The sequence below is a fragment of the Lampetra planeri genome, chromosome 41 (assembly GCF_965212315.1).
Source record: "Lampetra planeri chromosome 41, kcLamPlan1.2.h2, whole genome shotgun sequence".
NCBI lineage: Eukaryota > Metazoa > Chordata > Hyperoartia > Petromyzontiformes > Petromyzontidae > Lampetra > Lampetra planeri.
In genome coordinates this window covers 1,113,589-1,179,832 of record NC_136147.1, presented here as the reverse complement: position 1 = coordinate 1,179,832, position 66,244 = coordinate 1,113,589, and the positions used below count along the sequence as shown (strand labels likewise).

At 49.6% G+C, this 66,244-nt stretch overlaps 1 protein-coding gene across 1 annotated transcript; it reads right to left on the bottom strand.

Moving 5' to 3' along the window:
- Positions 1 to 7,043: 7,043 nt before the first annotated feature.
- NDNF (neuron derived neurotrophic factor) lies at positions 7,044 to 36,842 on the bottom strand. Its single transcript, XM_078613281.1, has 4 exons — positions 36,732 to 36,842; positions 18,447 to 18,696; positions 10,285 to 10,409; positions 7,044 to 9,588 (listed from the first exon to the last, which is right to left on the bottom strand). Exons 2-4 carry the CDS (start codon positions 18,677 to 18,679, stop codon positions 8,063 to 8,065), a joined length of 1,884 nt encoding a protein of 627 aa, XP_078469407.1. The 5' UTR covers positions 18,680 to 18,696; positions 36,732 to 36,842; the 3' UTR covers positions 7,044 to 8,062.
- Between the last annotated feature and the right edge of the window lie 29,402 nt (positions 36,843 to 66,244).

The following is a 66,244-nucleotide window of genomic DNA, read 5'->3' as shown; positions in this document are numbered from 1 at the left end:
ACTCCAAATATACAATAGGCGTCAGGGTCACGAATCGAACCCACGACGTTCTGGCGAGGTAGTTAACATCTCGCCACCGCGTCGCCCTTTCTGGTTCTACCGCATGTTGCTGGGCATGATGGTGATGACTAACAGCCCTTGCCACGGTGAGTGGTGTACTGGATGTGATGTGCCCTGGTGCAGAAATGTTGTCCGGGTCGCTGGTTGACTGGAGATGGTGGCTCGTGACGAATAGCCACAGCGAGTGACAGGTGCACGAGATGTGGTGTGTCGACCCCCAATAGACCTGCCTAAAATTAAGCCCTGGGGTTGTGAAGGTTATACAAGCCTGGTGTTGAAGCTGGTTCCTCTATTTGGTTGAGGATAGCATTGGGCCACATGCAGCGCTTGTTGAGTACAATTGCTGCACTGAATTCTCTTCTGCGCAAATCAGGGGTTTACTGACTTCTTCCCACGGAGAAAAACGTGGGACATCATGCCGGACAACACGTGGTACAACCCGTAAATACTTTGGAGAGCTGTATGCACAATATGTAGAACTTCTTTCGCACCGTACATCACCAACCGTTTTTCGGGGGAAGGCCAGCAAACGAAACACAAAAAACAGTTTTAAAGAAATTAGTTTTCAATCTAGATTTAAAAGTGCATAGCTCCAATGGCTTCATAATATGATAACATCGACCCATCTGTCGTTCTCTCGTCTGTGTGAGAATGATTAAACACTCTTATGGAGAGAGGGGCCAGAAGATGTTGATTTGGTGGGAATTACGGTCAGGGAATGTGTCAAACCAGCAAAGCTCACGGGTAGGATGATGATGATGATTACTTACAGCCCGAGTTCATCCTCGTGACCGTGTTGGTAACGGGGGTTGTTTGGCCATACTTCACCACGCCGGTCAGTGCAAGTTTGGTGAATTTGGGGGGCCAGAATCGGTTCAGATAGCACTTGCAATTCATAGGATAATAGGCCCCATCGTTAACCCCTGCGATAGAATTATTTATTTGGAGAGCTCTGTTTTTCCCAGTGTCCAGCCACAGGGCCCATGACTCTGTGAATAAAACTGTCAAGAACTACAAATGCCACGGGCCGAGGTCCTAGCGCATGAACTTGCCAACAGAGTCACCTGCCAACTCCAAGTCTCTCCGTTTCCACCGCTTTGTTTAAACAGATCGAATATGTATCATGGGACCATTGTTACCAGTATCAAAGTATGAAAATTACGAATAGGGTTTACCCTTTCTGGCAATAAAACGTGTTAAGATGTTCAAACACCAAGTGGGTACATTTTGCAAGCAATCAGCTGCTCACCCCGAGCTAAAAATGCTCTGACACGCGTGGCATTGTCTTTGTGCGGGTCGCCTTTTTGGCGTTCTCTGATCTGACCCTGGTGAGACTAGGCCATAAACAAGGCTGTCTCCGTTGTAGGCCAATCCGTTTCAAAGACAATGCACATGTTTTCAGAGATTAAATCTGTATTGAAAACTCATTTCTAAAGAACTGCTTTTTTGTATTTAGTTTGTTGTCCTTCCCTCCACACCTCTGATTCGCACGGTTGACTACGTACGGTGCGAAATAAGTTCAACGCGCATACGTTCAAACACGTTAATTTCACTGCAACAGGAATAGCGTCGCCTATGGTTATTCACTTCCTCAATTCTATTCTGGGCCGCGGCTAACATCAGTGGCGAGTGATATCTGAACCAGCCCTGGGCACCCCCCCCCCCTCATCTTTCAGTGACCCCCACTGACCAGCATGCCGCAGTATGGCCAAATAACCCCAGCATGACTGACATGACGTGGGGGAGACCTTCCAGCAGTAAATTGAGAATGACAGGTGTTTATATTAATATAACACGAGCGGCAATGAAGTGAAGTTTCATTATAGATGTTTGGGTCAGATCTCGTAAGTAAAATGTGTTTCGTAGAAGAAAAAAACCATCCTCCACCAGACACGGACAATAAATAAAGTTGTCTCGTGATTAAACGTGTAAATGTATAACTGCTTCAGCACACCGGTGCGTTGGAGAGCAATTCCCAACGGTGAGCAATTTGGGATGACATTTCACTGATAGATACAGCCAGCATCATCAGGCAGTTGTTAGAAAACAATTGACATTTGTTGAAATGTATACTTTTATGTTTTTAACCAAGTTTGATTATTTGCAATCGCTTATTCCAATGTGTCGCAATGCCTTCATCCAGCAGTGGATTGACGAAGAGGGGCGTCGGAAATGGTCGCGCACTCGCGCGCTGCACCGTAAATTAAGCGCACATCAGAAACGCTTTTCCCTTTGGCCTTTTGAGAGCTAACTTTAGAGGGTCTTTGTTGTCTTTTTTGGGGAGGCGGTGGGGAATGATAATGACGGGTCAGGCCCAGCTGCGAACCCCCCGGTAGCGCGTGTGATCTCCGCTATCGGTTGAGATTGTTTGGATTTTTTTGGTACTGCAAATGTCCAAATAATGGTGCTACTTTGTTGAGCTATCGTTTGTGGCCAGGTCGCTTCTGAAAAATAAGTTAATATCTCAGTGGGCTTTGCCTGGTAGGATGGGGATGGTTTACTGCTGTATTTGTGTGCGTTTGGGTGATTTGTTGAACTTTCTTGTGCTTTGCACTCCTATCGTGTTTTTGTATTGCTTGTTGTTATACCGTTCTTACCCCGTGCCCCCACTGGACACCTGTGAACACGAGCTTCGTAGCTCATCGGATTCCTCCAGTATCAATATAAATAAAACACATTCTGATTCTGGTTGCATGTATAAACCGAATGCAACTGCTGAGCAGCCAGTGATGGACGTGTTTATTGCGTGGTTTATGCGTGCATACACAACTTAGATTATCTATGTAGGATTTATATATTTTAAAAATTAAACTTAAACTATTTTTTTGTTTCCAGATGTCCACAGGCAATGAAAAAATGAATATACAGAGTGCTTCAAAAAGATGGTAACACTTACATGATACTGTCTTTTTTAATGGAAATAGAACGGATAATACACTGTAACATGATAACAAATGTAATGTTAATAGCTTCAAAAAGTCAAAGAGTCTCCACTTGTTCGCCATCATTGTCAACACATTGCCTGGAATCTTCTCCAGGTGGTCTCCAGAGCCCGGAGGCACATTTCTTGCGGTGTCGTTTCAAATTATCAGAAGTGTTTACATTTTTTTGAAGCACCCTGTATAGAGAGAACAAAAAGTTGTGTTAAAGCCTCCACGTGTCTCCTACTAATCTCAACGCACTTCAACACACCCGTGTCTTGGAGACCAAACCCACAACGTTTACAATTTGCACGTTTTGTTCACGTGACAAACCTTACTAATTGGCTGTGTCGGGAAAAAACGGAGGACCCAAAGAAAAATCCACGCGACCACGGAGAGAGAAACACGCAAACTCCAAACATACAGCAGCTGGTCAGGGTTGGGATCGAACCCACGCACTCCTGTATACCAGGCGAGGTAGTTAACATCCCACCACCGTGGCGCCCCTTAAGAAAGTTTTAAGGGTGAAAAATACGTATTGAAAGGCCACCTGCTGTAAAAACAGACACTTCCAATTTGTTTACGTTCTGAATTAATATGAACTGCAATCAACATCTTCATCATCAGCCATGATCTATCATATACTGTATACATGTTTTCCAACGATTACGATCTCACAATTAAAAAGTCGAGGCCATCTATAGCTCCAGCACATGAGCTGATTTCATCACTCCATGTCGGTGGTTGACGTCCTCTCTCGAGCGTGTCATCTCCTTTGGCTGCCAGGTCTATTGATAGTCTCTATCAGCGCCCATCACCCCTTCGAGCCACATGTCCTGCCCAAGTCCTCTTGTGTATGTTCCCCTCTTCTGTGTCAACATGAAGAAAAGGTAACGATAGGGATGGCTGGGATTGCGGGAACCTCTCTGATTTACAGTACGGTCATACCTCGATGTGTGTAGACTGAAAACGAATTTCTTTAGAACTGAGTTTTGTGTTTAGTTTGGTGTCCTTCCCCCGATGAGCACGGTTGGCCACGTGCGGTGCGAAATAAGTTCAACGTACATACATTCGATAAAGAACGTTTCGGTATAATGAACTGTGCACCTTTTTACCATTACCTTTTTACTGGTAGGAACCTCCTGGTTACACCAGCCCACAGGGGATTATTGTGTCCGTCCGTCTGTCCGTCGTGCAGGGAGGGGCTGGGTGGGGAGGGAGGGGATGGGTGGGGAGGGGAGGGTGGGGAGGGGCTCGGTGGGGAGGGTGGGGCAGGGTGGGGGGGGCTGGGTGGGGAGGGGCTGGGTGGGGAGGGTGGGGAGGGGCTGGGTGGGGGGTGGGAGGGGTGGGGCTGGGTGGGTAGGGGCTAGTCACCCCGTGGTGCCCTTATAAAACTCAACGTTTAACCTACTCACGCCGGCTTGTGCCCGCCCTCACAGTCGGGCATATTTGCGGAATGTTATAAATTGTTTATAATACGAAGATTCAATATATGAAGCTCCAGGAACGCATCTACTTCGTATATAGATCGATATTCCGGTATTCCTGTAACTCTTCAGGGATGCGAATGCACATTATGGGGAGCCATGGCCCATCGCAAACTCTTTAAACCCGAGGGAAAATATTGTGGGCAGCACGTTTTAGTCAGTTTAACACATGGTAGGCTTTCGCGACCAATATCATTGATAATACATGTCTTTTAGATCGTGTAAATATATAATAAATGTGTCGTTAAACCCGCCTCCACCCGGCACAGCCAATTGGTGAGGTTTGTAACCGTCAACTTTTTCTGAAAATCCACGTAGATCCATGAAGAATGTGAATAATCGGGAAAACCCCTTTTCTCCCTCGCGATGCGCAATGCAGCCGTGCCATTCGTGTGGGAATGCACCATTTGACAATGGAGGGGGGGGGGGGTGGAGAAGTTAGAGGGGCGAGTGGGCAGGACTAAGGCGACACCACAGATGTCATCATCGAGTACAGGGGTGGCCAATCTGTGACAGACCAAAGAGCTAAGTGTAGATATTGGCAGTTTCCGCACAGCACGGGAGACATTCATTTTTCTTTGCTACTACTGTGATAGTATATTCTACGTGATGCCCCTTCAATGCAGCCGCATGCGGTGGTTTAAATGGGCCGCATGCGGCTCGGGAGGCGCTGTAGGCCACCGCTGATCTCGTATCATCTTTTTATGGCTTCTTCTGTGTGGGGGAGCTGTAGCCGAGGTGGGGGGGAGGGGGGGATAGGCCAGGAGGCAGCTTAGTATAGCACGAGAAGAACGCGCCTTCAAATCCGCACCTCAGAATTATGACTTTGAAGTCATAATTCTGAGGTGTGTCAGAGCTGGCTGCGCCAAATACCCTCTCCGCGTTTTTCGACGAAAGTGGATTCACAGTCTGTGTGCACTGCGGCACATTAGCTGGCTACAAACGGCTGTGTTTTCGTTTTTGTGATGCTCGTGAAATCTTCGCGCGTGTCCACCGCATGCGACTCGGTGCAGTCGTCATTCTGCAACGTGAGTTGGAGGTGCTTTTTATGGGCACAGGTATGTCTCCTTTTAATCTTGAGAATGTAAAAAATCTCACGAATGGCAACTTGAGTGCCAAAGCGGGAACGCAGCTTTATTTGTTCAATTTAGTGGCAAGGAATAGAGAGAGCTGACAAAAAGAAAGCATTTATTTACTTATTTATTCCCTGGAAATGCCGATGGGATCTCGAACTCGTCGCGTTAGCTTTTCACCGTGTCCATCGCAGCCATGTTCATCGGGGTGGTGACGGGGCCCAGCGCTTGCACGTCGCCGCTGGTTGTGGAGGTCCGCGGTCAGAATCGGGTGGGCCGCCCTGGTTATTACCGCTGCAGGTGAATTGACCATGAAACGAGCGCCGTCTTACTTCGCCGTTAGACGCTAAAAGAATAAGCTGACTTCATTTGAAACGAGTGGGCCACATCATGCCGACGCCAACGGTCAGACAATGCCAAATTCCCAAAAGATGACACCGCAAATTACTAATTTCGGGTTACACACAGCAGCAGCAACACCCCCCCCCCCCTCCCCCCTACTGTGATACTGCTGCAGATTGTGTCTGTGGAACACAGCAGCGCCGTCCTCCATGATGGCCTCACGATTTAAGAATAATAGGGTGAACTAAAACTACACTCTTTTTATTTTACATTGTAAGGCCCGCGGGGCTATCTAGCTCTTTTTTAGAAGCGACTGACCCACCATTGATAGCTCAACGAAGTGGCTCATCATGTGGAAAGTATAGCAGCCAAATAATCGAAACGCATGTTTTTAAATGCGGAGGGAAAAACCGGAGGACCCAGAGAAAGATCCACGCGACCACGGGGAGAACATGCAAACTTCAAATATGCAAGTGTCAGGGTTGGGATCGAACCCACGACCTCCTGTATTCAAGGCAAGGTAGTTAACATCTGGCCACCTTGGTCCAAAATGTATAAAAAAAAAATTATTTTTATTTTCCAAAACATGTTGATGGTGAGTGTGATATTTTGTTATTTTCAGCCAAGCGCTTAAATGATAATGGAACTTGTGTTATCATGCCTTTAATTGAAATAACATTTCCGTAAATGAAAACACAACTGGACCTTGCACATCTAGAAGGCAGGCATCTTGCCGATATTCATGAACACTTAAATATGATTCTGTTATTTACATGGATAAATCAGATTCACTTAACGTCGATGAATAATATGAACATAATTGGTGCAACTCGACTGAAATATCGTTGGTAATAACAAAGTTGACAATAATCCGTGTTGTTAAATATATAAACCATGAGTTGCGTGCAGGAATTATGTTGCATTGAGGTCTGCAACACTGCCGCAGAATCAACAACACCGTGGTTGAGCAGAGGAGGAGTACAACAACCAAATGTGATGTAATCGTGGTGAATGCCACCTCATATCGGTAGTTGGACGATATCCAGGGCCAAGCTCTTGAACGTTTTCCCTCTTGAACACAAGGCCGATCTTTGCGAGGCCGCTATAGACCGACTGCGAATCGTAAATCCAAGTAGAGAAATGTTCGCACACACTATGAGAATGTTTAGATTAACTTTATTGGGGTCGAACGTAACTATATTTGAACACTGTCGTACAACGTGAATATAACACAATATAACCGATTTTGTAAATATTTACACGTACTGTATATTCCCAAAAAACAAACAAAAAAATATGCAAATATATTTTTAGTACAAGGTTTCATTATAAGCAGTAAGACGCTCAAATACTGTGATTTCAATAACTTACAACATTATTTAGGCAGAAAAAATAATATTCAAGTTTAAAAGCAAAAAAAAACATTATAGTTACATAAGATAGTAAATAATAATATAACTTTCTCACGATTTTACCTAAAGGGGAAAAAGGTTTTAAGAAAGAAAAATATGTCTTCTAATAGTAGAGTCAATATAAACAATTTAAATTAAAGAATAATCCGGACGTAGGGTATCACACGGGCTGCTGTATTTTAGAAACATCGTTGCGAATCTCATTAAACTCACCGCGAAAATGAAAAAGGGCATTTTTACTCATATCGACGCTCGGCTACGTGCTATAATATGGGACGTTATTTTTGAATTAAACATCAAAAGTTATCTAACGTCAGAACCGTATAACGTTCTGTTGAGACGGGATACATTTTAGTCCGTAAAAACGCTGTTGCGTAAAGTACAAATTGCTGCCGTGCGGCTACATGCAAGGATCTCCTGGTTACGCCGCGTGGTTTAGCGAGACATTCTGACGCTCTGCCATGGAGAAGCGGTCCAGGCAGCCACAAGCATCCCCTCTCATTTCTCTTCTCAGCAAACGCGTGTTAGTACACCGACGGATGCAAGCGTTTCCGCGCGAATATTCACACCGCAACACACGTTTGTTGTTGTTGTTTTGATCAGCGGCTCCCTATTTGCGTTCGCTCCCTACGCAATGATCCCCCCGGGAGGTCGGGGGATGCTCCCATTCAAACAACGTCTCATCCAGGGCCGGGCAAGTCTCCTCTGCCGCGCGATCGTCGTGTGACCTCCGCCGCTCCCCGCCGCTCGCGGGACCGGCGTCGCGCTCAGCAGCGTGAGCGCGTCGTCACCATCCTGCTCTGGTAGCGCGCCGCCTCCCCGCCGGGCGCCACGGCGTACACGTCGAGCACGTAGGCCCGGCCGGGCTCCAGGCCGCGGACGGTTTGCGCCAGCACGGCGCGCCGAGGGTCGGCGCTGCTGAACTCCTTGCACAGCACCTTCTCCGACTTCTTGCGGCTCTCGGGCCCGAAGCACGCGCCCAGCGGCGGAGACGCCACGGCGCCGCCGCCGCCGCCTTTCGGAGCCGCGCCCACGGGCCGCTTGTACAGGCAGTACTTCTGGCGCTCGGGCACGCACAGCCAGGCCACCGTCACCGCGTTGCAGGCGCGCAGGCGGTCGAACACCTTGATGCGCGTGTCGTCCGGGAGCTCGGGGAACGGCTGCTTGCCGGGACGGGACGTCGCCGACACTCGCAGGGTCGCGGCCACCAGCGGCGGCGGCGGCTGATGCTGCTGCTGACGCCGCCGCTGCTGCCGCTGGTGCCGCGGGTGCCGCCGCCGGTGGCTCCCGTCGCGCGCGCCCGCGTTACCGCTGACGCGGACGGTGTACGCGGCCTTGGGCCTCCCTCTCACGCGCAGGTGGCGCAGCCCTCCGGCCGGCAGCGACACGCTGGAGAGGAGCTTCCCGTCGCGGCGGATGGCGACGCGCAGCGGGATGGCGTTGGCGGCCTGGCACGTGTGGAACGAGAAGAGCACGTGCTGGTGCGACGACACCGGGCGGAAGCGCAGGTTCTTGCCGGCACCTCCTCCGCCGCCCTCGCGGTCTCCGCCCCTGGGCTTCACGGTGAGCTCCGTCACCTTGCCCTCCTTCAGCTCCGTGACCTTCTCGGCCTGGCCGTCGCTCTTCGTTCGGACAAACGTCCCTATGTAGGAGACGCTCATGTTAGTCCGGGGGTTGACGGCGAAGACGTCGAAGTAGTACTGCGTGTCGGGCTTCAGCTCCGACACCGTGTAGACCGTCTTGTCGTCCAGGCAGGTGAAGAAGACGTCCGATCGACTCGGCCCGTGGCTCACGGCCGGCGGCGGAGGAGCCCTCGGTAGCAAGTCCGTGCTAAACCCCAGGTAGGCAAAGTCGTAGGGGTTGAGGTCTCGGGCCAGCGGCACCGGCGGAACGGGCCCCGATCCCAGCTTGGTCTCAGCGCCGCACAGGCTCTTGACGTTGTGGTCGCGGTTGGCCAGGAGGCAGTAGCGCACCGCCGTGTCCTTCGACAGAGCAGTGGTCCAGCTGGACTTCCAGGAGAGCGTGACGGCGCTGCGTCCCACCCAAGTCACGTCGAGCCGGCTGTCGGCGGGCAGCTGCGGGTAGCTGTCCCCGAGGCCCGGAGACGAGGCGGTGCTGGCGTACACCTTGAAGCTGGTGTCCCTCTCCGGGGAGAACACCTCGAGAATGTAGAGGCCCGAGTTGGCCGAGTGGACGGCGTAGCTCTCCATGCTGTTGCCGCGGTACGAGTGCAGCTCCTCGGAGGCCGGGCGGCGGGTCTCCGGCTGCTGGGCTCGGAACGGCTCAGAGTCGCCTGCGAAGGGAGCGACAGGGAAGAGACGGCGAGAGCCGAGTTGTGATCGTGCCATTTAATAATGCTCACTATTATTACTTACATTTATAAGATGCGATTCATCCAGAGATCTCAGTGCACCATGCATGAAGTTGGGAAATATAAATGCTACAAAGTCCAGAGTCCACCGGTCAAATACGTCAAGTGTGGGCCAGGCGAAACAGCTGAGTCTGTAAAGAAGAGCTAAACATAGCGGGTGACCTCGCCTGTTTAACCACAGGTGGCAGGGCATTTCATAATCTCCGCACAGCGCAAGCAGAGGCTCGGTTACCCCAGGTGCAGAGTCAAGTTCGTGGCACAGGGAGCAGATGTAAATCAGCGGATCGGAGAAGGTCGTGACGGTACGTGCAGGTGCAATATGGTGCGAGGTCATTTAAGGCCTTGAACCATCACTCGGAAATCCTTACCCGAGCCCCACAGCTTATCAATGATAAAGGTGTTGCCTGGGGCCTTACTAATGGGAGCTCTAGAGAAGCCCTCCACACTCGTCAGACACCTCGTAAGAGGCTGGAGTTACCCCAGCTCACGACTTACTGCGATGCACCCATTCATACCACTGCGGCGGCGGCGGTGGTGGTGGTGGTGCTGATGTAAGAATCTTGGTAACCGGCGCGCTGCAAGCGGCATGCCACGTGCAATTGTTTTCGCATGACGCACCTGAGCCTCCACCACTGGCCTCCTCGGGAAGGTCCTCCACTCGGAGCGTCCACTCCAAGGAGGCGTCGCACGGCGTCAGCACCAGCCACAGCGGCGTGTTGTCCTCCTCCACCACCAGATAGAACCTGCCGACGACACCGAACCATGAGGCCCTGCGCCATCTCTAAATCCCACCATCCGTGCGCATTAACCCCTCGTCATTGAAAGCAATGCAAAAACAAAAATAAACACCCATTGTCAACTAATATTGGCCCAAACACCCCGATACTGAAATAGCATTGCCTGCGAATTACTCAATCGGGATTATACGCAGCTACCATCGCCCCCTACCCCTCGCCCCTCTGCCAAATCTTAGCAGAACCCTCCTGACAAAAAACTCTTGAGACTGGGTTAGGCTTTCCTTGTCGGACAAGTGTCATTACGAAAATAATAAAAACAATCGTTTATTATTTCTACCGCACCTCCCATGCAGTGCATCTCTAAGTGCCGGTGGCACGTGTCCCACATAACCTTCCCTGGTACGAAACAACTCTCAGCCACTGCCTTTGTTGTGAGATATAATTAGCGATGGGTTTATTTGTTTTCTTAATTATATTCTAGTCGTGCTTTCAGCGTCATGTGATAAAAGGGAAGAATCCTATCAGATCTCGTGTGTGAGAGAATGGATCGTGGAAGGAGAGCTCACAGAACTACTCTGGAAGATGCCTTCAAGTGACCTCTTAGCCACAGTAGGGGGCAGCACTTTCCCACCCGATCAAAGTGCAATGTTCACCAGATGCGCTCACGCTTCCAGATGCGCTTCTGTGGCCGTCTGGAACGCTGTTCCTTCCGATATTAGGAAGCCACTGGAGCTATGCACCTCCGATTAGCATGGTTGGCTACGTACGGTGCGAAAGAAGTTCAACATATTGTGCATGCATACATCATCAGTCACAATCTATCCTCCCCATCGAGCTTCTCCCATTACTAACTGTCACGGTCACACAATGCAGCTTGCCCGTATGTCTGCTTCACCATTAGCTGACACGATTGCTTCGTCTCGACCATCTTTCCGAGCACGTTCCCTCCTTTTTACTGCCATTCCATCGTTAGTCTCGACCCCCCCCCACCCCGCACCTACGATTAGCACGGTTGGCTACATACGGTGCAAAATAAGTTCAACATACACACATAAATACACAAGCTGGTGAGATGTATATTTGTAGTTCTTGGAGCTAGACGATGAGGGCTTTTTTGTGTGCAATCGTTGGTGACGTGGGCTGAAACCAACCAGCTCACTTCGCTTGAGACACCAACTTGAATCACAGGGCGGCCGAAATTTGGATTCAAATCCAGGACCTCAGCGCTGTTGATCGCTGAGCTATAGCGGCCGCCTCAAACATCTTTCCTTAGAAATATTAGCGGCGGTAAAATAAAAAAATAAATCTCTGTATTACACGTGATGAAAGTCAACGCACACGAACGCAAGCACAAGGGGATTGCTTGTCGACCGATTGCACCACGGCTTAGCCCCCTGCATCTAGAATGTCCAAGTTTACAAATTGATTGTGACATAGGAGGCAGCGAGTCTAGCTGTCGCTCGGCGCTGCTTCAAGTTTAAACAGGCTCTGATGCCGACAATGATTATCGTATCGCATCGTATACTGAACTAATACATCAGGGGTAGTGATCGCTTACAATCTTTGCTCATTGCCCGTTAACATCCCACTGCTGGACACATTTCCTCCTCGCCCCTAATGTCTTCCGCTCTTCACGATCGCTTGCCACCTCCATGCGCAGTGGCGCGCTGCTCCACATCGGCTAATCTTGCCACGCCATCTCATTTTCTGTCTCGCTCTCTTCCCCTGTCTGCCTCTCTTCCTCCTTCCATTTGCCGCCGCTGTTCATGTTGCCCGCCTGACACTTCATGTCCTGGCTCGACGCACTGCCCAACCCCATTTTGGTTTTCAGGGTTTTTTTTTAGTATTCGTCATTTTAGCTGTCTCCCAATGGTGGCAACCGCAGCACGAATTGACGCCAAACCACTGCCACGCGCACTGGGTCTCACGGTGGGCGTAGAAAGGCCAAAAACAAAACGACAGTGAGACTGGAGAAAAATAAACAGCGCGGAATTGACGCGGATATGTTGTGAGGGGTCACGCGAAGACAAAATTGATTCTCACGGCGATGAGTTAAAATGTACGTGAGATTAAAAATAAAATCATACTACTTGCGTAAAGTTGTTACGGTTGTGCTATTCAGCTCTGCGTTGCATTTTCTGTTTGCTCCACGTGTTGTTCGGCACGATGCTAAAAGTTTTGCCCCCGCGTGCTGCGAGAGCTTCTTCACGAACAATTCTGACTTACTGTACTTCCTGAAGAAACCGCCAGCACATGGAGCGGAACGTTGGACATCGTGCCGGACAACACGTGGTGCACCCCGAGAAATGCATCGGAGGGCTCTTAGTCGTTGTCTTCCAGTGCCGCGTTGTTCATCGCCAGAAGCGGTGGGCCCACGCGCGCCTGGCCACGCAGCCTCGCAGCCATTCAGACCCTTTGAATTGGTGGCGGCATTAAAACGCTCACAGTCGTAACGCCCCAAGTATATATATAGATGTGTTTGTGTGTTAACCCCGGCCAGCCGCGGGCTTTTTAACTGCGCGGCCCGTGCAATGGAATGCCCGCCGAGGCGTTGTGCTGCTTTATTGCCTCTGGGGCCGAGGACACACAAGGAAGTGGCTCGGATCGTGTTGCCCCGATCGCTTGTAAAGAGCCGCATGGAACGAACCTCCCCACATACCCCGGGACGTCGCCGGCGACAGCGGTCGGGTTCAAAACATTTTTTTAAACACGGCGCGACCACCCCTGCGAGAAGAAGGGGGCCGCCCGCCCATCCCACCGGGCAGCCAGCGAGGGCACGGCTGCCGCGCTGGTTGCGGGGGTCGAGGGGTCACAGCGCGACGCTCGGAGGGGGGCGGGGGTTGGGGGGGAGATTCTCCAACGGGGCCACGGTGGTAAGCGGGGACCGCGTTACATACAGCGCCGTCCCCGCGCCGTGACGAGCAGCGTGGCAGAAAATAACCCGGGCGCAGCCGCTGCCGCGGTTCAGGGGCAAACGGCGCGGTGGGAAAAAGCGGTGTGCGTCCACGTGCTTAGCGCACTTGCTTAGACAGTGACTGATAGGGTAACGCAAGTGTGATCATCATAATAATAATTGATTGGATAAACGAATGAATTCATAACAATAACAAAACAGCGCCGTTATGGATTTTAGTCTTTGCAAGATGTTGCTGCAAGATATTATCAAAGTCACAATCAAATATATGTCTGTAGAATATGTGACTGGCTTCATGTCCGTCTGTGTCTGTGCGTCAGTATTTGTATCAGATTCTCGAATGTTCGCTGCCATTGATGACTGTTCAGCTATTGTTGGCTTGAGAGAGAAGAGAAAATACCGTGTCAATTTAATATAATTGCACAAAATTGGCCTAAGAAAGTGTTAGAAGCTATTATTTATCTGGAGCATTTCCTGTAACGTCAGACTGTCTTTTTCCCCATTGATGATGGGATTACACTATCATCAAAACGTTGAATTAATTTCATGCTTAGGCATTCACGACCAAATGTAATGAAGCGGAATTAGTTTATTTTGGGTTAGATCGTCGTTCAGCTCAGCTTTTGTTTAACATCCGTGTCGCCCACGGCGCTTGCTTTGACCATACTTCACCAACCTTGGCTAGTGCAGGCTGGTGACGAGGGTGGGTTTGGTTACAATAGTTTGTGACCTCTGATGTTCGTCACGGCCGCAAATCTAGCTCAGGTGGTCGAGTTCATAGTATGCTGCGCGTTCAAATTCTCTAATGTTCGCTGCCACTGATGACTGTTCAGCTATTGTTGGCTTGAATGCGAAGTTTTATTTTAATGGCTTTTCACAAGGGAGACGAGTCCGATCATAGACTCGTAAATGTGTTCACGCACGACAGCAAACGCTACGTAGCATGGTCATAGTAGCTCTCAACAAATTAAGGCGCTATAGTGATTTATCTATCTATTCGTGAAGAAACACGGATGCATGCATTGAATTGTGAGCGGCGAGAATTGAGGATTTCATAATGATACAAATTAGTCGCGAACGTTACGTCTCGGCTCATGGAACTAACGAGATAAGGATTAAAGATACCGAACAAATGAGATGGGCAGTGCTGACAAAACAATGCAATTAAACTACAACAACAACAACAACAAAAAGTACCGATTGTTGAATCCAATCGTGACGGCGAATCGTGACAATCGATTCGTGGGGGGGGCGAGGGGATAGTGAATCATTACCTAAGACAACCCTACAATGGCCTAATTAATTCCACTTTCCATCCAATTATGTTTGCTCCATCAAACAAGGCCTCATCAGCCACATGCCCGAGTGGCCACAGACATCCACTTATCTGTCACTTCTCTCACAGAGGAAGGCGCCTGTTGTGTTCCTGTATGGGCACATTTCTACGGCATGCCGTGTCACTTCTAGAATGGAAATAATAATAATTCTCAGGCCATTCTCAATCCACCGATGGACTTCTGTTTATCTTTTTTTTTACCTTGCCGTAATAATTTCTGTCGTAACACTTTCTGCCTTGTGATTCAACAATATCAGATATACCGTCAAAATTCAAGTTGGTTATTTGCAAGGTCACGTTTGCTGATATGATTCAATCGCCCGTTAAACCGAAGCCACTGCGAGTTTACTGAGCACAATCGCTCGGTTGATCGACGGAGTTGAGACACGAATCACGGTCAATGCGCACAGAGTCGCAGAGCAGAGTTATGTACGTATGTATGTTTGTTGAACTTCTTTCGCACTGTACGTAGCCAACCGCGCTAATCGGAGGTGCGGGGGGCAACAATTGGAGGTGCAGGAGGGACAGAGAAGGAGAAGAAATGGAACCTGAGCAACCTGTGACTGCGAACAGAGGAGAATGAGATTCCCAGCTGTTGACGTTTACGCCATGAAGTAACAAATTGAGGAGGGAGTGATCCATGAAAACTGAGACTTCACGTTTGCTGTTTGCATATTGAGCGGCACCCGATTCTGCAGCCAATTGTTTTGTATTGTATAGAAGTGTAACGAATACCCTCTGTGCTCTTGGCAATGACTTATATCATATAAAATGTAATATCGACATTGACAAAACTATTCTATAACGTCAGTCATTTATATTAAATTTTAATGCTCACGTCGCGTTTTTCTTTTTTAAACGTCCATCATATTTACGTGTCCTTTGATATTATATCCTTTCAGCTCAATGCGTGACAATGCCATTGGGTCAGTGTTCAAAACATGAATGCAATGCCCAACCAGATATTGATCTGGTCAGTCGGCAGTGGAAATCCTCGCCATAAATCAATGTCAATGCCAGAGAAAAGGCATCAATCGCGGTCACCGTTTGTGGCTCGTATTCACGGCTCGCACACAAATGGCCACTGGGCCCCACCAGCCACCACCAGCAGAAGGAGAGAGGGCAGAGGTTGGGAGGCCAAAGATCCATGCACAGGGACAGACGAAGGCAGGGGGGCTTCCACCTAAATTATCTCGGTCTCTCTTGGCGACAGGAGTACACTGCGTGCATTAAGTGGGGGGGGGGGGAGGTGGGGGGAGGATAGAATGCGAGTAAAGTAGAAAAGACAAATGTGTCCTCGTAATAACGTTTGCGGGAATAACGCGCCACGCACATAACGGACGCTTGCCGCGGTGTTGACGGTTAGCAACCCCGGATTTGCGGTGCAGAGGTCAGCGGTTCAACTTCGAGCAATCTCCAAGCGCGGCAGTTGAAACAAGGATGCAAGATTCTTAAACCCCTCCCCAGCCGCCTCTGTCCACCCAGGGGTATGAACGGTTTCGCCACGGTTAATCTACGATTGGCAGGTCACGTCGCAAGCACCCTTACGCGGCTACATCATCAATAACCACTGTCGCACACTGTCACACATTGCCACACGTTGTCACACACAGGGCGAGGCTGCGGGGGAGTGGCAGAGTGACAATGTGGTATTCGGGTGGTTGAGGATAAAGTCTGCGAGGTGACGAGAACGCGCGGGAGTAGGAGGAGGGTGGGCAGGGGTCATTGAGAGCCGGCGGAATGGAACGTTGAAAGGGGGGTGGGAGGAACGGGTCACACGGAGAGTGGAAAGCATGTGGGAGGAGGAGCCGGGGTCAGTTCGTGGGGAATTATGGCGTGAGGAGGTGAGGGAGCTGGCGCGTTACATAAAACATTTTCACAAGTTTTCCTCCCACATGAGCCACCGCACTGCATATCTCGTGATTTATGGGGATGCTGTGCTCTCAAAACACGCAAGCCAACATCTGCGGCGTGTGCAGATCAATTGCAATCCCGCTTCCAAATCTTATTTTCATTCTAGCACGTATTGATGTTGCCTACTTTTATGACTATTATTGTTGTTATTATGATTGCTTACCCAGTAAAACCTCGCTGAATTTCATGACTGTTTTTCAGGAGGGTCCTGCAAAGTTTTCGCAGTATGGTGGCGGGGGGGGCGGGTGACGATAGCTCTGTATGTTCCAATTGAGTCATTCCTGCGGCGCAATTTTCCAAATTCGGAACATTTGGACCGTGATGCTGGCGCACAACGGCCTGCACTTGCGAACGGCGTCACGGGATCACTTAGGTCCACTGTAAAGTAAAAAGGTCGTATTGTCGTGGTTATTGCACCCCGCAGTGTTAACCAGGGTCGGCCGCTGCAGTTGAACCGTGGACATGGTCGCGCTACCGATGGGCCACGTCACGGCCTTCCTAGCTCGAGAAACCTGTGCCCGTTTATTTGTTTAGGAAAATCAATTTATACCGCGAGGGCTTGCTGTGGTGCTCTGAGAACCCCTGGCACGAGTCGCGTAGCTTGGTCGGCTTGCTCACTGGTCATCATGTATCATCATAGGCCTGTGTGTCTCGAGAGACAATTCTTTCGCGCCTTACGAGGTCAGCTGTAGGTTTTGCAGCGCCTAGAATGACTTAGTAGGCCAATCCTTGAGTGCCACAGCAATTGCAAGTGAATGCGGTGGCAGCTCCAGAGGTATTTAATGCTTTTTCTTTACGTCGCTCCCTCTTGGTCATCATGTAAGTATCTTGAACTTCTCTCGCACCGTGCGTAGCCGACCGTGCTAATCGGAGTTGCGGGGGAAGGTCAACAAACTAAACACTAAAATCAGTTCTTAAGAAATTAGTTTAAAATCTAGATCTACAAGTGCATAGCTCCAGTGGCTTCCTAATGTCGGAAGGACCAGCGTTCTGGACGGCCGCAGGAGCGCGTCTCAGAGTGCACGATGAGGTGACCGTCTTTGTTCGATGTCCAGCCAAAAGCGACTGCGAGGATGACCGAAGTGCACGTGATGCTTTATGCTCCTTGGGCCTGGTGCAATTGCATCGTCTGCACACTCAACATCGCCGCCGCTGACTTGAGGCGTTCTCACAGTGCTCAGGGACCCCGTGCATTCTTACTCAGGGCCAGAGCTTCGTTTTAGGCGGTGCAGTCCAAAACGCTGTTCTGTGAGCTAATTTGGCACGCCACATCCATGCATGTGATTTTTATAGACCTGTTCGCAGAAGAACGGAAATAGCTCCATTCGTTTCTCAGTTGTAAAGGTAAAAGAGTTAGAGTTATATCTCTGGAGATGTGTGACAGACCAGTTAGAGTTATTTTTTCAATGCGGTTATCAGTTATAAAAAAACACGTGATGAAAGCAGCCCTACTTGAGACTGTAAATGATTATCAACGCCATTGTTGAGAATATAAATAACACGAATAAATAAGCATACAATGTGTCTCCTTCATATATCCCATCTCTTCACTTCAAAAAATAATATTTAAGTATTTTTCACACAATATGTTGAAACCGGTCCAGAGTTCTGCTTGTCTTGAATCAATGGCTACTGAAATTACGCCCTCCCAGATGGTCGTGTGGCCGATGGCTTGCTTAAGAAATAATTCTACTTTTGTTTTTACTTTTTGCATGGACAGACGAATTATACGCGAAGGAGACGTATCGTCCGCCAATTTGAGTTCGTGACTTACGACTGTTCCCAAACCCCCTCCCTACACACGCGCGCGACGACGAGACGTCGTTTCGCTCGCGGGCCACCGCGGACCGAAGGGTGACGGGCGCAGCGCGACCCTCACCGCTTAGACGTGTCTCTCAGCAGGTAGTCGGTGAGCTCCGCGCCGTCCGGCAGCGCCGTCGCGTGCTCCTCCTGCTCGTCCAGGGCGGGGTGGCCCACGGGCGGCGCCGAGCCGGGCCGGGGCTCGGGCCGAGACGGCAGCTCCTGCGCCGAGCAGCGCGCCGGAGACAGCACGAGCAGCGCCGCCAGCTGCAGCAGCAGCAGCTGCAGCAGCGCACGTGGCACGAGCCGCATCGTTCTCGCCGGGGAATCTGCCGACGCGTGCAACGACAACGACGACGACGATTACACGCGCGTCGTAATAAACTCGAGCTAAAAGCGAAACTCGATTTGAAGCTTTCGTGACTGCAGGAATCCATACTCTTTGGGTCTTTCGGTAAAGTCACGTGGGTAGACAAAATAATGGATGACGATGTTTCGGACGCAACACAAGCGTCCGTCATCAGGCGACGGACGCTTGTGTTGCGGCCGAAACGTCGTGATGGATTATTTTGTCTACCCACGTGACTTTACCGAAAGACCCAAAGAGAATAAAAACTCAACTGTTTTTATTGGCCAGGTGAAGCCCACTGAGCTATGAGCTCTTTTTCAGAGGCGACCTGGCCACATTACAGCGGCTTATATTCGCACCTCCGATTAGCACGGTTGGCTATGTACGGTGCAAAAGAAGTTCAGCATAAATGCATACCATCTTCATATGTGGGAATTTATAGTCGTAAACAAATACTCTAAACACATGCTTCTAAATGTTGAGAGCAACTCCGGAGGACCCGGAGAAAAAAATCTATGCAACCACCATGGGCTGAGAAAATAAACGGACTCCAAATATACAACAGGCATCGTCGGGGTCGGGAGGGAGATTACACCTCTCCACTGGACTTGCAATCCATCAGTTGTGTTTTTCATTGACCGCAAGCAGTTTCCAGAGCTTCACGATAACGATGAGGCTGATTTGGTGGAATCAGTCCCGTCTATGTATGTATGTCTGTTGAACTTCTTTCGTACCGTACGTAGCCAAGCATGCTAATCGCTCACATATACCTAATCGGAGGTCTATGTGAGCTGTGAGAATGTTATTCCGGATGAAGGGGGAGGGAGAGCGTAAACTGGAGGAGGGTGAGAAGGATGAGGAGGAGTTGGATTTGGAGGAGTTACCGTCTAAGAAAGCTGGGAAAAGTTCAGCGACCGTGAAAAGTCGCTGAAGAAGGAGAAACAACCAAATCTTGCGGATTGCAAAACAATGAAAACAATGGAGAGGAATACACGCATTCAAAAAACATGTCTCTTGACTCGTAGATCTTTGGTCTTTGTGATTAAATTTCAGTTCCCACGCTATGGCAATGACATCGCGTTGTAACATTGTTGTTGCATCCGTTCCTGAATCTGTAAGGTTTACAATAACGTGTGCTGACATTGTACAACGTGTAACAGATTATTGAAACTTAAAAAAAAAGACTTGGGGGTGTCTCCTTGAGGTGGTGCCAATCTCAATAGGCGACACTTGGCCAGCAGTTAAAATTCCACAACACCCCCCCCTATCCCCCCCTAGTCTTTCTGTTGTATGACATACACTTCCCATTGTATTACAAACGTACACATCTAATGCTCAGTTGCTGGGCACATATCTCAATGTCAGTATTACTTCAGCATTAAGACACGTCTTCCTCTTGTCACCACATGCAAAGGCAAACAGATATCTGCATTCCGCGTTCTATTTTTATGCAACGCAACATAACTTGGGCTCCATAATAGAGGTTGTTGGGTTAGATCGCGTAAATATATACATGTGTCGTTAAACCCGCCACCACCCGACACAGCCAACTAGTAAGGGTTGTCACGTGAACAGAGCGTGGCCAATTCGTCACTAGTACAGCACTAACCGGTGTGTCGGAGAGCCAAGCCACAACATCTACAATCTGAGTACGACGTTTCGCCAGTAATGATACCTAGCTTCATCAGGCGACAGCCAGATTTGTGGAGAAGGCCTCCTGTTTCGTTCCTTAAATAGAGGCGCAGATGCGGTGACATCATTTGTGTGCTCTTCCTGCGTGAAGTGGAGGGAGGGATTAACGAATGCATATAAATGGCTGGGTATCCATTGCCGTTTGGGTTATTGATATGGTAATCAACTTACATTATGCACACGCATTATGCACGCCCGTTGTTCTTGCACCTCCTGTCGATTGTGTGCACTAAAATAGCCGTACCCACGGCAATCCCTATTGAAGTATGGTGACCTGTATAGGCACGCACTTAAGCGATGTGCTACTTGATGATTCGCTCCCAAGCAGCACTAACTTGGGCTGTTGTCTAAATGCGACCGCGTCCCAAGACGTAGTACAGAAAGAGGAGCACGATCGCGCCCAATCGTTCAAGGTGTTGTGGATCGCGATCCAGCAGACTGGCCACGTGCCGGAGCACGTGCGCATTTTCGTATCAGTTGGTTCCGTGTCGGGTGGAGGAGGGTGTACGACACACATTGTTACTTCTGCGATCTGACCAAATAAAATTAACCGTGAATCGCGATATTGGTCGCGCAACGCCTGCTTGCGTGTTCAGAGAAGAAGTCCATCGTGACCAGAGGGCGGGGTCTTGAGCGTGGACCCAGTGCCGGGTTATCCTAGTAGCTACATATGTAGCTACTTAGCATTTAGCTACTACATATGTAGTAGCTACATATGTAGTAGCTACATATGTAGTAGCTACATATGTAGTAGCTACATATGTAGTAGCTACATATGTAGTAGCTACATATGTAGTAGCTACACATGTAGTAGCTACGGGCCCCGCACTTTCAAGGTCCCCGCGCTAAATGCTTTCAAGCTTTAAATTCCGGTTCAGTGATTTTGCACTTTCTCCATGACTATAGTACTATACTGCCTTTAACTTTTATGAACGACTGGGTGTTTAAGGGTAGCGATTTGTCGTATTATCTGGCTGCATAGAAAATGAAAAAATACAATTACTTTACTATGCAAGTTTAAATTATTGTTTTAATATTTATGTGTTTCTTTTTTTTATTTAGGGCCCCTTTGTATATTATGCTACAGGCCCCGCACTAGTTGAATCCGGCACTGCGTGGACCTGAACAGGGGCAAGGGAGATGACAGCACGGATGACGGTGGGAATGCAGTTCTGGACACTCGGACGCAGCAGGGCGGGGGGTATAAGCGACATTCGTGACATTGAGCCTCACATTTACAGCGATTGCCATTTGCGATAAAGTGCAATTTAATAATGAGAATAATAACCATGGATTGTGCATGGTTGAGAATTGTGATGGGATTCCGATGGAGATGTCATGAGGTGACTTTAAAAGCTCAATTATGTATGCCACTCCACAGGCAGTGCCTACAGCTGTACTTGCACACGATTAAGCAGTCTACAAGGCACCAGTCAGATTTGCGCTCGAATCCTTATTTTAAAATATTAAATCGCAGCGTGAATATTCCTTTCACCACAGACAAAAAAAAAACTTAATCGATCGATTTTTTTTTACAAGGATGTTTTTTTTTCATTCCAAACTCTTGCCGTATGTTTTAACTGCCTTGTTTGGATACATTCACTCGCAAACCATTTTTGACCCATGAGGCGTTCCTCTGCCGTGGCTTTTTTTGGCTACAGAGCTCTATCCTAATGAGAAACCACTGAGTGCAAACGTAGTGACTCCAACCTCCTGGTATTTTTTAATCAATTACATCCCAATCGGTGCTACCGGTAACGTGGCATGAGCTGAAGATATTTAATTTCCACACTTTCACAGCCAGAAGAGCGTCTCATTTCACAAACAGCTCGCGAGATCACACAACTCCAGCATTTACGGAGTCATTTCTATTTTACCGCAGCTTTCTCGTCTTAACACACACAGCATGCCGACGCCACACTGGTGTAATGGTACCCTGGACTTGTGATCCAGAGGTCGCCGGTTCAATTCAAATGCCCCGCTCGAGGAGGCATTGCCACCAGCCAGTGGTATAGCTCGACACATTGCAGGGCTGCACCTTTACATTTCCATCAAAGACAAAGATCCCCCGTATAGCCTGTTCAGACTGTTGGGGCAAGTGCTGTTTGCCAGTAGCACCTATGAAGGCCGGCACGGCACACGAGCGGGTGGATAGCCAGCACCACGCCCGATCGCCTTTGTGGCGTCGTTTACACACTGCGCCAGGTATTCATTTGAGGTTCAGTCGACCTAGGGGAGGCCCGGGACCGGTACAGATAATTGCCACTGGTGGTGGCCATGAGTGGGAATCGAACTCGGGTCGCAGGGTTCGCAGCGCAGCGCGCTAACCGCTACACTACTTACACGCCCTTTGCATCTGACACCAGATGACACTCCTTCACGCTATATTAACAGCGGAGCAAGGCATGCCAATGAAGCTGCGAATCCTGGTTTCATCGCACGTGTCGGAGTCCAACTTTGGCGTATCAAGGTCAACTGGCTCGGTGCTCTCACACGAGCATCAGTTCCCGGAGCCGGCTGGCCACCTCTCATGGCTTGCACGTACAAATAGAAGCCCGTTAAACAATAAACGGACGCAATAAAAATATGGGATCTGCAGAAAATGTGGACTCTACCGTTAACTGGTAAACAAGGCGTACGCTGATGAAGCCCACCACATCATACCACGTGTGCAGTGTACATCTCACAATATATTAAAATACACAAATAATGTCAATAATAGCAGAAATGTGCAAAGGCAGCATCTGCCACGACAGAGCCTCTGTATGGGTACTCCCAACATCTTCCGCTACGGCTAGTCAGCATGGAAGAGGAGGCATAACGACGCGACTCTAAGGTGGTCTTCTAGAGTTTCTTCTCGTGAAGGCCCTGTACGTCAGCGGTGCTATCAGCAGGAAATTGCAGGGCTGCACCTTTATCTCTAACCTTCTGTGGATGCAGTGGTCAGTACAGGTACAATGATTCACTTAAAACCATGAAAACGTTGATTCGATATTATCTGAATGCAACAGCCCATCGTTTAAGTAGTTATGGCAAATGGCCTTCACGCTTCTTGTACAACATTGAGTTTTTTAGTGATTTGCTCACCTTTCCTATGCTTTGCACTCCTATCGTGTTTTTGTATTTGTTTATCATTGCAACCTTCTGACCCGCCCCTGCTGGATGTCTCTGAGAAAAAACGGGCTTCATAGCTCATCGGATTTCTCCAGGATAGACAAAGATTCTGATTCTAAACAGTTGAGTTTGCCGGCAGCAGTCTGCAGGGACTGCGTGTGGTCGATTTTACCCACGGCATTCATTTACCACCGCGTAGGTTGTCGAGGCTTTCCTGCTGTACGGCGTTTTTGGGTCGTATCCCGTGTTGCTCAGCACGACGTCTGACGAAGAAGAAAGACCGATATTCAGTTTCTGAAGAAGCTCCCAAAGAATGTGGAGTGAAACGTTGGACATCATGCCAAACAACACTTTGGTATATAAACCTGAAAGTGCACCAGAGAACTACACTGCGCTATTTATTTAATGAGCTGTGCTAAACAAATACTTTACCCAACAACATAAACAGAAGATACATTTTATTGTTGATGATTAAAGTCCAAAAAAGAATCTCCATACAACGTTACGTGATGGGCCTACTGGGTCTCAAGGCGCGTATCCTGTAAAGAGATTTACCGCGCTGCATCAAAGATTATTGAAACGACCGCCGTTTCAACTTTCAACATAAATCGTGGTGATATTTCATAGCTGACAATTCCACTTAGAAACATGCCGACCAAAAAGATTCATGCCACGTGGAGATCATGCTGAGCGATGAAATTGGCTCATGCGCAGGAGCCAGATGGATTTTTGCATGGCGAGAGCAAGGCAAAGGCTTGGGAGAGGCCTTCATCCAGCAGTGGGCAGATCATAGCTGATGCGGAGAATGATGCATGATGAACCTACAGCCATCAGTATAGAAGGCAATACAGTTTGTGGTTTGAGATAATCTGTTGTCTTAAGAATAAATATAAACGTGTTGGTAAATGTGCAATATCTGCAGATTATTTTGTATATCCTTAAGCAACACCGATTTAAAAGACAGTGGCTAAAAGCGCACGTAGCAATTCGCGAAAACTTTTCTCGACGAGGTGCAGTGTAATTTGACTGTCTCTCCTTTGCACGGCGTTTGAAAAGCCACGAGCAAAGCAACGCGTTATAATTACTGTGCGTGTGTCCAGTCGACCCGTCCATTCGATGGCATCAGGAGTCGCTTGATGCGGAATCATTTTACGAATACTCCATATTATCATCATCATCATCGTCGTCGTCATACTGTGTATAGCACGTGAAATAAATTTAAAATGTATTTAAGTTGCTCCCGAGTTGACACGTTGCTTATGTTTGTGTTTGTTTGTCTGTAAGTGGTCGCTCCTTTCAGAATTCCCAACCCCCCCGCCGCCCCGCCCACCAACCAACCCTGTAAACAGCTGTAGCTCTTCCAAGTAAATTACACAGCGTGTCCTCGCTGCCCCAGTCAACAGTATAACCCAGCAACCCAAACACTGGGCGCTCTTCACGCACTGGTCGGGTTTGTTATTTGAGCGATCCGAGTCGCCGGGTCTCCCCCGACGCACAACAGGGGGGGGGGAGGGGGGTACTCTTATCCCCGCCTCTCCGGTTTCCATGACTTGCCCACCTCGTGCGCCACCACTGGCAAAACACGCTTGATCTAAAAGGATGGTGGCGGGCGCTCTAAGCCGTTGAACTGTGGCTGCATTCACACTTCCCTCGAACGCTCGACAATGAGGTCGCACAGGGCTCAATGGAAATCGGGTTTGGCGGTGTGAACATTTCTGGCTTCAACGAGGCTTACATTAATCTCCAGTGAAAGAGACGCTATTAGCCACCTTGTGACCGCGTCAATAACTATACTTGGGGACACTTACCGTCACGCCAGGAACCGATCGTAATAAGAAGAAGAGCCCACCGCTGGCTGAAGGCCTCCCCGCAGGAGGTTTATTGCCCACACTTGACCACGGTGGTCGGTGTGTGTCCGCGAAGGGCGCGGACTGGGGACCGGTTGAGATATCCATCACCACTGACGTCGTCGACCGTGGTCAGCAAAGGGCTCAGAACACAGTTCACAAACCCCACCACTTCTTTCATACACTGATGGTGCACTTAACAATTCCTCTGTATGGAAATTGCAGTCCTAAATTAACACCAACAGAAGACGTCCCAGTTTATTCGGGACTTTTTGGACATTGCTGCCATACAGATTGACAACCTGATGCCAAGGGGCCGTATTGAGCGAGGGCCCTACTAAAAGCGCCCTGGTTGATGTTTGTAGGATCCATTTCAGAGCGCAAATAAAGGCTCCATTGTCTGTCTCGTAAAGGTCTCAGTAAGTATCCACACACACACATATGTTCGAGCTGCTCGCATCCGGCCCCAAGACTGCAGTGTCATTAGTTCTTTTAAGACCCAGGAATGATGCCAATAAATCGTTGTTTTTTTCAGTCCCTAAATGTGACATTGATGTATAAGCTTCGTTGGAAATGCCAGTGAGTGTGGATGACATATATTGACACTGGAGTTGCTCTTATTACTCAAATTGCATGCTTTTTGCCCTGTGCACGGAGAGATAAAATATTTGTAGACCATGGCTTATTCACATTACACTCTCATACCTATACATACAAAAAATGCAGCTCTTTCAATGATTAATACTATTTATATATGTAATAATATAAATAATATCTAGCTCTTTGTGGATACGCTGTTCGATGAAGGCCTTGGCCATGTGTTGGTCACGGGAGGTTGTTAGACCATACTTCACACCGGTCAAGTGCGTGCTTGGGGAAGGAGGGGAGAACTCTGGACTCGTTCAGATATACACATTTCCCCGACCGGTTTCAAAATCAAATACGGCAATGAAAGGGGCATACATGGCATGAACAGAGTAACAACCAACAATGAGACAGAGCCTATGAAATATTCCGTAAATGCTGTGGTGTAACAGCTACCAGAGGCCGTCATCCAGCAGCAAACAGAGACTGGAAACTACAGTATACCAATGCACATTGATATACCAAATCACCCGGAATGCACCCAGTTTAATGGAATATTATAAACTCAGAAGCTAAGCAGGTTTTCAACCTGGATAGCATTTGAGGTGAGTGACCACCAACGCAGCAACAGGTTGTCACAGGGCTGCCGCGGAGCGACGCGGTGGGGCAGCAGTGGGCAGTGCAGCAAAATACAATGTTGTTCTGTACTTCTATGTTTCCACGGCCATGCTCCACGCATTCGCCAAACCAGCACCGACCAGCGTGCTCGAGGCTACGGTCACACGTCCCCCGCCACTCCGCACGGCGTGCGCAGGCCCTCGTCTGGCAGCGGGCCGACAATTGGGCAGTACGCGCACCATGCCACCTCGCGCCCGCGTGGCGAGCTAGCGGCTTGTGGGAGACTGCTAAGGCTGGGAGGAGGGAGGGGCAGTCCAAATTAAAGTGGTCCAGTGACCACCCCCCCACCACCACATCGATCCGTTGAGCGGGAACGAGTGTCGCATCAGCGTTTGCGTCCGTACTAATTGCACCACTCCCCCCCCCCCCGGTGTTTGTTACTCGAGAATTACCGATGCCTTCGCTAGGCCATGAGAGCCAGCAAGCGTATTTGTGTGGTAACCGAATATGTTCCCGTGGAGCCCTTAGTGCTCATCCACTGCTGTACGTCAGCGCCTCCCCCATATCGTGCGTTCGTGGAGGTTATTTTGGCCGCGCGTCACCACGCTGGTCAGTCCCGATCCGCCTGCTGCTGAGATCGATGCCGTCACCATCCTGGAATCTCACCCAGATCCGACAGAACGCTGGCGAACAGAGGGGACTAACGCGTACGCCCAAAAATAAACACCTCATTCGAGACCAAAAACATCGCACCTCCCGGCTTTGACATTCCTGGAAGACACTGGTGGTGTAACCATGAACCGCATCAGAACATTAGCAAGCCGACGAACACATCTCCATCACAAATTTAAAAAAGTTAAAGACCAGCCTCAGTAGAGTGTGATGGTGGCAATGAAACCTACAATGTGGACCGTACAATCAACCACAGAAGTCTGCGCTTCAACAGCGGAAGAGCAAAACGACACAAGCTCTCTCATCATGGGACCTCTTTTGCCAGTACCAAAATATACTAATAGGGTTTTTACCCTTTTTTCTGGCAACAAAAACTGACACCTTTTGGAAGGAATCATGCTTACATTAACCACAATACTTGCAGTCAAATGCAAACAAAAAACAATACTCTGATAATTTATGCATTGTCTTTGAAACTGATTGGTCCACACCAGAGACAAACTCTCTCATGAAGCCCTCTCGTGGCCAGCATACCTCGGACATTGCAATTTCGCTCCCGAACATGTTGCCACCATGCGCAGGAATACAACCCATGCAGGGAACTATCATGGCTCGAACCAAGCTCTGACGGGATCGCGGGGGCATTCCGGGTGATGCGCACAACGTTGCATCTGGCGCGCCGTTCCAGTTGCACGATTTCTGCCTTCCGAGGCCAACGTTGCAACCAATGCAATCAGCAATTAATGCAATCAGCGCCGTGTATCACATGAGGTCATCTCTCCTCCTTAGCATTAAAATACTAACCTGGTGAATTATTTTCCAAGTTCTCAGGAATATAAAAGCACCACACAACACAACTGTTCAACTTGTGCTCATTGCATGCAAGGCGATAAAAATCAATGCGCAGTGACCGGTTTAAGACACACTTGTGATGTTTGACCGTGACGTTCTAATATGTGAGGTGACTACAGTTGTTCTTCGTTTTTGCTCGATGAGCTTTATCCTTCACGTGGAATCTGATGAATTCTAAGAATCGTTCTCAGAGGTTTGGCTCGAGTAGCAGCCCACAGTATTTCTTACAACCTATAAATGGACTAACGTTCCTTTACGAAGTAACGCGATTCTCCCCTGGGGAAATGTCGAAGACTGCCTGGGCATGTGCGCGTGATTTAGTTAAGGAGATACGCTGCCGTGTACCTCTGTGCTCGCAGGTGCGATTGTGTATACATTGTACCGACAGCATAGGTCTAGACGATACAATTATCGATTAAGGCCATTTGACTGACAAAAAAATGGTAATCGTCTGTCCTTTTTTTGTGGTCAATTACTCGGGGCCAATTGAAATGTGGTGGTCGCACCAGACTTCGCGCCTGGTGATACTGGAGACGTCACCAAGCCCCGCTCATCACCTCCCGTTCAGCGGCACACGTGGGGAAGAAAAGTGATAAGTGTTTTTCGTTTCTTTCCGGATCAATTACTTTCGTGCTGCCCGATGAAGTCGAACGATCGAACCGATAAATCGGGAAAATACTCGTTCACTTCAATAATCACTTTGCCCGAAGGCTCCAGTGTACAGATGAAGTCAATTACACAGAGATCATGGCTTGAGATGGCAAGTTGGTGTACATTTCAAATGGATGAATTCTGACGATAATTGTATTCGCACGGTCGGTAATTTGCATGGTAGAAATGCGCTGTACGCTTCTAAAGCAAATATTTTTTCGGGGGAGAAAAAGAAACCTCGTGTTTTATCTTTCATTGAATGTTCCGGAAGGGTTAAAACATCCTGGGGAAGAGTGAGCAAGTGGAGTGGCCGGGCTCGTTTGATGGTGGCAACAGGACACGCGCTGTGGCATCTCCTAACAGCTTTCTTAAAAACAATTATCTGCACCATTTATCTCACATTCTTGAGCTGTAGATACATACACACATATGCACACATACACACGCACACATACACACGTTAACACTCGTACAAAACAAAGACGACCATCCGCATCGTCTACACTCTACACACAGACGGGTGGCTGTTAGCGAGCACCTATGAACGGCCAACACGGCACACGAGGGGGTGGAGGGCCAGCACCACGCCCGGCCGCCTTTGTCTCCCCAGTGGTGATGTTAACAAACCACACCCAAGTACTAACTTTAAGGCTGAGTTGACCTAGGGGAGGTCCAGTATTGGTTCAGATAATCTTCACTGGTGGTGGCCATGAGCGCTCCCCACACACAACAAAGACCCCCGGTATAGCCTCAACAGACTGCTGGGGCAAGTGCTGTTAGCGAGCACCTATGAAGGCCGGCACGGCACACGAGGGGGTGGGTGGGCCAGCGCACACACACACGCAGACACCCACGCACACACATACGTACACACACACACAGACACCCACGCACACACACGCACACACGTACACACACAAGTACACACGCAGACACGCAGACACCCACGCACACGCACACACACACACAGACACGCACACACACGTACACACACAAGTACACACACACACGCAGACACGCACACACCGACGGGCGCCTCGCGGGGCGCTGCCTCGAGCTCCTCCTCCTCCCCGGAGGAGTTCGAGGCTGACAAAAACAAAACATGGACATCTGTGCAGCTCCCGGGAGCGCGAAGCCTCACCTCGGCGCCACGACTCCAGCATCTTCGGGGGTCGCGAGGCCGAGAAGACCGGTGGGGGTGGGGGGGCTGAAGGAATGAGGAGGGCATGAAGGATTGAGGGGAGTGAGGGAATGAGAGACTCAGGGAATGAAGAAATGAGGGAGTTAGGATCGAGAGACTGAGGAATGATGGAATGAAGGAGCTAGGATTGAGGGACTCAGGGAATGAATGAGGGAATGAATGGACGAGGAAGTGAAGGATCGAGAGACCTGTGGGTGTGAAGGACTGCGGGATTTCACGGTGGACAAAACGCGTGGTGCAGCATGGCCACTGTAGGGGTCTGGCTCTCTTGGACCTGCATGGACATGAACCGACCAAGCCGTTGACCCCCACTGTGAACCAGCGTGGGCCTTGAAGCACAGAGGGGCAGTGCCGGATTATCCTCGTCGCAAAAGTAGCTACATAATGTAGTAGCTACGGGCCCCGCACTTTCAAGGGCCCTACGCTAAATGCTTTCAAGCTATCAATTCCAGTTCAGTGATTCTTCAACTTGTATGAACGACCGGGTGTTTACGGTTAGCGATTTATCGTATTATCTGGCTGTATATCAAATACAAAAATACAATGACTTTACTGTGCAAGTTAAAAATGTGTGTGTTTTAATATTTAAGTGTTTTTTTAGGGCCCCTTCCTAACATATGCTACAGGCCCGCACTATCTTAATCCGGCACTGCAGAGGGCACGGTGCGCAAGTCAAGAGACGGGTTGGATCAGAAAGCCAAACGCAAGCTGCAGAGACGCCCAGCACACTGGCCGTTCGGAGTAAATCAGTGAGTTCGGCCATGAGGTCCATCGCTAGGAGGAATGGTGATGATGGTGATGATGATGGCCGAGTCTTACAACGACTGACTACGTACGGTGCGAAAGAGGTTTCCACGTGCATTCAAACATAAATCGGAGTGGCAGCCAAACGCGGTGGGACTCGGAGAAATGAGATCAGCTCGCGAACAGGCAACTGGAAAGAGGCCGTTGCAATCGAGATACCGCCACGAGGGACGGCGACGGCTCGGGGAGGCATTCATCCAGCAGTGGAGTGATCATGGCTGATGATGATTACGATCTAGACACGTGTGGGACAACGTAGGCCTAATCGGGCCTCAATTTCTCACCGCATACTCTCCCGATCGCCGATAAACTGGAGTAAGCGGCACGTGACTGATATCCACAGCCACATTGAGAATGAATACTTGATGTGGTGTGGCGGACGAGTAAATATTTTCCGGATCTCCAACCACCCCCCCCCCCAAAAAAATAACCCAGCTGAAATTAAGCCCTGGGGTCTAATAAATTCAATATGAACCTTTGGCACTCTAAACACAATATATATCATCCCCTGCAGTGTCGTTACAGCAGAGTGTGTCAGTGAGCATTGCCTTCGGATAATTGAGTCCAGGTTGAGCAGGCCGGCGTGTCGCCTCCACATCCACGCCCCTAATCACGTCAATTAGTAGCCGTCACGTACCCGGCCGCCAGCAACTGCAACCCGTGCCCCCTGCGAGCCCCGAGGTACAGGCGCAGCCCTGCAATGTCTTCCTCTACGCCACTGCTGGTCAAAGGGCCTCCGCTAGGGGGCGCGCTGGAGAGGTCCCTCCAGCGGCTGTGTCTGGGCCTCCTCTTGCACGGTGTAGCAGACGTCTTGGAAGAGGTGGGGGTAGCCACACTCTACCCCACAGCACGAGACCTGCCCATCGTCTAACCGTGCTCTTAACTGTGGCGGCGTAGCCATTCAGACTGCATGCTGGGTGGAAGAGTAGTGGGGATTGAGTCCGGGAAGTGGATTCAGAAATCTACGCATTGTTTTCGCGTCCGCCGCGGGAGATCGCATTGAACCGGTGACCTCTGGATTGCAAGTCGCGTGCGCTGCTTACCATTACACTGCTGTGTCAGCATTCACTCATAGGGGTGCCGCGGTGGCGAGATGTTAACTACTTTGCCTCGTATACAGGAGGTCGTGGATTCGATTCCCCGACCCTGACGATTGTATATCTGGAGTGTGCATGTTCTCCCCGTGGTAGCGTCGATTTTTCTCCTGGTCCTCTGTTTTTTTCCCTCCACATTTAAAAGCTGCTCTCAGCCACACATTCAGTTCTTTTGGAGCTGGTGGTTTGTATAAGGCTGAGAGCTTTTTGCACGTTGCAAAGCTATTACGTAGACCTTTGCGTGATGGTGAATCTCAGTGTAACTACCAGCTGACAATCATCCGTGCGAGTCGCGCGTGTTATCCACACGTGCACTGCTATACCACGCATACTACACGCTAAGCTGCGTGTCGAAGGAGCCGCATCAATGATCACACCACAGTTAATGGTACAAAGAGGAAGAAAAAACATGCGCATTTCCTTTCAACTGAACAGATATTGACTTTTCGGATGACTGATCTCCGGGCAATATACAAGCATGCCAGCGGCGTTTGAGTTGCTAGCGAATAACACCGTCTCATGAGTGTTAGGGAGCGAATCTAATACATTCGTGTGCCCTCGGTGTTGAACATTTATCAAGGAAACGGACGAAGAAGCAGCGCTCATATTTTTCACACACATAAAAACTGTGACCTTAAAAGGAAAAAAACTAGTCAACGTTTCGGGCAATTATTCTCCTAATGTATGTTGAACTTCTTTTGCACCGTACGTAGACATCCGTGCTAATCTGAGGTACAGGGTGAAGTCCAATACACTAAAAATAAAAAGCAGTTGTAAAAAATTGAGTTTTCAATCTAGATTTAAAAGTGCATAGCTCTAGTGGCTTCCGTATATCGGAAGGAAGAGCGTTCCAGACGGCCGCAGAAGTGCATCTGAAAGCGCGCGATGCAGTGACCACTGCCATAGCACATGGAAGTAGTAAGGCAATGTTATTGACGAGTTTGTTGAGTTTGTTGTTATTATTGTTGTTGTTATTCGCACTTGTGGACTACTACTGCCAACAAAGTATCACCGCCTAATGAATTGATTCATGTTTCCATATGCAGAAGGCCGGTCGCTCGAAACGTCGACTTCATTGTCTGCGTGGAAACACGCTTATTTATTATTATTTTCACGCAATATTAAGCAGGCTCAGCTCGAATGCAGCATTGCAGTACCGACGGTGAGGAATATAGCTTCGGGAGGCCTTCATCCAGCAGTGGATTGACCATGTCTGAGGAGGACGAGGGGTACCAGGCGAGCGGCGTGCTCTGCTCGGAATGAATGCCGCGTTGACTCTCAGTCAATGATACAATTGTTATAATAATAATAATCTGTGTCGCGAGTTACCTGCCTGTTTGCTGGCTCGGCTCCTCTCCACCGCAACAATAACTCTCTAGTTTGTGGTTGCGGCGGGCCGTTGCCACCGAAGCTGGCGGGGTAACTGGCTAATCGGGATGTTCCGTGTAGCAAACACTCAACCGAGTTGAAACGGTGGACGATGTTGCAATAGAGAGCGCCACTGAAGATGTGGGATGTCACGGATATCGAACACTGTGTCACGTGCCGTTAAGCAAGAATTTGCTCCAACTTTTCAATTCGCGGCTTCGATTAACGTAATTCTTTCGCCATGATATTATTTCAATCTTAGGGAATATTTACAAAATAAAACCTCACGATACGTATTTGTCTTGGCATTGTATTACGTAAACGAGCAAATTGCTTTTAGTGCTCCGAGTCCAGGATTGTAAAACGTGTATGACAATGACAGCTGTAGAGCGATGGGTCCTCTCCGCGTGGTATTAATAATAATGATCCTCACTGAAACCCCAAGAACACGACCACGCACATCGCTGTAAAGACATGGGGAACAGAGCCATGATCGTCAAAGTTCGACTGAAATAACGTGATTACAATCTTCAACGGGCATTTACACACAGATAGTTGATGCGATGCAGTGTAGCCCGTACCGCCTCTAACATTAGCACCCGCCTCTGCTCACCTCTACAAAGTCAAAGATCCTCCGTGTAGCCTGAAGAGACTGTTGGGGCAAGTGCTTTTAGCGAGCAGCACCTATGAAGGCCGGCACGGCACACGAGGGGGTGGGTGGTCAACACCATGCCCGGCCGCCTTTGTCTCCCCAGTGGCGATATTTACACACCACACCAGGTACTTATTTGAGGCTGAGTCGACATAGGGGAGGCCCATGACCGGTTCAGATAATCGTCATTGGTGTTGGCCGTGAGCGGGAATCGAACTCGGATCACCGGGTTCGCAGTGCAGTACGCTGACAGCTACACAACCGCTCCCCACACTCACCTATACTCACATTTCCAGTGCTCACCAATACCCATGCAACTGTACTTGCCTCTACTCACATACCCACCTATCCTTACCCACCAATACGTACGACTCACAGCGTTTGACAACCGCGACGTCAAAACCTACGCATTCCCCTATCCATTATCCGATCATATCGACGTCGTGCGATGGAGCCCACGAGACAGCCCAATAAAGTCACCGGTGACGTTGCCGCTACGACCACAAACTTCGCTCTAGACTCTAGAGGACCACCGTTCATCCGCCGCGGGGAACGGAAGCGATAACATCAGCTTTCGAGCGTGGGTGCTCAGAGAATGTGTTGCATCTCGTAAGGCCACGAGTTGAGCGCTCGCGGTGGCTTTCGGGGATACGTTGATCCAGCGGTGGATAGAACATGGCTGACGATGACAATGACGATGGCGATGGTGATGATGATGATGATTGTAAGGGGTGGAGTGTGTTATACAGAGAGTTAAGACTCGTGGGTGGTTTTCGTTACTGGGGGCAATTAGCGGCGTTGTTTGTTGAATTCGCATTACCAGGCTGCTGTGAAGGCACGCGGGATAGCTGGGACGTGTGCGTTGACTGGGAACATTAGCAACGTGAGCCATTTGAACAATTGGATGCGCAAGCTGGGAGCATTTTATGCAGACAGCTGTTGAGCGATATCAAGAGCAAGGACGAGGCACACGCACAGACACAGACCGCGAGCTGTTACAGCGAGCCACGGGTGCCGCTGCGTTCACGAGTCACACAAACTCATCCGCTGTGCGTGCGATTCCCGGACAGCACCGGACACAGCCGCGCCGGCGATATGTATGTACCGTATGCTGAACTTCTTTCGCACCGTACGCAGCCAACCGCGATAATCGGAGGCGCGGGGGGAAGGAGAACAAACTAAACACGCACAAAAACAATCCTAACGCAATGAGTTTTCACTCGGGATTTACAAGTGCATAGCGTCCCTGCGGCTTTCTAATGAGATAATAACTGGGACTCAAGGATCGCAGGGCACGCCACCTCGCTCAGCCAGCCACGCCAGCCACTTTCGAGTGGACAGGAACCATCCATTACGTGCATCATTGCGCCCTGTTTTGAAAACTAAACGCGTGTTTGTGGCAAGCGGCGGTGGTGAAGTCGCGGTTGTCGTAGCACGTGGGCGCGCGCTAACACCTGAACCGGTCCTTGGGTTGACTCAAGCCTCAAGATGGTGCGATGCTTTGCACATCGCGGGGGAGATAAAGGCGGCCGGGCGTGTTGCTGGTCACCCCACCCCCTCGTGCGCCATAGGTGCTTGATAAACCCGCACTTGTCTCAACGTGCCTGTTGTGGCAGTGGTAGCTAGCGCGCCAGCGTGCCGTGGGCCAAACCCCAGTTGGATTCCCAGCCACGGCTCACGCCAGTGACGAGAGACATCAAAATCAAGCCTGGTGTGAAGTATGGTCAACTGCCCCCCGCCCCCCCCCCCCTCGGAATGGATTGACATTGCAGAGTGAATATAGCGCTACGGTCAGGACACTGCGCTATGAACCACCCGCCAACCTGAGTTTGAATCCTGGCCACGGCTCGCATCGGTGGCTCGTGAGATCAGAACTGATCCTGCTATCGCTCCCCTCTCCATTCAACCAACAGGCGCTGCCCAGCGTGGTGAAGTATGGTCAAGTAAGTACCCACGGGACCCACGCGGGCACATGGGGGAGGGAGGGGACGGCGACGACATCCTCATTCAGCAGTGGTTTGACCAGAACGGAGTTACCGCACCGCTGTGCATGCAACATGCAGATCACGGGTCAAGGCAGATAATGATACAACATTCAGATTACGGGTCAAGGCAGATAATGATACAACATTAGATTGCGGTGGGAAGTGGGGGAGAAAAAAAACCACCCCGTCTGTACCTTGAGGCCAAAATCAAAATCAAATGTTTGTAATGTAGGAAATACCGCGGCCACTTGCCCCATTAAGGTTAGCTCCTCTTAGATATGCGATACTCTTGTGATGCGCATCACCGCGGTGACCGGGACACAAGCCGCCCTGCGCGCACGTGCGGGGCGAGACGCGGCATCTGCACGTGCGCTTCGTTAAAGAGTTTATACTCGCGAAATGGCGATTAAAAAAAAACCCAACAACAACCTAAGTTCTAGTCCCGGCCACGGCCGACATCAGCAAGCGGTCGTGCTGGACTCCGCCAACCCAGCGTCGTGAAGAATGGTTCCACATCCCCTCGATCACAGAGACTACGTGGGGATGCCTTCATCCAGCAGTGGATAGATGACAAACCTGCATACATTGTTCGTCATTATCATCATCATCATGAGCCATGTTTATTCCACTGCTGGATGAAGGCCTCCCGAAGCCGTCGCTATTTGTCACGATCGTGCGACGCACAATAATCCACCGGGCAGCGACACGCGCGCCGACTTGAATCTCTTCATCGCCTACGGTGGACGTGCACTCTGGGACGCGTTCTCATCCCTTATCATTCACATTATCATCATCATTATCACGTTCGTCTCAACGTGAGAACAAACTTCGAAGAGCTAAGAGAAGCCGCCGTCTCTCGCTGGCTAACCCGCTCACTCACCTTGCGCAGGAGCGAGGTGACGGCACGTGGGACCTGCGAGGCTCTCCTCCGCTGACTCTGCGGCTGCTGCTGAGACGCGGCGCGCCACTCCTCGCTCGCTCTCTCGCTCGCCGCGCTTACATCCAACTAAAGTGCCCGTGCCGGCTGCAGCACCCCTATAGCAACCCCCCCCCCCCCTAGAGTACCCCTACCCCGTCTGCCCGCGGATCCCTACCCCACCCCTCCACCCCACCCCCAACCCCCAAACCGCAAAGACAAAGATCCCCCGTTTAGCCTTTAACAGAATGTTGGGGCAAGTGCTGTTAGCGAGCAGCACCTAGGAAGGCCGGGACGCTACACCAGGGGATGGGTGGCCAGCACTACCCCCGGCCGCCTTTGTCTCCCTCGTGGTCGATGTTTACACATCGCACCAGGTACTCGTTTGAGGCTGAGTCGATCTAGGGGAGGCTCCGGACCGGTTCAGATAATCGTCACCGGTGTTGGCCGCGAGCAGGAATCGAACTCGGGTCGCCGGGTTTGTAGCGCAGAGTAGCGCTAACCGCTGCGCTACCGCTCCCCACTACAGCGGGCAGACCCCTCAACCCCTCCCATCCACAACAGCCACAACCACAACAAGCTCTCCCACCCACCCTCACTGCCATCACCACCAACTCCCACCGCTCCGCGCAGTGATGACACTCGCGCGCCGTGGCACGCGCCCAGGGCCCGCGGGGAACCTCTGCAGTTGACTATTGGGAGGTCCTTGTATGTGTGTGTGTATGTTGAACTTCTTTCGCACCGTACGTTAGTCAACCGTTCAAATCGGGAGCTGCGGGGAAGGACTACAAACTAAAGGTGCACACCAGACACACTCACTATGCAACGGTTCATAATCACGTTCGGTATTCGAATGATACAATGGTGAAGTCGTGGTGATTACAGAAAAATATATATAGTACACGACGTTGCTTTCATTGCATGCAAAGCCGCGTCAGTCGGGAGGATTGTTCGACCAAACTTCACCACGCTGGTCAGTAGCGCTGGTTGGTGAATGTGGAGACCCACGACTCGTTGCAGATGTCACTCGCCAGTGACGTTTAGCCGTAGCCTGGAATCGAACTCTGTGATCGTCAGGTCGATAGCGTGCTGCGCTAACCACAACCACACCGCCCCCCACCAGCACCCCTACGTTATTGCGCCGCTGTGCAAAAGGATTTTAGAGATACTGGTGCTCGCCACGGTAATGTGGAATTACCGTTCGGGTGGACAGTCGTGAAATCTCCGCCGCTGCTCACCCCTTTGCTCGCCTTCCCCGCCGCCCCTTGCCGTGCGGGGCGCATTGCCCGCGTGCGGGAGCGGTCTGCTGGCCGACTCCGAGAGCGTCACCCTCTCACGGCGCCGCCAGCGCTTCCACGGCTCAACCCCCGCCGGATTTCTAAGACGCGCGCGCACATAGCTACAGGACTCTAAGACGCACGTAGCTACAGGACTCTAAGACGCACGTAGCTACAGGACTCTAAGACGCACGTACCTACAGGACTCTAAGACACGCGCGCACGTACCTACAGGACTCTTAAGACGCCGTCCCATCATTTTTGCTTAAGAACGCAGGGTGAGCGGTGAGTCTTATAACCCGGAATGCGCGGTACCACTCTCAGCTTCAGGGAGATTCTAGTAATAGCATCTATTTTGTGAAGCGCCTTTCACATTGAAGAATCTCAAAGCGCCGTGCATAAAAACAAAACTTCGCTCACAAGTTATAGATACAATCTAGGCGAGATGGAAAGCTGATAATAACGATGTCAATGACTACTCTCGAAATTCCAACAAAATGAGGCGCTGCGATAAAAGCGAATAATAATACTCTGTAATTAATAATAATCACAGAGTAATCCAATTAGGCTACAAATTTAGTTGTCAAATCTTAAGTTACAGGGAAAACCTCGTTGTGCAAATAGGTGAGTTTTTTTAAGACCCGATTATAAAAGTAAAACAGACTCAAAATCCCGAATATGGACCGAGGAAGGGGGGAGTTCTACGGGAGACGGAGTGGGTGGAGATCCTTCTCCAAACCAGGGTCAGATGGGAACCCTGGCAAGACAAAAGGCTGCCCTCAGCCAGCCACGCGATCCTCTTGGTCCACCGAGGCTCTGGTTTTCGTGTTTCATCTCGAGGTGGTCGGTGGCTGCCGAGTATTTAGAATGTGTCTCGCGCAGCCATTTCCTGTCTAAGTGATTGGGGGTTGCTGCTAATGGGCCTAAGGAGGTGTTAGCTTATTTTTTCAAGAGTCACGTTTTAAATGAATTCATTGAGGGCCCGCTTGTGTGTGTGTCTGTCCGTGTGTGTGAGACACACAATCGCCCAGGCCACCAGGCCAATGAGTCCTGGCTGTAAACCTTATAGGCTCAATGGGAATTTACAACACTGCCATTCTTAAGCCGAGCAATGCAAACTCTCACATGCGGCCAACGACCCGCACCTCCATATAACGGCTCAGCACCAACTATTTATTGTATTTGTTTCCAGCAACGCTGCTTTGTGCCCGAGTTAATTGACATATGGTTCGGATTATGAGACGCGCCGTTGCTATTTATTTTCAAGTAACCTTTGGAAGTGCGTCTTATAATTCGTTATAGATATATATAACAACCACCGATACGGCGGGCACAAGTTTGGAGTGCGTTTTACTTTCCAAGAGTGTGTTTTCGTCGGAAGAATACGGAGTGGTGGCGCAACGGTTGGCGCACTGTGCCACAACGAACCGGGTGACCTAAGTTCGATTTTCGGTCACGGCTAACATCAGTGGCGAGTGATAACTGAGTGAGCCGTGATGGGCTCCCCCGACCCCCGTTTTTCACAAAGTCTCGCTGAGCAGCGTAGGTGATGTATGGTCGAACAACCCCCATGAACGACACACGTGCGGGAGGCCTTCATCCAGCAGTGGATTGATAATGCGGCTGTAAATTATTACCGAGGGCAAATTGACGACGTGCATGGCGCAGGGCGCTAAACCACTCCAACCGAAAAGGAAATGAGTAGGCGTCATTTAGTCGGCAGAAAGCGCAAACCCAACCTTGAATACGAGACCCACAGTGACTGGTTTCCTTCTGTCAAGGCAGGCCGCTCGCAATACGCAATACAAAGAGTCCGCATGGTCATCGAACAATGTCACTTTCCAGAATGTGCAAATCCCTGCGACGTTATAATTCGCTGTGATTACATAAAAATGGAGCGAGGCTTTTGCACACACAGCAGTTTAAGCGCGTGTGTACGCGATGTGGGCATTAGTTGGTGTGCCCTGGCCGGGTTTTGGAGTCGAGCCGGTGTTGTGTGTGTGTGTGGATCAGAATCAGCATCTTTATTTATACTGGGGGAATCCGATGAGCAGTAAATCTCGTTTTCACAGATGTTCCAGTCGAGGCGGGTCAGAACGTTAGAACAACAAACAACACAACAACACGATAGGAGGTGCAGAGTATATGGAAGGTAAACAAATCACTTGAAAATAGACAAATAAAACGAAATAAAGAACGATCTTACCAGGTGAAGCCCACTGTGATATTAACTTACATTTTTTTCAGAAGCGACCTGGCCACAAATGATAGCTCAACAAATTGGCTCATCGTGCGCTGAAATCTACAGCGGCGCAGCGAGAGAAGGCGGGGGGGGGGGGTGTCCGCGTGCTGCGTGATTGATAACGTTTCCGCTCAACCCTTTTTAAGCGGGGCTTTGGGGGATTTTTTTAGAAGAAGAAGAAGAGAGGGAAAAAAACCCCTCCGCTGACGTCAACTACCGGGAACGTGAGAGCGAGCTCGGGGGGGGTGGAGGGGGTGGAATAATGGGCGAGCGAGGGCACAGACGACCACTGTCGCTACTGCTGCTGGGCTCCAGTCGCGACGGATCTCGGCTCCGCCACCTGAACCAAGACTCCCGCAGGACGAGGTCGTGAATTGGGCATTTGTCTTTGCCTGACCCCGAAGACGAACATTAGGCTCCCCGGAATGCCATTTACACGTTGCGCGTATTGTATCCCTAATGATGTAAACGAACCTTCACTTGTCCTCATCTATTTGACAGCGTTCCGTTTTTTAACCCCGCCCGCCGCCCCCATAAAGGGGTGTGTGACTCCGTGATTGATTCCGACTCGCGCTGATTTATTTATTAATATTAAGTGATTAATGCGGTGATACTGCTGCTAGCTGTTGTGCATAAGTACAAATGACATATATAAAACAACTAGAGACGTTCGTTCGGTAACATCGTGGTCCGACGTTTCGCGCCATGACCTTCATTCGTAGCGCATATGCTACGGGGTGGTCCATTTATAGACATCCCACTGATTTATACCGTCCCCCGTCTGACATTCTTCTCAGCAGTTGACTGAAAGTGTGAAATCGATGGCTTCGTATCTTTACAGAGGAGGGAGTTAAATCGATTGAATGAGTGCGTTGACATTGGTGGGACACACGCGGAGAATTTGAAATAAAATGTTATCTATACACCGTATAATATTTTAATGGGGTATCTATGCATGGATCATCATATAATCTCCTGCACGTTTTCAAGGCGAATACTGCCGTGCCTACATAATTCATTACTTCCAGTGTATCTGTAATGATAGGATAACGTAAGATGACTTCATGCACGTATTTAGTCAACGCTATGGGCACTTGCGTCCCGGTGATTGAGCGGTGGTGCAACGGTTAGCGCACCGCAATGGACCTGGCTCTTCCGAGTTCGCATCCTGACTGAGGCTAACATCGGTGTGAATCAGCAGCATGCCACCAGCCCGCACTGTGCAACGTGGCGAGGTACTGCCGAGTAACTCCCATTGCCCTTCAAAGTGCGGGGAGGGAGGCCTTCATCCAGCAGTGGATCGACACAGGGCTGCCAATCGGCAGCTCGGAGATCCACACCGGAAGCGACTCGGTTGCAATCGACTCAAATCGCTTGCATGCGGACGCCTCTGCAACCAGTTGCGAGCAGTTGCGCAACTGATCGCCGCTCAAGGATGAGATGAGGATTTAAATCCTCACGAGTGATATTGAGTTACACTATGTAGGTGCACTCCATTGCAAATAGGAGACAATAACAGCGCACACAAAACATCTAAGCTTCCTTGATCAATGTTTTAACACGCGCCGAATGAACACATCGCCCCGTGCAGCAATGAGCGTGTAAGGGTTTACTGACACGTGATGATTAATGTGTCAGTGGCGATTCTGTATGGGTGGGGGTCTCGCCTCTCCCTCCTCCCTACCCACATCTAATGGATGATGGATGAAGGCCCCACCACGGAGTGTTTGTCATCGGGGAGATGTTTGACCATACTTCACCACACTGGTCAGTAGCGCCGGTTGGCGAAGGGGGGAGGAACAGGACACGTTCAGATGTCGCTCATCCGGCATAGGAACTCGGGTTGCCAGGTTCGTAGCGCAGTGTGCTAACCGCTTCGCCACCGCTCCTCCACTCCATCCATTCACTCACGAATCAAAATACATCCTGATTACTCTAATGATCTCCATCCGTCCGTGTCTTCTCTCTCTACACAACGGTGCACTATTGTTAAACGTCCCATTGTACGTGTAACCGCCTCTCCCCCGAGCCATCTGGTTCGCTCACTTCACCTGCGCTGCCACGTCACGACGCCACGGTGAGTGCACGGAACGAGAGGCACCTGTCCGGCTCAATGTGCATCGCGTCAATGGGTTACCGAGTGGTGGCGTGGTGGTCAGCGGGCACTGCTCTCAGCACGCGCCCACGGCACGTGCACGAGGAGTCGCTGAGTGATGTATGAGCCAACCATCCAGGAGTGGATCGACAGAGCGATGTAAGTTTCAGGTTAACGTTCAACTGTTATTAGAACGGGACACATACACATTCCGAGCACATGCATGCAACACTAGTTTTAATCGTCTCAAATAAAGTTATGTAACTTATATAGTCCCACTTGTATAAATGCTTATAGTTGAAAAATTAAAGACCGCAAGATTAACCAATGTTCTAGATCGTTTTCAAAAATAATTGAATCACATTTTCACTCAATGCAATTTGCTGCAGAACTACATTTCACTAATTCTGCACATTATGCACTCATTCGATAAAAATGTTCCATTAAAACAAGCTCCTTCATACATTGAGAGAAATAAAAATCACCCATATTATATATGCTGTGGTACACGTACATGCAAGTTGCATCTGCGCCTGTGCTTACACATTTTATATGAATACGTTAGAGCCCCTGATTAATCCACTGCTGGATGAAGGCCTCACCAAGCCATGTCGGTTATAGAGGTTGACTCTACTTCACAACGCTGGTCAGTCTCGTGGGTTGCTGGTAACGTCGGCCAAGGACCAGTTCGGATATCGCTCGCCACTGACGTTGGCCGTGTTTGGGAATCGGACTCGCACAGCCAGGTAAACGGCACTCAAGTGAAATATATTGGGAATGGAATGTAACCGTCAATAGACACCACACACACACATTAACTCAAAGGAGATCTCGACACGTGGAGAGTAAGCGTCGGGCATCGTGTCGGTCCAACGCTGCTGCAAACCGAAACACATCCAGCGAAAACTCTCGCGGTAGACACGCAGAGGCAGAAGGCGAATACAATTACCCCGTTGGAATTTACACTGAATGCGCTTAGAGTGCTCCGCGATTAGCTGACCACTCCACAATTACACGGGTGGAATGTTTGCTCGCAGTCGCCTCAATCAAATGCCAGCGGCATCTCGAGACGCAGTGTTAAAAGTTTGCTGAGCACGCTCGCACTGCACACACGCGCACGCGCACGCCTTCGACGCAAAGACGACTGAGTTGCGTCTACATAAACTAAACTATAAACGTAACTAATCTAATTTAACCAGGTAAACCCCACTGAGCTTTATAACTCTTTTCAGAAGCGACCTGGCCACAAATGATTGCCCAACGAAGTGGTTTATCGCGTGGAAATGTATAGCAGCCAAATAGCTCAAAACGCGCGTTTCTAAATGTGGAGAGAGAAAAAAACCGGAAGACCCGGGGATAATTCCGCGCGACCAAGGGGAGAGAGACACGCAAACTCCAAATATACAGCAGCAGGCGTCAGGGTCGGGATCGAACCTACAACATCCTATATACTAGACGAGGTAGTTAACATCTCGCAGCCGTGGCGCCCTAACACTGTGACTCCCCGCGACCCACCCACCCACCGGACCGTATGCACACAGCAGCGTGGCAATGTGTGCATCTTGCATTGGTCGTGTAGGCGATGGAGAAAACAACAAATCGAGACACAGAAGCCACGTGCGATGACGCGACACGCGGTCACATACCGCCCCCTGCAGATAAAGCCTTCAACAGACTTTTGGGACGACTAAGCAACCTATTAAGATCGTCACGGCAGATACCTATGGCGATAGTCAACGATAGGATTAGGGTGCCAGCGCCACGCCTGGCCGCCTTTGTCTCACCAATTCTGACGTGTACACACCGTACCGTGTACTCAATTGAGTCTAAGTCGACCTAGGGAAGTCCCAGGACCGGTTTAGATATTCGTCACCGACGTTGGCTGTGAGCTGGGAATCGAACTCGGGTTTGACGGGTTCGTGGTGCAGTGCGCTGGCCACTGCACCAGCATCCCCACCCCCAGATACGCGGCACATCCAGCGAGCGGTGCATTGGTAAAGGGACTTAGTGGTGGAGTGAGTGGCTGGAAATCGGAAGGTTGCGAGTTCAAATTCTGGTTGAAGGTCGATAAGATCAGCAACACTTCGTACGGGAGCCCGCGCTGGTTGCCATTTTGATATATTCGCCCCCGCCATAGAAACGCGGAATTTGCACCGCAGGCTCAGGGTTGTAAACAGCAGATGAGCCCTAATGCCTTGATGCTAACATGTGCGGGACATCGCCGTGACTTGTGTGCGGAAACATTGGATTGGTTAAACTTGGTGGTCGGTCACGAATACTGCAGAGCCGTCAACCCATACGGTTTACCCGTATTCCTGTACAGGGAAATTGTGTTTTCAGGTCCATACGGTGTACAAGGGAGTGTTGCCGAACAGCTGTTTCAAGTGAAACAAGGGAGTGTTTCTCCCTTGTGATGGAACTTTGTAGGATGAACGTTGAGATTTATAAGGACACGGGGTGGCCAATAATGTCTGAATGGGTAGGGTTCTGATAAGGGGTTGACAGGTATGCTACTGCAGTTTTGCAAACATTGGGATTGGGTCACGTAGCTTGCTGTGTTAGTCCACTAAAAGACGGGGCTTAAAGTTGAGCCGCAGCCTTGTGGGGCTGAGCTCCGGAAAATTGCCCACCGAGAAGTGAATCCGTGAGTAAAAGAGGGGGTGGGTAACTGCGTGCCTCGAGTCAGTTGAAGGTGGTCTGGCACAAGGCTGACACGGTGCAGGCTGGCATCGTAGGGGGATGGGGGGGGAAGTGTGATTTCCGTGTGGCTACACGTGGCGGCAACACAAGCCTCCGCTTTAAGAGATCCCATGGCACCGCGCGCGCAAGAGTAGCCCATTGTGTTCTTGGGGGTCGTGGCCCAAATTGGCCACTCGCTCTAAGTCACGCGCGATATGGTGACACGAAACAGGACGGTACAGACACAGCTATTCCGTTATTGAATGGCAGTAATGCGTTCCACTGCTTGAGCGTATTGGCACAAGACAAAGGAAAGTGGAAACAAATGATGAAAAGTGTAGTGAACACCTACGGATTAATTATCTGCCCATGAATCGTGATGACGGTGAATGCGTTCCACTGGTACGAACAGACGTTACCGAACAGCCGTTTCAAGGGAGATATGTCACGAGCCAAACTTTTCCTTGCAATACGTTCAGAGCTCAATACGAATATTTGCTGCACAACCCAAACAATAACACTCACAAACACCAGAGAATGTGATTCTTTTATTGTGTTTACGTGGAGACAGATACACGAAGATTACATTTGTCTGCTTATTGTTGTACGATGTATCCACGTAAAATAAATATGGCATTTCTTACACGTCTGTCTTAGATCGGCAGGTCCCCAACATTGATGCAAGCAAGCCCGACTCTGCTGATGAGACAATGTGTGTCGAAAACCAGTGCAGACTTTTGCTTGTCTTGTATCAATGGCTGCTGAAATTATGCGCTCCCAGAAGGCCATGCGGCTGATGGGTTATGTAAAAAATAAGTTATTTTTCAGTCGAGAGACGGATATTTTGATACTCCTACTGATGCTCCTGCTGTTGTGGAGTGACTCATGCAGCCAGCTATGGCTGCAGGGTTTGTTGGTACATATTGTTTATATCGTTTATTGTGAAATTTCGGTCTCAGTTCCTATGATGACTGTTACATTGCTTATGGCTTTATTTTGGTGATTTCAAAAACTTTTTTGGTTTGGCCATGTTTGTTTGTTATAGTACGGAGTTTGAATGATGGCTTTAATCTAAGTTGTCTTGTGGTTGTTGTTGTTTGACTTGCATCCCACTGGGATTTTTGCACAGCGTTGGTGTACGGTGCTTTTTTCTGGAAGACTTTGCAGTTTTTCCTGGATTTTTCTGTTTGCGCATTGTCACTTTAAGATGTTTTCTTGTTCATGTTTTTGTTTTTTGTTTATTACGGTTGCACCCAAGCCGAATGGCTCACAGTGCTATACCAAACAAATAAAACTGAAATGAAATGAAACTATGAAACTGATATATGAAGGAAAACATTGTCTGCATATGTTTTTAATTATTAACTCGTTCATGAAGCCTGTCTTCGCCAGGCAAAAGTTTTCAAGAAAGATTATAATTAACCCGATATATATTTTTTACAATTTTTACCTACGAGCAGACACTATTTGTCCACAAAAAAAATTGTTGACGCTTTGATTCAACTTTTTATATTTAAAGAAGTATCCATCTGAAACCACTCAATTTAAATAGTCTGTTTCTATTTTTTTGCATTAGAAAGGAAATAAATGTATGAACTTAATACTGTTGATGGGAAGCTCCTATCTTTTACTGTTATCGAATTATTCAGATTTGAACATCATAAAATGTGGGGTTTTTTTGTTCAAAACCACTTTCCACCGATATATCAACAACATTTATGAAAGATAAAACAATGGTTATGGCTTTCATTTTATTTAATGTTGAACGCTCCATAAAATGAAAAAAAACTCAACATGATATTTTTTACGCTTTCTGAATGACACGCACAACATTTTTCATGTGGCACTTAAAATCGAGATTTGGGGGCCATAACATAAAAAGTCTCGGATTTTCAAATTTGTCCTATTGCTTGTGTCATAAAAGCTACCTATGTTGCAAATTTCAGCTTCCTTCCTTGCCGGAAAGTACGCTAGAGGTTATTGAGACATACATACAGATTAAGGTCTTTATTTTTTAGATAATACGCATCCCAATGGCTCATACTTTTGTGAACATCATTTGTACTGTACTGTTAAACACCGTGGGTATGTGGATTGCATGTGTGAAACGCGCGTCGTAAATAGCACCAAGGGTTACCTGGTTCGCACAAGGTGAATGTCCAATGGACATTCCTAAAACAACAAACCAAGCAAAAACCCTCCCCCCAGTACAAATTAACTTGAAAGAGACGGCGACCGTGCATCGCGATGTCTCAGCGTGCACTGGGACAGACTTGTTGACTCTGTCCTGCGCAACAGTTGAATGCGAACCACGCACGAGCAAAGTGTTCGCAGTGCCAAGCGGTGAGCCCGCAGTTGATGGGCGTCTCGTCCCCCCCGTCACCCCCCCCCCCCATCTCCACTCCACCGCCGAAGCGAGTTTGCTCCTGGGCGACCTCGCGCCTTCTTCTCAGCACGTCACCCAATAGAGCGGCGTGACCAATCACAAGGTCACGGCGATTGTCACGTGGTTCAAAGATGTGGTGACGGGACTTTGATGAAGGGTAATGCTTTTTAAAACATGGATTTGCATGTGCTGTGAAGAAGCACCATTGCCTGAAACGTCGCCTGTTATATAATGTGTTGAGTTTTTATTTTGCTTGTGCACCGCTGCCCTTTGTATTTTCACAAAATAATTTTTGATTGATCGTGTGGATCGTTGTATTCAAATTTGTACAAATACCACATTGTCACATTTACTGCTACATTAATCATGCAACTTACAACGCGTTGTCAATCCACTTACGGACGAAGGCCCCCACACACTGTGTAGGTCACGATGGTTTTTTGAACATGCTTCCCCACGCTGGTCAGTGTGGGTTGGTTAAAGGGCAGGCCCAGAACCGGTTAAGATATCATTCGCTACTGATGGTAGCCACAGCAGGGCGCCACGGTGGAGAGATGATCACTACCTCGACTGGTATGCAGGAGGTTCGTGGGTTCGATCCCGGCCCCGACGCCCGCTGCATATTTGGAGTTTGCATGTTCTGCCCGTGGTCGCGTGGATTTTTCTCCGGGTCCATCTGTTTTTCCTTCAACATTTAGAAACATGCTTTTTAGAGTATTTGGCTGCTTTACATTTACACACGATCAGCCACTTCGTTGAGCTATCATTGTTGTGGCCAGGTCGCATCTGATAAAGAGCGTTTCTGTATGTCTAATGACATCACCGGAATGTAAGCGGACAATCGGATTACAGTATTAGTATAACTTTGTGACGGAAACAGACTGGTTTAGGTCTCCATCTAGTGGCCGTGCGGAAGCAATGTCCGTTGCAGATACAAAAAAACCCTAAACTTTTGTTTTTTTTATTTTACCAGGTAAGGCCCACTGAGCTCTACAGCATTTTTTTCAGAAACGACCTGACCACAAATGACATCTCAACGAAGTGTCTCGTCACGTGGGAATGTTTAGCAGCCAAATGCTCTCAACGCGTGTTTCTAAATGTGGAGGGAAACCCCCGGAGGAGCCAGGAAAAAATCCACTCGACCACGAGACGGGAGAGAGACGCGCAAAACTCCAAATATGCAGTTCTGTCGCAGCTTTGGCATTGTTCACAGCGAGACGCGTCCTGCGGTTAGCTGTGGTGTCTAGAATGTTCGACCTCTACTCTTGACATCTCTGTATTCAGTCCTGTTGGTGACGGTAGCTGTGAAGATGGTGAGCTTTCGCGACATATGGAAACGATATATTTGGGCGGCAGGGCGGCGCCGTGGTTAACACTCGTGCCTCGCAGCCAAAGAGTTGACTCGGGGGCCCTTCTATGTGAATTTTGCATCTTCTCCCGCTGTTCCGCAGAGTCTATAGGAGTAACTGCGAACGTGTGCAGTTTGTATGTTCTCCCGCTGTTCCGCATGGGTTTCCTCCGGGTTCTCCGATTTCCTGTCATAACAACAACAAAAACACACAAAATGCCATTTGTGTTGGCCAAACATCCCAATGTAGTACCCTCCAGAATAAGAGCCTTCAAACTCGCTGTGGCTTTACCGGATAAATAATCATAACAATGATTATTATTTTAATACGATGTGAATTTGTATAGCACGTACATGCAGTGTTCATCTGAAGATGCTTGAATCTGAACGTGGGCAACACGGACGTCTGGTAGCATGCTACCCCTTGCTCCCCAACGTCCCGAGATGTCTTGATGCTATGCTATGTTGATGTGAACTCACCTTTACATGCTTGATAAGTCTCAATTGCAGATGTAGAACGTGTTTTTTCCCCCCAACAGTATTTTATTAACAAAACAAGATCAGGTACACAACGCAGAGGATATAGAAGGAGGTTGACACCAGCAGATTACAGTGCAATGGAAACCTGTCTCAACCGTAATGTTTCACTTAACTCGTTCAATCAACACTACAACCCACCCGGTGTCTTCCTAAGCTCTGACACCCCTGCAGGAAAGAAGGGAGACGAGGGGGAACGGTGGAGGGAGTGCCTGGATGCCCTCACGAATGCTCTAAAGAAGCAATGCCCGCTGCAGGAGAGGGAGTGAAGGGCTTCAATGTTTGGTGGTATGCTTCCTCCCGGCCACTTTGTTTGGCACTTGGATGCTCTAGAGCGGCTATTTATTTACTGTTTATTGTTGGGGGGCGCATGCTGTTTCTAGTCGGCTATAATAGTCGGTTTTAGTCGTAACATTGAACATTTTGAATAATGTATTTGCCTCCCTGGAAAGGCCTTGAAGTTTCAACCCCAACAGGGACGTTTCTGGCGAGGGTGAGATGCTTGTTTTGTGAATGTGGGTAAAGTAGCAAAGTGATCATTTGAAAAAAAAAAATCGTTGTTTCAAAAATGTGTTTGTGGTTTTGTATGTATGGACGGTGCCGTGGTGTGGTGGCTTGCGTGCTCAATTTGCGATCCACAAAGTCGCCGGTTCGATCTCCCTGCGCAGCGGGTGAAACAACGCTACAATATTCGTTCATCCCCCCCCCCCCCCTGGCAGCGTCTGTCCACCAAGCAGTATAAATGTTTTAATATTGGAGACGAATCCGATGAGCTATAAAGCTCTTTGTCACGGAAGTCCAGTAGGGGCGGGTAAGAACGTTACAACAAGAACAAAATACAAAAACACGGTGGAGTGTTGAATGTGTCGATCGGCAGGTCGCGTCTGGCGGTGGGGTAAAGTGTGGGGGCTCCCACCTGCACCAAGACGTCTGGACAGTGTAGAAGAGTAGGCCAAATACCCCCTACAGGGCTTCTCTAGAGCATTGGTTCTCTACTTTTCTGTTGGCTACCGTACCGGCTGGTCCCTCCCACCTTGCCTGACCCAACATGATTCTGATGAATAAATGTATAGCGAGGAGGAGCGCCTTAACAAAAGAATGTGCATATGAAGAATAAATGTATGTTGTGAAGTATCCTAACGAAGAGAGTAAGTGCAAGCAAATAACAACAACAACAACATCAGCGCACGTGCTGCGTGCAAGGTGTCATTTGTTCGCGCTCGCAGGTTACTCTTGGAAACCATCGTTGTGTTCGATCAAAGAGGGTCTTTTATACCGTTCTAAGTCCCCATATGGATTTTAATGTTATCGTAGTTATTTTATATTGGCAGATTCATCCGTGATTATTCACCAATGACAAAATTTCTCGCGGTTATGCGTCCCTCCTGGGACGATGCCACCTACCTCCAGGGGTCCGCATACCCCCGGTTGAGGACCCACTCCGCTAGAGCTCTCCGGAGCATCTTCTTGGTTCTTTCGGTAAAGGCACGTAGAAGGGAAGTAATAAAAGAATAAAAATAATTTATTATTTTAAAAGAATAAAATTTATTTATTATTTTATTACTTCCCTTCTACGTGACTTTACCGAAAGAACCAAGAAGATGAATCCCTGCAGTCACGAAAGCTTTACATCGAAAAATATCTCCAGAGCAGTTAGGGCCCTGCTGCCAGCAGTGAGCAAAAGGTTCATCAGGGCTGCACCTTTACCTTTCATAATGCAGGTTTTTTTGGGTGAGATCGCGTAAATATATAAATGCGTTGTTAAACCCGCCACCACCCGACACAGCCAATTAGTAAGGGTTGTCACGTAAACAGGACACGTCAATTAGTTATTAGTACAGCACACCAGTTGTGGGTTGGAGAGCAAAGCCACAACATTTACAATCTGAGTACGACGTTTCGCCAGTAATTACAACGGGCTTAATCAGGCGACAACATTGTGCCCATGTGTGCGCGTGTGTGTTGTTGTTGTTGAAAGAGGAGCAGTGAGACTAAACTTTCGGTGTTCGTGTTGTTCTATCATTTGATGTGAGCCCCGGGGCCACATCTGAGCCGCATTCTAGCACGTCGCCGCGAGACACATCTCGCGTGTGTCTGCAAATTCTCGCGTGAGCCCTGGGAAGGGGACTCCTCTTGCGCATTGACACCAACGTGAGAGAGAGGAGAGAGAGAGAGAGAGAGAGAATACCCAGGGGGGGTCATTTGAAAGGTCACGCCGGAGAGGTGCCTGGGAATGGAGCCCTCGTCAGAGGCCCACATTTGTCTATTGATGACGCGCCGTCTATTCGCCATCGTCGTCATCATAGTGCATAGCCACGTGTTGGCCACTGTTGGACGTAATGCCTTCCCTTGGTTGAGGCTCACAAAGTTGCACTGTAAATTATTTTTAATGGGATTATTAAGGATATATTGCGTACCAACATTGTCAGCAACTATGTCCTATCCACTGCTATATCAAGGCTTGTCCATGGTTCGGAATGTACCCTCACCGGGTTCGCAACATTTTGATTTGAATCAATGAACTTTAACCTTTTCCGCGGCCTTGCACCCCGTTGGTTCTCAATCGTAAGAACAAGAACAATGTTAATGAATACATAGGGTTGATGAAACGAAGTAGTTGTACTTACGTGCCCGTGATTATATCATGTTTCGACGATTTACTTTCCAAAAAAATCTGACCAATCCCAGAAAGGGCATCTCGCGTCCCACGGGGTTCATGCGCCCGCAGGTTAAGAAGAGCCGCTGCTTTAAATCAACCCCACTTTTTGGGAGGTCAATTAAGATACTGCATAATTCACTATTATCATCAGCCATGTTCTATCCTCTGCTAGATGAACACCTCCCCACGGCACCGACGTCCCACACGGTAGCCCTGTGGTGCCGCGGTCTATTGTACGTGAGCCAAGCGAAGATTCACGCAAACTCTGGTCTTCCTCGCATGCAGCGGCTTTTGGCTAGCCACCGAACAAAAAGGGCCACTGCAACGCTCTTCCTTCCGATGTTAGGAAGCCACTGGAGCTGTGTACTGTTAAATCATCTCGTTTAAAAAAAACTTTCTTTCGAACTGCTTTTTGTATTTAGTTTGTTGTCCTTCCCCTGCACCTCCGATTAGCACGTGCACGCATCTGATCTGGTTGCGTACAATTGTACAATTTCTGTATTGCTGTTCGAGCACGGTTCACGTAAACCCTGCAGCCAGAATGATTGCCACGAATCCCGATAATTCGTGGCATCGCTGGAAGGAAAGTCTGGCTGGCCATTTGTGACGTGTCACGGCCTCTAGGGGGCTGCAGAGGCCCACGCAATGAGCACGATCAGAGTTGTGCGCTGTGGGGTTTTTCCATCGGGAGACCCGGTGAAGAAGACCAACGCGTGGACAAAACACAGACCATTGATTTGGGGCTTCTTCTCCGAAGTCCTGTTGTGGTCAGATCGTGATTTTCCTCTTCCCCCAGCACCGTCCAGTGTTTCCCTCCATCATCACCATCATCTGCAGACGGTCACCATCCACGTGTCCCAGATATTGCAGTTTCTTGTACCTGACTTGGTCGCCTTGATTATTTTCCCGCGTTTATTACTTTAAGTTATCTTTTAGGCAGGTGATACAGTTGATTACTGCAGGAGCTGACAAGTTTATTACAAAGCCTTAACAATGGGAAAGCTTCACATGCTGTGACATTGCAAATATTCAAGGTGCACTTTTGGCTGGTGCAACTAGAGCATTAGATTTGCACGCAGGCCACTTGAGTGTAGGAAATGCCACTTGAAGGCCACTTGAGATTTGAATTATGGCCTTTCACATAATTTGACAGCCGAGCATAAAAAAGAAAATTCAACATGCAGGCATCTCAACTACTCTGTGGATGTAAAAATTGGCTCGCATGTTTTAGACTTTAATTATGACTGCAACGCATGCAACATCTGTGTATATTTAATATTTTTCTATCTACATGACTTTACCGAAAGACCCAAAGAATGTATATTTAATCTGTCCTATTTCCATTAATGTTATCAATCACATCCTTTGGGCGAGCAGCCCACAAGGGGAAGTGTGTTTGTCATACTATGGCACTAGTCCACTTTGTCGAGGATATTTACCGTGGCACTTAGGGCAATGTGTGTGCAAGAAAGTGTGCGCAAGTGTTTCTTAAACACAGTGCCTTTGTCAATCTACTGCTGGATGAAGGCCTCCCCACGCCGTGTCTGTCGCGAGGGTTGTTTACTATACTTCAGGGGGCGGTGGCGCAGTGGTTAGCGCACTGTGCTACAAACCTGGACCACCCGATTTCAATTCCCGCGCATGACCAATAACAGTGGCGAATATTAGATACGGGTCCTGGGCCTCCCCTAGGTCGACTTTTCCACAAATGAGTACCTAGTGTATGGTTGGGGAAACATCGCCACTAGGGAGACAAAGGCAGCCGGGCATGGTACTGGCCACCCATCCCTTTGCGTGTGGTGCCGGCCTTCATAGGTGCTCGCTAACAGCACTTGCCCCAACAGTTCAGTAAGTATATACGGGGGGATCTTTGTCTTTGTTACGTTGTCTTTACGAAACGGTACTTCCCGATGCAGATTGGTGAAGCGGGCACCCCAGCACTGTCTCACACATTACTCGTTTCTGGTATTTTCTGTTTCCAGGCAGGTTGCAGTATTTTTTTAAGTGCAGTGTGCTAACCACTGTGCCACCACTCCCAATCTCCACAGCCCCCACTGCCCGTTATAGAAAGATGCCGAGTGCGGGTTGTGACGACTAAAGTTTGGTGGTCACTGAGTCTTCGAGTCATCCACTCACACAACCCACAGTGCCCAAATGCCCTCTGACCGTGTAGAAATGCGTACGAATTGCACGGTCACGCAAAGGCACGCGAGCGCGTGACGGGCCGCAGTGATTCTACCCAAGGCCGCCGTTAAGAGCCGCACAGCACCGCGCTGACAAAAGAGCGACGATCCAACGGAGAACAACAAACAACCGATGCGCGTGCGTTTGAAGTTTGAACGCGATGCTAAAATATGTCGGCAATGGCCGAATAACGTGAGCGTGGCACGACTTTACTCCCAAGGTGTCCACTGCAAGCGCCTCTCATCACGACTGCTGGCTCTATGCCATGCAACTTTAGTTATTTATTTATTTATTTCAAATTTGGTGATTTGAGTGGTTTGTCGAAAGAACCAAAAATGAAGGGTAAATTAAATAGATGGACCTCATCCGAGAGGATGGCCACCCGGGAGATGGAGCGGCGGAAATTGGTTCACGTGTCGGTGCTGGGTGGATTGTTACAGCGTGGGGTCGGTAGAGGTGGCGGCGGATCGCGAGAGGCCTTCGTGGAGCAGTGGATTGAACATGGTTGATGATGAAATCCAAAACATACACTTGCACATATGTATGTTGAACTTCTTTCACACCGTGTTCATCAGAGGAGCGGGAGAAGAACATTACACTAAACACAAAAATAAGTGAAAAAGAAATGAGATTTCAATCTCGATCATTTAAAAGTGCATAGCTCCAGCGGCTTCCTAATATCGGAAGGAAGAGCGTTCCAGACGGCCGTAGTGGCGCATGCAATGCAACCTATGACACAAATCACCCTCAATGTGCCTGACCTCATCACATCGCAGAATCTAAACAGAGCCTGGTTGATGTTTGGGTGGGCGACCGCCAAGTTTATAGAAGATGCCGTAGGCTCCTGCTGGGGCTACGTTGTGAGCAGCAGGCGGCAGTGCAGTACATTCCCCCGTTGCCCTGTACAACGAACTGCCTTCAACCAACGCGGACCAGCCGCTGTCGCACACGGTGTGTGTGTGTAGAGGCTCTCGTCTAGCAGTGGATGGACATAAATGGGTGTTTGTGTTCGTGCCCAAGTCTACAAGGACCACCGCTCACCAGGGCCGCACCCAGAGGCTCCTGCAGACCCTGGACAGAACGTGCCACGTGCCCCCCCCCCCTTATTTAATCCGTGCCAACAACAAATCCAGGCCTGATGTGGGTTCCTTTTTAGTGTGAGGCCGAGGGAAATGGTCCCCCATTGCATCCCCACGCCACCCACCCCTACCCCATCTCTCGACGGCCTTGACTGCTTCACGCTTGAAGAGGGGACCTCACGAATCGTTGATCGTCTGTGACCGCACAACGGCGGAGGGGAGAACGAGCGGCACGCTTGCACGAGAGCGCGCGGTCAAACATGCCGACCAACTTGGAAATGCGACCGCTGTTGAGCCCGGACTCGAGCAAGATGAAACGAGGAGTTCTTAGCAAACCCCTGGAATGTAGTTGTCGTGCGCTTTGTGGGCGCGCACGTTCGCGTGCATTATGCTTTCTCGGTAACCTCGTGTCGAAAACACTGCGGTTAAGCTTTGGTAAATATTTGCACGCGTTCACAAAGGTAATGATCCGTCCAGCACCTGCACACGCCCCGACCTCGTTGCTCCATCTCCAACGTGGACGTGCTCTCAAGACGCGCTCTCAAGACGTGCTCAATGCCACGGCTACCCCTCCAAATTGTTGACGCTATCACCAGCGATGGAGCGGGGGGTGGGGGGAAACGTCACCTCGCAAATGATTTTTGGTGACTTTTCTGGCAGTGTTATTGACGACTTTAGTTGAGTTTTATTGCTGTTGTTATTTGGCGCTTTTGCAGATTCACACAAGAATGAGAATAAGGCGCAAGTTTCCCATCACGGTGTTATGATACGAAGTGTTAAGTCGCGTATTTATTTATTCCAATGAGCGCATTTAAACCAAAAAGAAACCACACCGCAGAGCGAGCGAGTAACGTGAATATTGATAGGAGAGGAATTCCGCGCGCAAGCGCCACCCCCCGCCCCCCTTCCCCAGACATTCAGCAGTGGAACCACAGCACTAACAGAGCCCCCCCAGACATTCAGCAGTGGAACCACAGCAGCAACAGAGCCCCCCCAGACGTTCAGCAGTGGAACCACAGCACCAACAGAGCCCCCCCAGACATTCAGGAGTGGAACCACAGCACCAACAGAGCCCCTCAGACGTTCAGCAGTGGAACCACAGCACCAACAGAGCCCCCCAGACATTCAGGAGTGGAACCACAGCACCAACAGAGCCCCCCCAGACATTCAGGAGTGGAACCACAGCACCAACAGAACCCCCCCCCCCCAGACGTTCAGCTGTGGAACCACAGCACCAACAGAGCCCCCCCAGACATTCAGGAGTGGAACCACAGCACCAACAGAGCCCCACCCCCCCCCCATACGTTCAGCAGTGGAACCACAGCACCAACAGAGCCCCCCCAGACATTCAGGAGTGGAACCACAGCACCAACAGAGCCCCCCCCCCAGACGTTCAGCAGTGGAACCACAGCACCAACAGAGCCCCCCCAGACGTTCAGCAGTGGAACCACAGCGCCAACAGAGCCCCCCCCCCAGACGTTCAGCAGTGGAACCACAGCACCAACAGAGCCCCCCCAGACATTCAGCAGTGGAACCACAGCACCAACAGAGCCCCCCCCCCAGACGTTCAGCAGTGGAACCACAGCACCAACAGAGCCCCCCCAGACATTCAGCAGTGGAACCACAGCACCAACAGAGCCCACCCAGACATTCAGCAGTGGAACCACAGCACCAACAGAGCCCCCCCAGACATTCAGGAGTGGAACCCCAGCACCAACAGAGCCCCTCCAGACATTCAGCAGTGGAACCACAGCACCAACAGAGCCCCCCCAGACATTCAGGAGTGGAACCACAGCACCAACAGAGCCCCCCCCCAGACATTCAGGAGTGGAACCACAGCACCAACAGAGCCCCCCAGACATTCAGCAGTGGAACCACAGCACCAACAGAGCCCCCCAGACATTCAGCAGTGGAACCACAGCACCAACAGAGCCCCCCTCAAACATTCAGCAGTGGAACCACAGCACCAACAGAGCCCCCCAGACATTCAGCAGTGGAACAACAGCACCAACAGAGCCCCCCCCAGACGTTCAGCAGTGGAACCACAGCACCAATAGAGCCCCCCCCAAACATTCAGCAGTGGAACCACAGCACCAACAGAGCCCCCCCCCCCAGACATTCAGGAGTGGAACCACAGCACCAACAGAGCCCCCCAGACATTCAGCAGTGGAACCACAGCACCAACAGAGCCCCCCAGACATTCAGCAGTGGAACCACAGCACCAACAGAGCCCCCCAGACATTCAGCAGTGGAACCACAGCACCAACAGAGCCCCCCAGACATTCAGCAGTGGAACCACAGCACCAACAGAGCCCCCCAGACATTCAGCAGTGGAACCACAGCACCAACAGAGCCCCCCAGACATTCAGCAGTGGAACCACAGCACCAACAGAGCCCCCCAGACATTCAGCAGTGGAACCACAGCACCAACAGAGCCCCCCAGACATTCAGCAGTGGAACCACAGCACCAACAGAGCCCCCCAGACGTTCAGCAGTGGAACCACAGCACCAACAGAGCCCCCCAGACATTCAGCAGTGGAACCACAGCACCAACAGAGCCCCCCAGACATTCAGCAGTGGAACCACAGCACCAACAGAGCCCCCCAGACGTTCAGCAGTGGAACCACAGCACCAACAGAGCCCCCCAGACATTCAGCAGTGGAACCACAGCACCAACAGAGCCCCCCAGACGTTCAGCAGTGGAACCACAGCACCAACAGAGCCCCCCAGACGTTCAGCAGTGGAACCACAGCACCAACAGAGCCCCCCAGACATTCAGCAGTGGAACCACAGCACCAACAGAGCCCCCCAGACATTCAGCAGTGGAACCACAGCACCAACAGAGCCCCCCAGACATTCAGCAGTGGAACCACAGCACCAACAGAGCCCCCCAGACGTTCAGCAGTGGAACCACAGCACCAACAGAGCCCCCCAGACATTCAGCAGTGGAACCACAGCACCAACAGAGCCCCCCAGACATTCAGCAGTGGAACCACAGCGCCAACAGAGCCCCCCCAGACATTCAGCAGTGGAACCACAGCACCAACAGAGCCCCCCCAGACATTCAGCAGTAGAACCACAGCACCAACAGAGCCCCCCCAGACATTCAGCAGTGGAACCACAGCACCAACAGAGCCCCCCCCAGACGTTCAGCAGTGGAACCACAGCGCCAACAGAGCCCCCCCCCACCCTTTACTCTTTCGGCCGTTTGGCTGTGGCCGTGCCGGCGTGACGGTCGCAAAGAGCAGATGGGGAGGGCCGTGTGATGTCCGCTTGCAATCTGACCTCACTCGTCTGCAAATGTAGCGTGGCCGAAATGACTTGGTGGCCGCGAACAACGTTGCTCCGCCGCAATGAGAGAATGCCGACCACTTGTGCGTCCTTTTGTGTGCTTGTGATAATGTTGTTGTTGCGAGCTCGAGCGGAACGCCGAGTGGCTAAAGCACAGCAAGTTGGCACAGTAGGGGGCACAGGTGGTGCATCGGCCAGTGGCCTCAGTCAGTCGACCCATGGCACCTGGGTCTGTCCCGTGACCTCCTGCCACTTCACGTGGCCTTAACGTGCACCTAGCCTGGCGCAAGCGCCGTGGTGACGTCACCGTCACTTAGTGGCGAATGACGGTTGTTGTTATGATATATTTTTTTATTTAAGAACATAATACAAATGCATAGGTCCTCTTGTTGATTTTTTTTTCATAATGTCCAGAAGTTGAGGATGTTTTCAGAAGCTTTCAGCCAAAAAGCATAAGTGATAGTAAAAAAAAACGTTATCTTGATCATCGATTGTTATCAGGTGAGTAAATGTGGACCTTGCAGATGGGAGTGTTGGCACTCTGGTTAGTGTGCTTCGCCATTAAGCCAGCGATCCGAGTTCTATTCCTGGCCACGGCCAACATCAGTGGCGAGTGATGTCTGACCCCGTTCCTGGGGCACACTCCTCCACCTTTACCAGCCGGCCACTGGCAAAGCATGGTGAAGTATGGTCAAACAATCTATATCACCAACACGGCATGCGGAGGCTTCTATCTACTAATAGACTGATACTGTCAAAAACGAGCTGCTAAATTAATTAACTAATGTAAGGGCTTTCAACGCTTAATTGGACCACAAACAAATAAAATCACGCATCAGTGGCAGGATATCCTGCCATCACAAAAAAATGCCTTGTGCCTCTGTCGGTGGTTTGGATTGAACCGCGATTCCATATCGAGTTATTAGGTTATTTGATCACACGTTGCAATTCACACATCTGTTCGGAGGCGTTCCTATGGGTTTTTAGGGGCCCCTGTTGGAAAATGTCCTGAAGGACCAAGTGGCAGCTGTTTTGCTGGTCTGTAAAAGTGGCTTTACATATGCTTTCAGGTCCCGTGTAAAAACATACAATTTTTGCACAAGTTGCAGAAAGGAATAAAAAAACTACTCCATCCAACGCTCCTTAATTTATTTTGTTATATAAAGGGAATGTGGGCAGCTGAAATAAATAAACACGTGCCTGAAGGCAAACGTGAAAGAAAAAAAAAGCAATGAAGCACAATTCGAATGAGTTATAAATGAAAACACGATCTGAAAATAAACACTTCAGGATTCTTGGATATCCGACGACAAAAATCTGCCAATGCAAACATGACGTCGAGCTCCCAGAAACCCGAATCCTGCACTCATCGAGTGCCGCTGCTCCGGGCGCACAGGGACTTGCCACTAAAGACCAATGTTCATCCCCGGCCGACGTGAACGATGAAGGATTCGTCACGCCAGTGTGTTCTCTGCTCATTTCTACGATAACAAACGGGCGTGCCGCTGAGACCGCATGAAACGTGTTACACTGAAGTATTGCTCCGCATAGGGACGTACAGCAACTTGCCAACACCCTATAAACCACACCAACACGAGATTAACATCGAACACGTCAATACGCAATTCAGATTAACGTGTCACATGGGCTTTCACGACTAATATTCATGATAATAGAGGCTTTTTGGGGGTTAGATCGCGTAAATATAAATGTGTCGTAAACTCACCACCACCCGACACAGCCAATTCGTAAGATTTGTCACGTTAACAAAAACGTGCCAATTAGTTACGACCTCAGCACACCGGTGTGTTGGAGAGTAAACCCACAACATTTACAATTTGAGCACAACGTTTCGCTGCTGTTTACAACCAGCTTCGTGTCGAGATTGCAATCACATTATTCGTGAAGAATCGCTACGTGAGGAAAACATTTTGTGCAGGACATACGGACACTGGGGTCTCTACGTATCGAAGCACCGACGAAAGCCAGCATGGCCCACAAGGTGGGTGAGTAGCCAGCACCACGCCCGGCCGCCTTTGTCTCCCCAGTGGCGATGTTTTTACACACCGCAACCAGGTTACGCATTTGAGGCTGAGTCGACCTAGGGGAGGCCCAGGACAGGTTCAGATAATCTTCACTGGTGCTGGCCGTGAGCGCGAATGGAACTCGGAGTCGCCAGGTTCGTAGCGCAGCGCGCTAACCGCTACAGCACCGTTAACGGATCACAGGAGCAGATCACGGCACCACTCAACCTCTCCTTTACAACACAGCTTATAGAGAGCTGCATCGCAGACCGGAGAACGCGAGGTCCACTTATTACGGCCTGAATTGACTCTCGCTGCGCACGTTCTCGGGAAATTCAAAGTTCAACTCGGGACCGAGAGCCCGGTAAGCCATTGCGATGCGGGTGCTGGCAGGTGTGAAACCCTTCCCGTGGACCTTGCAAACAAGTTGAGATGTGCAAGACGATAAGTTCGGCAACTGGTTGTGTATAGTCAGTTTCCCCCCCCACCCCCCCCGAAATCATGGAAATGACGCAATTCCCCCAACTGCCTGCGAACAAAAACATGTGGGCAACGGAGACGCCACGGTATTTGATTAAATGAGCGGCAGGATGAGAAATAATGCAGAGGATTTTGGGGGACTTAATACATATCCCCATTTTTATTTGAAAATTTTACAACAACAATGACAACATACAAATATGAGCTATCATTTGTGGCCAGGTTGCTTCTGAAAAACGAGTTCATGCCTCAGTGGGCTTTATTTCTATGTATTATTTCTATTATTATTATTTTTACCTACGGGACTTTACCGAAAAAACCTAAGAGTAGGATGGGGATGGTTTAGTTTGACTTGAATGTGCTTGGGCGATATGTTTTCCTTTCTTATACTTCGCACTACTATCGTGTATTTGTACTTTTGTTGTTGTAACGCTCTTACCCGCCCTATTGGACATCTGTGAAATAGAGCTTTATAGCTCATCGGATTCCTCCAGTATGAATAAATATTCAGATTCTGATTCATTATAAACACTAAACATACATTTATCTGTCAGCCGTAATCCTGCGGATATAATGTGAACGCACGTAATTTTGCATGAAAGAATCAGCTTACTTATAAAAATGTTCATGTACAGTGCTGTTTCTGAGCAAATATCACTGAATAATGCAATTAAATTGAGTGGTGGCGCAGTGGTTAGCTCACTTCGCGATGCTCTAAATTGTCCCGAGTTTGATTCCCGGCCATGGCTAACATGAGCAGCGAGTGATTTCTGAACCCCCCACTCCTGGGTCCCCCCCCCAGTCACCCCCACTCCTTTCACCAACCCACACTGACCAGCGAGGTGAAGTATGGCTAAACAACCCCCTCGCCCGACTGATACCGTCAGCGGAGGCCTTCGGCCAGAAGGGGAATGTTGACAAAGTGCTGTCAATACGAATTACTTAATGCAATGAAAAGAGCTGTGATCAGCTCTGCTGCTCGAACAGTGTTCGCATGCCTTGAGTTTGTAAGCATTATCTTATAAAGAATTTAAACCACCACACTTTTACAGTGAGAGAGAAATGGAAGCCAGCTGATCTCAGACTCAGTCCGAAAAAAATACATCACGATTAATTTTATATGATGTCTTTCATGCAAATTGCATCTCGCAATCGATGAGGAAGCACGGACGCGAGTGGGAAGGCTGCCAGGCAGTGAGCCAATGCCACGAGAAATGGCTCTGCAGTTCTCTATATATTAAGATGTTTTCACGCAATTGGCGAGTGTTCGTACGTGTGGGAGGAAACCCACGCGTGCGAGGGGGGCAACGCTCGATCCCCCGGTACAGAAGTGACTGACTGTCATCAGTCCACACCGTTGCCGTTCTGCTTCGTGCTGGCGAGCTCGGGGTGTGGTGACTCGACGCCCACGGGAAAGAGAGTTTCGCAACGTCGTTGCCATTGCTCTGATCCACCAACCCCCCGCGGCTGCCTCCAACGGTGCTCGCTGACAGGCACCCACGTGCATAGCGACCAAGAAGTCTGAAGTAGAAACAATGAAGGCAGCAAAAACAAAGAACCTGGGGCTGGTTGCGTTCAGATTTTAGAAGAGCCCCTTCCTCGGGATCACGCTCACGATGACCCCCGTGTGCGCGTGCGTGTTGGCATCGCGCATTTGAAACGCCGCGTCGTTTGAACGCGCCGATTGCCGACTGCCGCGAGAGGGGTCCGCGATGGCGAGCGAGGCGCACGTTCCCGCTTGTGTCGTACGCTGGCCGCGCGCGCCCGTTGTTCCCAGCAGGGATTGTTGAAGCACTCAAGTGGCCCCAATCTGCATGACGGCTCTCTGTTACTTAGCGCGGTGCCGAAGGGGAGAAAGAGAGAAAGAAAATGCGAAATTAAAATTGAATCCAGGAATTTATGGTGCTCCGCCGGGGCGTGGTGGGAGGGGGGGGGAATCTCCCCCCTTCCATCCCCCCCTCCACCGCGTGCCAGCGCCCGTGAAGGTAATGTAATTATTGCCTCCAATGGGGGGACGGCGCTTGTCAAACTGGGGGTGCAGGATGTTGAACGCAGCAGTGGAAGTAATTTTCTCTCTTCCGCTGTGCTCCAGCAGGATGAAGGGAAAGGTGTCACCTTGGCTGTGACGAGCCGGTGGCATGGTGGCGATGCGTGTGCCCCTCAGCGACAAGTGCCTGGGTTCGATCGATTCGTGACTCGGGCGCCTCTCCGTGCGGGGTCGTTCTCCCTCCTGTCCCGCATGGGCTTTCTCCGTCGTTCTGCAGCTGCCTATCGTAGTTAAAACACACACACACACAATGTCATTGGTGTTGGTCAAACATCCCAGTGGAGGACTCTCGTGAAAAAGTCTTTGAACTTGGGGTGGCTTTGCTGAGTGAGTAATTAATTAATACCTACCAACCCGACAAATCGAACATTTCTAGATATATATTATATAATATGGATGAGTAAAGAACCCATTACTGTGCAATGGAAAATCGGAGACAGCTGTCATTTTACAATCCTCCTGTACTCAGAGCACTAAAAGTAATAATAAAAAGATAAGATAATATGTTTTGCGGATGGGTTGTTTTTATTCTTAAAGGATAAAAACTATTCTGGCAAATGGATTACATTAATAGGACCGCAGACTGGAACGTTAAGAGTGGTCTTCTTGGTTCTTTCGGTAAAGTCACGTAGAATGGAAATAATACAATAATAAAAATAAAACATAATAAAATAATTCTCACGACGTTTCGGCCACAACGCAAGCAGCCGTCCTCAGGTGGAGAGCACTTCAGACTCTGTCTACTCGACAGACCTACTCTCCACCTGATGACGGCTTGTGCCCGCCCTCTTTTAATTATGTCCTTGTGCAGCAAGGGAGTAAAGTGTGGTTCTGTGAAAGTCCTGATGTGCTGTGCAGTGCATCAATGCATGTGTGTACAGCAGCATGTGATGACTGAGTTGGGCCTGTAGGTGGCTGGCAGGGTTATTGAAACAGGTCCCTGCGGGGTGGGCTGGTAGGAACGAACAAATACGATACGAAGGGAGAGTTTGAGGCCTAGTTCTAGGCTTTAGGCCTAGCTGTAGGCTTTAGGCCGCTGTGAGTTAATTTTTAATTTAAATGTTTTAATTAAAAACTATCTCAGGAATGAGTTATTTTTTAATTTAAATGTTTTAATTAAAAACTATGTCAGGGAATTAAAAAACTATCTCAGGGAATTATAAGGGAATGTTACACTTGTTTAGCCAGGAAAGCCTCACTGAGTCTAAAGGTTTTTGTAGGGTCCTGCCAAGTGTTTGCAGTAGGGGGCGATGTTGCTACACCTAATCGGACATCGGACTGACGGACGGACGATATCATCTATTGTAGGCTGGTTCACTTCGTTCCTACCAGTATAACCGCACGTGTAAACCAGTCACGTGGTTAATGGCGACTCGGAAGAATTGTTGTGTGTGACACACGTGCTGGTGCATTTTACAGAGTGACGGCGCTGTTCTTCACAAGATTAATATTAACCACAATAGATGTGTCTGCCCTCGATTTGGAGCACCTGCCCACGTCCTTCATTTCGAGTGCGCAACACTATGTAGCTCTTTTCAGAAGCGACCTGGTCACAAATGATAGTTCGACAAAGTGGCTAATCATGTGCAAATGTATAGCAGCCCGAACACTCCAAACACGTGTCTCCAAATGAGGAGGGAAAAACCAGAGGACCTGGACAAAAATCCGCACAACTGTGGGGAGAATTTGCAAACTCTAAACATACAGCAGGCGTCAGGTTCGGTATCGAACCCACGAGGTCCTTCATCTCAGGCGAGGGAGATAACATCTCGCCTGTGCTCAAGTAATCCATGGGAGGGTGGGGCGACTCTGTTGGTTTTCCCTGAACCTTGTGGTGCACATTCTATATTATTATGATGGAGGCCGGGGTCATTGTCGGAGATTGACCCCCCGGCTCCTGGGGCTGACTCGGTAAATACCACGTGGTACGTGCACATGTTCATCTCTCTGTCAATACACCGAGCTGGTCGCGGGAGTTATTTGACCAAACTTCGGTTGATGAAGATGGGAGAGCGTAGATGCGGAAGCATAGAAGTGCAGTACAGCAACTGATGTTTGCCAACCTCAGTTGTGCATTGTGGTCACCCATCCAAGCACCATCCAGTCTGCTTGGCTTCCGACATTCGATGAGATCGGGCGTGTGAGCCTGCTTCATGCTGTACGGAGTATGCCAATTTATATACTATGAAGCTGGTTGTAATTACCACCGAAACTTTGTACTCAAATTGTAAATGTCGTGGGTTTACTCTCCAATACACCGGTGTGCTGAAGTAGTAACTAACTGGCACGTTTTTGTTTACGTGACAAATCTTACGAATTGGCTGTGTCGGGTGGTGGTGAGTTTACGACACATTTATATTTACGCGATCTAACCCCCACAAAGCCTTTATTATCATGAATATTGGTCGTGAAAGTCCATGTGGCACGTTAATCTGAATAGCGTATTGACGTGCGCGCTGTTAATCTCGTGTTGGTGTGGTTTATAGGGTGTTGGCAAGTTGCTGTACGTCCCTATGCGGAGCAATACTTCAGTGTAACACGTTTCATGCGGTCTCAGCGGCACGCCAGTTTGTTATCGTAAAAATCGGCATGAAAACACACTGGCGTGACGAATCCTTCATCGTTCACATTGGTCTTTAGTGGCAAGTCCCTGTGCGCCCGGAGCAGCGGCACTCGATGAGTGCAGGATTCGGGTTTCTTTACTGATTGGCTGTCGGGTGGTAGCGGGGTTAACGACACATTTGTAATGCGGGCGTAAGCGACCTTCCGGAGGTGACGTCACGGGGGGTGGAGTCATGTGACGTGGGGGGAAGGTTCGGGGCTTTAAGCGGGTAAACCGGAAGGGGAAGGCAGTCGGGGTGTGAGCGGAAAAGAGTGAGGCCACGCGGGCAGGTGTGGAGAGGGGGGGCGCCGACGGCCATCGGGAGCCAACCCCGAAGATAAGAGGAAGCTGCGGAGTGGTGTGCAGCTGGGGAGGAGACAGCCAGGAGGGCTGCGTGTTAGAGGCAGCGGTGTGGCTGCCAGGAGGAGCTGCGGAGAGAGAGAGAGAGAGCAAGAAGCTGTGAGAGCTGCGGAGGGAGAAGAGCAGCAGCGAGTACAGCCAAGGGGGGCTGTGTGAGAGAAACAGCAGCGGAGCTGCTGTTGTGGAT

Excerpts from the sequence above, each read along its gene's own strand:
- NDNF (XM_078613281.1), bottom strand. The coding sequence starts at position 18,679 with ATGCGGCTCGTGCCACGTGCGCTGCTGCAGCTGCTGCTGCTGCAGCTG. Across the intron at positions 10,410-18,446 it reads CTGAGAGACACGTCTAAGCG|GTTCTATCTGGTGGTGGAGG; the intron begins GTGAGGGTCGCG and ends TGTCGTCGGCAG. Across the intron at positions 9,589-10,284 it reads GGCCAGTGGTGGAGGCTCAG|GCGACTCTGAGCCGTTCCGA; the intron begins GTGCGTCATGCG and ends CTCCCTTCGCAG.